A 71,113-nucleotide genomic window follows, 5' to 3' on the forward strand; every position below is an offset into this window, starting at 1 on the left:
GTAGTTGAAAGCAGCTATCAAATCCCCCCTCATTCTTCTCTTCCGTAGACTAAACATCCCCAGTTCCCTCAGCCTCTCCTCATAAATCATGTGTTCCAGTCCCCTAATCATTTTTGTTGCCCTCCGCTGGACTCTTTCCAATTTTTCCACATCCTTCTTGTAATGTGGGGCCCAAAACTGGACACAGTACTCCAGAGGAGGCCTCACCAGTGTCGAATAGAGGGGAACGATCACGTCCCTCAATCTGCTGGCAATGCCCCTACTTATACATCCCAAAATGCCATTGGCCTTCTTGGCAACAACGGCACACTGTTGACTCATATCCAGCTTCTCGTCCACTGTAACCCCTAGGTCCTTTTCTGCAGAACTACTGCCTAGCCATTCGGTCCCTAGTCTGTAGCGGTGCATGGAATTCTTCCGTCCTAAGTGCAGGACTCTGCACTTGTCCTTGTTGAACCTCATCAGATTTCTTTTGGTCCAATCCTCCAATTTGTCTAGGTCCCTCTGTATCCTATCCCTACTCTCCAGCGTATCTACCTCTCCTCCCAGTTTAGTGTCATCTGCAAACTTGCTGAGGGTGCAGTCCACATCATCCTCCAGATCATTTATGAAGATATTGAACAAAACCAGGACTGACCCTTGGGGCACTCTACTTGATACCAGCTGCCAGCTAGACATGGAGCCATTGATCACTACCCGTTGAGCCCGACAATCTAGCCAACTTTCTATCCACCTTATAGTCCATTCATCCAGCCCATACTTCTTTAACTTGCTGGCAAGAATACTGTGGGAGACAGTGTCAAAAGCTTTGCTAAAGTCAAGGAACTACACGTCCACTGCTTTCCCTTCATCCACAGAACCAGTTATCTCGTCACAGAAGGCAATTAGATTAGTCAGGCATGACTTGCCCTTGGTGAATCCATGCTAACTGTTTCTGATCACTTTCCTCTCCTCTAAGTGCTTCTGAATTGATTCCTTGAGGACCTGCTCCATGATTTTTCCAGGGACTGAGGTGAGGCTGACTGGCCTGTAGTTCCCAGGATCCTCCTTCTTCCCTTTTTTAAAGATTGGCACTACATTAGCCTTTTTCCAGTCGTCCGGGACTTCCCCCGATCGCCATGAGTTTTCAAAGATAATGGCCAATGGCTCTGCAATCACATCAGCCAATTCCTTTAGCACTCTCGGATGCAATGCATCCAGCCCCATAGACTTGTGCTCGTCCAGCTTTTCTAAATAGTCCCAAACCACTTCTTTCTCCACAGAGGGCTGGTCACCTCCTCCCCATGCTGTGCTGCTCAGTGCAGTAGTCTGGGAGCTGACCTTGTTCGTGAAGACAGAGGCAAAAAAAGCATTGAGTACGTTAGCTTTTTCCACATCCTCTGTCATGAGGTTGCCTCCCTCATTCAGTAAGGGGCCCACACTTTCCCGGACTTTCTTCTTGTTGCTAACATACCTGAAGAAACCCTTCTTGTTACTCTTGACATCTCTGGCTAGCTGCAGCTCCAGGTGCGATTTGGCCCTCCTGATATCATTCCTACATGCCCGAGCAATATTTTTATACTCATCCCTGGTCATTTGTCCAACCTTCCACTTCTTGTAAGCTTCTTTTTTGCAAGGATTTCACTGTTAAACCAAGCTGGTCGCCTGCCATATTTACTATTCTTTCTACACATCGGGATGGTTTGTCCCTGTATCCTCAATAAAGATTCTTTAAAATACAGCCATCTCTCCTGGACTCCTTTCCCCCTCATGTTATTCTCGCAGGGGATCTTGCCCATCAGTTCCCTGAGGGAGTCAAAGTCTGCTTTTCTGAATTCCAGGGTCCGTATTCTGCTGCTTTCCTTTCTTCCTTGTGCCAGGATCCTGAACTCGACCATCTCATGGTCACTGCCTCCCAGGTTCCCATCCACTTTAGCTTCCCCTACTAATTCTTCCCGGTTTGTGAGCAGCAGGTCAAGAAAAGCTCTGCCCCTAGTTGGTTCCTCCAATACTTGCACCAGGAAATTGTCCCCTACATTTTCCAAAAACTTCCTGGATTGTCTTTGCACCGCTGTATTGCTCTCCCAGCAGATATCAGGGTGATTGAAGTCTCCCATGAGAACCAGGGCCTGCGATCTAGTAACTTCTGCGAGTTGCCGGAAGAAAGCCTCGTCCACCTCATCCCCCTGGTCCGGTGGTCTATAGTAGACTCCCACCACGACATCACCATTGTTGCTCACACTTCTAAACTTAATCCAGAGACTCTCAGAGACTCTCAGGTTTTCCTGCAGGTTTTTCTGCATACCGGAGCTCTGAGCAGTCATACTGCTCCCTTACATACAATGCAACTCCCCCACCTTTTCTGCCCTGCCTGTCCTTCCTGAACAGTTTATATCCATCCATGACAGTACTCCAGTCATGTGAGTTATCCCACCAAGTCTCTGTTATTCCAAACACATCATAATTCTTTGACTTTGCCAGGACTTCCAGTTCTCCCTGCTTGTTTCCCAGGCTTTGTGCATTTGTGTATAGGCACTTGAGATAACCCGCTGATTGCCCCTCTTTCTCAGTATGAGGCAGGAGCCCTCCCCTCTCACGCGCTCCTGCTTGTGCTTCCTCCCGGTATCCCAGTTCCCCACTTACCTCAGGGATTTCGTCTCCTTCTCCCAGTGAACCTAGTTTAAATCCCTCCTCACTAGGTTAGCCAGCCTGCTTCCGAAGATGCTCTTCCCTCTCTTCGTTAGGTGGAGCCTGTCTCTGCCTAGCACTCCTCCTTCATGGAACACCATCCCATGGTCAAAGAATCCAGAGCCTTCTCTCCAACACCACCTGCGTAGCCATTCGTTGACTTCCACGATTCGACGGTCTCTACCCAGGCCTTTTCCTTCCACGGGGAGGATGGACGAGAAGACCACTTGCGCCTCCAACTCCTTTATCCTTCTTCCCAGAGCCACGTAGTCTGCAGTGATCCGCTCAAGGTCATTCTTGGCAGTATCATTGGTGCCCACGTGGAGAAGCAGGAAGGGGTAGCGATCCGAGGGCTTGATGAGTCTCGGCAGTCTCTCCGTCACATCGCGAATCTTAGCTCCTGGCAAGCAGCAGACTTCTCAGTTTTTCCGGTTGGGGCAGCAGATAGATGACTCAGTCCCCCTGAGGAGAGAGTCCCCGACCACCACCACCCGCCTCCTTCTCTTGGGAGCGGTGGTCGTGGAACTCCCATCCCTAGGACAGTGCATCTCATGCCTTCAATCGGCAGAGTCTCCTTCTGCTCCCTTCCCTCAGACGTATCATCTGGTCCACTCTCCGCATTAGTACCTGTGGAGAGAACATGAAAACGGTTACTTACCTGTATCTGAGTTGCTGGTACATGGATGTTCCCCTTTTTTCTTCTGGAGGTCACATGATGCCAAATTTTGTCACCATCCTCCTGTCCTTGCAGTGCAGCCTGCTCTGAATCTTCAGAACCTTGTGCCCGTAGAAGCATATCCTGACATCTGTCCAGGAAATCTTCAGTTTCTCTTATGCAACGCAGGGTCGATACCTGTTGCTCCAGACCTTGAACCTTCTCTTCCAATATGGCGATCAGCTTGCACTTTGTACAGACAAAGTTGCTTCTATCCTGTGGAAGAAAGACAAACATGGCACATCCAGTGCAGGTCACAACAGCTGAACACCCCCCATCCATATTACCTTCCTTCTACAAGCTTCCTCAGGAGTTGTAGTAATTACTCAGAGACTTCGGCAAGATGTAAGCCTAAACGGGCTCTCCCCAGGCGAACTCCTTCTGTTAGCTGCTGTGCTGTTCGCTGCTCAGCTGGTTCGCAGCAGACTGGCTTTTTATAGTCAGGCCCACTTAAGGCTCACCTGGAACAAAGCAGGTGTTGTTCCTGCCCTTTTCAAACAACCAATCAAGCACACGGTCAAATTGCTTCAGCTAGTTGTGATTGCTTCAGCTAGTTTGTGATTGCTTCAGCTAGTTGCTTAAGGACCCCAGGACATTACATCAGGCCCTGCTGACTTGAATACATCTAACTTAGCTAAATATTCTTTAACCCGTTCTTTTCTTGTTTTGGCTTGAGTTCCTTCCCCCTGGTTGTTAATATTAATTGTTTTGACTATCTGGACACCATTAACCTTTTTAGTGAAGACTGAAGGAAAATAGGCATTAAACAGCTCATCCTTCTTGATGTCATCAGTTATTAGCTCTCTTTCCTTGCCAAATAAAGGGCCTCCACTTTCCTTGGTCTTTCTCCTGCTCCTAATGTATTTAAAGAACATCTTCTTATTGCTTTTTATATCCCTTGCTAACTCATTTTGTGCCTTAGATCCCTTCATGCTTGTGGCTATTCTTTTGTTTTCCTTCTTAGCAATTTGTCCAGATTTCCACTTTTTGTAGAATTCCTTTCTGATTTTCAGGTCCTTAAATTGCTCCTGATGGAGTCCTATTGGCCTCTTGTTATTCTTCCTATCATTCCTTCTCATCCAGATAATTTGCTGCTATGTTTTCAATATTGTCCCCTTGAGAAACTCCTAGCACTCCTGAACTCCTTCTTCCCTTAGATTTTCTTCCCATGGGATTTTCCCATGCTTATGTGTCCTTCATGAATAAACTTTAAGATCCTGTTTTTCCCCCTTGAGGATAAATGGAAGCTTAACACACTTCCCTTTGAAGAGAACATTATCCATCACTGCAGGGTTCTACAGCATAGTGTTTAGGCATGAAATGCATTTCCCATCCAGGATGTAGAGCATGTATTATTGACTCCAGTGTCTCTTCCTCTGCGGTTGCATCTGCCCATATGTCCCACATGCAAGACAACACACCATCTGAGTAGGTTGATATGGAGGTCAACCTTGTAGCTGGTTTTTGAAGCCTGGCCTTGATGGATCTCGTTTCAGATCTCGGACAAAGCATCATCATCCCACAATTATTTGACTTCCTGAAGCGAATTCAATGGTGGCATCATAATTCTGAAGTGTGAGTGCTGGGATCTGAGATGGCACACAGCTTTGAAATAGGTTATTTTGATCACAAACGATCCATAGACACAGTGGGAGAATCTTGGAGACCAAGAAAAATTTCTCAGCCTTTCCTTCTCAAGCGGTGTGCGTTTGTAGTCTGCATTTGTGAAGACTCTGGGTGCTAATGCTACAGCTCCCCTGCTGCAGTCTTTGCCCCCTAGCCCATCTTGCAAATTTTTGCACAGAAAAGCAGAATATTTACTCGTGGGGGAATCCTCGCCACTGGGAACGAGCAGAATTCATGTGTGCACACATAATTTTTTTCTGCAGAAAATATCTTCTGCCAGAAAGTTGCTGCAGTTCTGCCTTTTGCCCACCAAGGACTGCTGTGGCACTACAGCAGAGCAGCTGCTCCCGAGCAAGCCCCAGCTGGGACAGGGAAGGAAAGAGGTTGCTTTCTTCACAGCACCGGTGGGACCAGGTCAGGAGAGAGGAGATATGGGGGGAAAAACTGGGTGGACACATGGGGCTGCTGGGGGAGGGGGGTCAGAGACTGGAGTTCATAAGGGCTATTGGGGGAAGACAAACTGGGGCAGGGGCTGAATGGGATTGGAGGTGCAAGGCCACATGGGGATTGGGGGAGGGGGTTCAGGGCCACATGGGGGAGGGGGGTGGCTGAGTGGGGGCACAGGGACACATGGGGAAGGGGGAAGGGGCTGTCTGAGGGGGTTCTGGGACAGATGCGGACAGGGGGCACAGGGAAACATGGGCATGGGAGAGGGAGTGCAGGGACATATGGGGGTGGCTGAGTGGGATGCAGGGCCACCTGGGGATGGGGGGATAGGATGTCTGAGGGGGGGTGGAGGGACACATGGGGACAGGGTCAGATGTGCCTGACTGAATGGGAGAGGCTAGGGGTCAGTCAGGGTCTGTATGGGGGTGGCTCCCTAACAATCCCTCTTTGTCGCCCCCAAAATCTTGTTCCATATTTCTCCCACCCACACCCAGAAACCCTACAGCAGTGTTTCCCAAACTTTTTAGGCCACGGAACACCTGGTATATATTTATGGAACACTTCTAATATTATTTTGTAGTCATTTGGTTTTCAAATAAAAAATTGCGTTATTTATGCTCAAATATATTTTATTTTACAAAACAAAGCAAAAATAGAAATTTAAAATAACTTGAACTAGTAATTTCTAACTGGAAAGTGCATCTAAAAGTAGTACAAAAATCAAGTGCAAGACCCTTTTTTTTAATTATGATTCTTTCACGGAACCCCTATTCACATCGTGCGGAACACAATTTGGGAAACGCTGCCTTACACGTTCACTTGCAGGCTCTTTCCCTCTCCTTCAGTACCTCCATTATCCCTGACTCCCCCAAGCCTTTGCACTGCTTCTGAGTGGGTGGGTGGGGAGCAGGAAATATGGTTCTATATTGGTGGTTTAAATGAATTACTCAAAGATCTGTATTTATATGGCTTGGAAGGAATTTATTTGACAAAAAGACATTTCCTGAATCTTTTTTGTTGTCTGTTTTGTTACAGACATACTTGCTGACAGGTATTTTGAAATAAATTACCAAAATAATTGAAACTGATGTGATTATATTGTGTTATATTGACAAATAAAATATGCAGAATTTTAAAATATTGTGTGCAGAATTTTTAATTTTTGGTGCAGAATTTTTATATTTTTTTTGGTGTAGAATTCCCCCAGGAGTAAATATTGTAGCTGATAAACACAGGCCAAACTGTTTTCAGTTCAGATTCATCCTCCATGGCCCGTTTCCCTTCAACGTCCAGCAGCAGCAATATTATCCCAAGGGTTGTGTTATCAGAGATGTTGTCAATCAATTTCCCCCAAGACAGCTGGCATATCTAGTGCATGTCACACTAGCACGGGGTCTCTATCTAATAGCTACACCACAGGTATAAGCTCAGGGGTTCAGCTGGTTGGAAAATGTCCAGTGGAAGAGTTTTCCTTCAGAAAACGACATTTTGTTGAAATGGAAACGTTTCACAAGGAATGTGTTGATTTCAACAACATTTTGTTTGGAAAGAAATTGAGATGATCAGATTTCAGAGTAGCAGGCGTGTTAGTCTGTATCCGCAAAAAAGAACAGGAGGACTTGTGGCACCTTAGAGACTAACAAATTTATTAGAGCATAAGCTTTCATGGACTACAGCCCACTTTGTCAGATGCATAGAATGGAACATATAGTAAGAAGATATATATATATATATATATATATATATATACACACATCAGAGAAGGTGGAAGTTGCCATGCAAACTGTAAGAGGCTAATTAATTAAGATGAGCTATTATCAGCAGGAGAAAAAAACTTGAATTAATATGCAAACTAGATACCATTAGCCTGGGTTTGAATAGAGCCTGGGAGTGGCTGGGTCATTACACATATTGAGTATATTTCCCTAAATTAAGTATCCTCACGCCTTCTTGTCAACTGATTAAATGGGCCATCTTGATTATCACTACAAAAGTTTTTTTTCTGCTGATAATAGCTCATCTTAACTAATTAGCCTCTTACAGTTTGTATGGCAACTTCCACCTTCTCTGTATGTATATATATATATATCTTCTTACTATATGTTCCATTCTGTGCATCCAATGAAGTGGGCTGTAACCCACGAAAGCTTATGCGCTAATAAATTTGTTAGTCTCTAAGGTGTCACAAGTCCTCCTGTTCTTTTTGAGATTATCAGAGTGGAACGTTTCAATTTTCATTTTGAAATGACTTTCTGTTTCAATATTTTACAATCTTATTGAATGTATTTTAATTCTTTACAAATTGAAAATGGGAATGAAGCGCTCTGATGGTATCAAAATGAAACATTTCCACTTATGAGAAACAAAGATTTCTTTTTGGGAATATTTCAACTTGCTGGGAATTTCAAAACTCACCAGGGTTGTTCCATTTTGGAATACAAAAGATTCCAGTTCCTGCCCAACTGCCCTCATGAATCTGCAGGTGCATGGAGTTTGATCCTTTCATTCAGAGAGGAAAGGCTCATGGTTTTTCACATGGAGGTCTTGTGTCCTATCCCTGCAGACGAGGTGGCTGGGGCATCATTAACAGGGATGGACAGAAACACCCCAAACCCAAAATAGTTTTATTTGGAAATACTGCTGGCATGCGTCTGTGGTATTGCAGTTTGGGTGCCCCATTTTCCTCTATAGGCCGTGCTCCACAGAGGGACTATATTTCCCATGATGCATCACAACCAGGGACTCCCATAACACCATCAGCTCCCCTCACCATAAGCGATGTATCATGGGAGTTGTAGTCCACAGAACTTGGCCATTGGAGGAGGATGGGGGCCTCAAGCCCACATACTACAACTCCCATGAAGCATTGTGCCAGCTTTTCCAGATCGAAATGTTTCAAATTTCTTTTTTTTTTTTTCCTGAAAAGTCAATTTTTTTTGTGGGGAGAAGCGGAAATAATTTGTTTTTTTGGATTGGACAGTCGCAGGGTAAATGGTATTCTCCACTAATGATGTTCTCAATTTCTTTGAGCTGAATATTTGGGCAGGCAGAATTTACATGTAAAACCAACTTCCTTTGGCAGGGATTATAAACTATTGTAGGCCGTGTTGGTAACAACACCTAGAGCCAACGTTACCAAACACTTTCCATGATCAAATCCTGTTTTCAGTGGCTGAAAGCTTCGCCAAACTTTAACTCTTCAGGCTAGGATTTTCCACACTTGCTCTCTGAACGTGCTTTGGAAAGATCCAGTTCAGCCATTTCCAAGAATGGGATTCAGGAATGATAGGTCATTTCTGCAATGTTCAAACAATTCTCCAACCACTTTTTGAAGTGCTCTAGTGCCTTGATAGCAGGGACTTGATATTTTGCAAAGGAATAGCCCTGGGGTCAGGGTGGTGCCTTTTGCTGTTCTCATGAAAACTCCCCCAGACTTGGTTAAATTATAAATCTCTGGAAATCACAATTTATACGTGCTCATGAGAGCAGGACCTTGCTCAGTGACTGGCGTATCTAGGCTTTACCACAATACAAATAATTAAAACTGTCAAACTTTTTCGGATGGAACGTTTTCTCATCGGAAAATGGCATTTTGTCAAAGTTTAAAATTTCCAAAGGAATGTGTTGATTGTGATGCAAATTCATTTAAAAAAAAGATTGAAATGAAGTGGTCTCCTCTGAGGCCTGAGTTCCACAATCAAACTACATTTCCCATGATGCTTACAGCCAGGGACTCCCACGATGCACTAACTTCTCCTCACCAAAAGGTGCATGGTGCTTCAGGGCATAGGCAGTCTGACCAGAGCGTTGGACATTATCGGAAAGGGCCATTTTGATTTGATTTTCTTTAAATAATTTTTTGTTTTCTCATTTTTCTTAAAAGAATTAACATTATATTAGAAATGATGCTCTCTAAAAGTTATATATTTTATATATGCTTTAAACTCAAAGACATTGAAATCTCAGTGAAGCAGATTTATTTTTTCCCCCCAAAACATTTTATTTTGTGGGAAATTTCAAAATTCTTTCATAGAATCATAGAATCTCAGGGTTGGAAGGGACCTCAGGAGGTCATCTAGTCCAACCCCCTGTTCAAAGCAAGACCAATCCCCAACTTAAATCATCCCAGACAGGGCTTTGTCAAGCCTGACCTTAAAAACCTCTAAGGATGGTGTCATAAATGTAAAGGGAAGGGTAATCACTTTTCTGTATACAGTGCTATAAAATCCCTCCTGGCCAGAGGCAAAATCCTTTCACCTGTAAAGGGTTAAGAAGCTAAGGTAACCCTGCAGGCACCTGATGCAAAATGGCCAGTGAGGGGACAAGATTCTTTCAAATCTGGAGGGGGGGAACAAAGGGTTTGGTCTGTCTGTGTGATGCTTTTGCCGGGAACAGATCAGGAATGCAGCCTTAAAACTCCTGTAAAGTTAGTAAGTAATCTAGCTAGAAAATGCTTTAGATTTTCTTTTGTTTAATGGCTTGTAAAATAAGCTGTGCTGGAGGGAATGTATATTCCTGTTTTTGTGTCTTTTTGTAACTTAAAGTTTTGCCTAGAGGGATTCTCTGTGTTTGAATCTGATTTGAAGCTGTAAGGTATTTACCATCCTGATTTTACAGAGGTGATTCTTTTACCTTTTCTTTAATTAAAATTCTTCTTTTAAGAACCTGATTGATTTTTCATTGTTCTTAAAATCCAAGGGTTTGGGTCTGTGTTCACCAATTGGTGAGGATTATTATCAAGCCTTCCCCAGGAAAGGGGGTGTAGGGCTTTGGGAGGGGATATTTTTGGGGAAGGCTTCTCCAAGTGGTCTCTTTCCCTGTTCTTTGTTTAAAACTCTTGGTAGTGGCAGCATACTATTCAAGGACAAGGCAAAGTTTGTACCTTGGGGAAGTTTTAACCTAAACTGGTAAGAATAAGCTTAGGGGGTCTTTCATGCAGGTCCCCACATCTGTACCCTAGAGTACAGAGTGGGGAAAAAACCTTGACAGATGGAGATTCCACCACCTCCCTAGGTAACCCATTCCAGTGCTTCACCACCCTCCCTTTCCTTCTGCCATGATTCAGGACGCAAACAAATTGTGAAATCATGGCTCCCTGCCTGCTCGTCAAACAATAAAGAATAATCAGAGCTAAGGCCTGAATGCATTAATTCCCTTTTGCAACTTGTGGAACTGATAATGGGACTGCCAGGAACTTCGCTCTTCATGAGCAGGAACCTGTCTTAAGCAACATCTCTGAGACATTCCTGGAAGGGCCTGTGGTGAAACTGCAGAACCTTCTCACCCAACCCAACTTTGGCTTCTCGCTTGACTCTTTTGCCTACCTGCTGCTGCCCCGACAACCAGCATTGCGATGATCAGCAGCTCCATGGTGGTTGGATACAGTCGTCGGAGTCACTGGCTTTACTGCAGGGAAAGAGATCAAAAGGGAATCGTTGGCCACTGGCATCTTGAGGAGGATGGATGCCTCGTGGGGAAGGTGCACACTTAGGATTCAGGAAAGTCAGTCTTGAGTCTCTGTTCTTCCACAAACTCCCATGAGCAAGCGGTTTCTCTGCACCTTGGCTGCCCCGCCCGTACTAGGAGGATGCCCGACATGGGGAGGGGAAACGCACTGTGATCATCTGCTGGCAATGGGGGCCCAGTCTCCCCCAACTCAGCTCCATCTTCCACTTCAGCCCGGTCCAAGTGACCCCCAGGGGCATGTTCCATGAAAAGATCTGATCTGTTGGCAGGGATGGGGAGAGAAACTAAAAGTCAAGCCAGATGACAAAGATTTCCATGAGCTGGCCTGAGCCCACCCCTCTTCCCCTAGTTTTCCTTCTAACAGTAACAGAGGAGGGCAAAAGCCCACGACCAGCTTAATAACAGAGAAATTAATAGATCTCAGGTGGTATCTGGCCCCCATTACAGTAGTATCCGAGCACCTCCCAATTTTTACCTTATTTATCCCCACAGGTGAAGCCAGGCAGTGCTATGATCCCCATTGTAGAGAGTGAGAAACTGAGGCACAGAGAGGCTAAGCGATTGGGCCAAGGTCCGACAGGGATGCAGCAGCAGACCAGAGATTAGAAGCCATGTCTTCCAAGTGCCAGCTGAGCAGCCACACTGCCAAGCCATCCATCTTCACTGAGTGCCTCATTCCACCCCATAATCCCCCCAATAACAGAGCAATGCACCTTAGGACACCATAATCATCCCAAATAACAGATAAATGCCGTGTTGCACCCCACAATCACCCCAATAACAGAGCAATGCCCCCTCGTAACCCATAATCACCCCCAATAAAGAGCAATGCCCTCTTGTACCCCATAATCACCCCCAATAACACAGCAATGCCCCTCATATCCCATAATTATCCCAATAACAGAGAAATGCCCCCTCATATACCATTTGGGGGAGGGATAGCTCAGTGGTTTGAGCATTGGCCTGCTAAACCCAGGGTTGTGACTTCAGTCCTTGAGGGGGCCATTTAGGGATCTGGGGCAAAAAAAATTGGGGATTGGTCCTGCTTTGTTTGAGCAGGGGTTTGGACTAGATGATCTCCTGAGGTCCCTTCCAAGTCTGATATTCTATGATTCTATGATAGTCACACCCAATAAAGAGCAATGCCCTGTCACACCCCATAATCATCCCAATAATAGAGCAATGCCCCCTCATACCTCATAATCACCTCCAATAACAAAACAGAGCCCCCATTTCATCCCATTAATACCCCAAAAACAGAGTGATCCCACTGGCAGCCCATAATCACCCCAATAACTGCAAGATGCCCCAAGCCACCACCCTATGTTGCTCCCCAAACCACAGCTATCTCCTTTCCACCCCAGCGCCCTGATGCCCCCAGCCAGGCATCCCAAACACAGGGACTGGACTGGCCCTGCTTCACCTGGAGCTCCTGGTGGGGGGCCCTCGGGAGTAGGACAAGCTCCAGCGGTTATGTCTTGGACAAAACTAAGAATCCTCCAGGATGGGCCACTTTATATGCCAGAGAAATAGGCTGTCTCTGTGAGTCAACGTGATTGCTGTATCTGGGGAGCTGCCCCACATATCGGCATCTAGGCGACTCTCTCTGCCCTCAAACACCTGGCTTCAGTAGGTTGGATCCCGGGGAGCTGTGGAAGCAAGCCAGCCTTTGTTCCCACCTCTGTCCTCTGCAGGGGAACCCAGCAGGATTTAGCCCTTGGAACGGCATCTTCTCCATTGCCGAAAGTGACTCCCTGAACCTTTCACCCTGCTGTGGAGTGTGTGCCTTCCTCTTCCTCACCCTCATCCTCTTTCTGGTATCCTGACCCGGCGTAACTCTGGGTATTGATCCCTGGTTCTGCTCTCAAGTTTGGCTCCTACCTCTGATCTCCTGGTAACCAGAACCTGCCTCCCAACACTCGACTCTGGGTTTGCTCTTGGGCCTGCCTCGGACTCTGACCTCCCGATACGTAGCCTGGCCTGATTTCCCAACTCCTGCTTTGAGCTCTAGGTCAGACTGCCCACGTCCTGCTCATGCAGGGGAGCGGAGTGGGCCGTAAAAACAGCACCTCAGTTGCTTTCCGGCTGCTGAGTTGCAGGCCTGCCTCCATTCAAATGCAAAAATGGCCCTCTGACAGCCGCAGCCTGTGTGCTGGTCACTGACTAGGAGCTTCTGGTCATCGCTGTCCCTTCACCTATCACCACAGGACTTGGACATGGATGTGAATGTGGAATACTACAGCAGTGTGCTGTAGTAAGAGGAGGGCCTGAAACATAAGCCCATGTATCAGAGGCCTGGTATGAGGCCTGAGACCTGGGCTAAAGTAGTCAGAGCTTTACTGATATAAAGCAATGTTAAGCTGTGAGCAAGAGGCAGGCCCCGCTCACAGAGTCTGGCAAGACCAGGGCTGATATTGCAAAAAGACACATTCCTAAGTAATGTTAGGCGCAAGAAAATATCCGCAAACACATGCCAGAAAGATGATCCCAGAACACCTTTATACCAAACACATTCTCCAAAGATAACAAGAACACCCTGATCCATCTGAAGGATAAGGTCAGGATGACAGCATGATGGATCGAGATGTTTTGATCAAACCAACATGTACAAGGTAATGGTTGGCGCCCTAATACATCAGAGGGTGGCACCCTGATACGTCGGGGCAATAAGTTTTTTGTTTGTATCTGTGTATAAAGATGTATCTCAGAGGCAGTGTCTTTGGCCAGCCAAGGGGGCAGTGGAAGGTCCTACCACTGACTGAGCTGCATCCATTGTCAAGGGCATACACGTCTTAGTATCCTCATAGAGTCTGCCAGGTGCTGTTACCATGCTTTGTCGACAATAAAGCTGGCTGGGCGCGTTCGCTGAAAACCGAGTCTTGTGGTCTCACTGGGAAGTTTGATCGGAGCCTGCTTTATGGGCTATCTGGCCAGAGCCAGTGCAGCACGCAGAGAGATCACACCCACACAGCCGAACATCTGACGACATACGCGATTTCTTTTAATGTGGAGACTGGGGCAACAGAAGCTCCCTAAAAGTGGGGGCCACCCATGTCTCAACAGTGGCCCCGCCCTTGCGCCTCCCCTTCCACCTGAGGCCCCTTCCCCGTGCCGCCCCTTCCCCTGATCTCCCGCCCGCTTACCACCCCTTCCCCCAATCTCCCGGCCTAGTCCTGCTCCTTCCCCCTGAGGCCTCGCCTTCGCACCACCTCTTCCCCCCATAAATCCCAACACTCTCTCATTCCTCTCTGTTGCTCACCATTGTTGCTCACCCTTACGGCCAGTAAAAAGTGGGAGGGCATAGCCCCATAGCCCCCCGCCCCCCCACCCCAGGGACCCTGTGTGGAAATGCCGTTCCACACCAGTGTCCACACAGTGCTTGGCAGGATGAGGGTCTTCATCCAAACACCAGGAAACCAAGAGATCGCCATCCTTCTGTAGCCTTCATCTGTCTTCTCAGCCATTGAGAGAAACTGTCTCTCTGTTTGCCTGCTCTGTCGTTGAGGACATATGGGAAACCCAAACCCTCCACCCACTAAAATGGAGAAGGACCTTGTGGGAAGGATCCCAGCGTTTCAAGACCCAAGTAAGACATCAGGAAACAGAGAAACGGGAAAAGAGGAAAGAATGTGTGGCAGCCCGACTCAATAATCTGGGCTGCTCTTATTGGCCACTGGTGGACCCACCAGTAATAACTGACTATCATTTTATAGAAGATGAACGTGTCAATTTTGCTGAATTGTTTCCATCAAAAAATAACACACACACCCCCAAAAAATCCAAAAAAATCAAAACATTTTGTTTCTAAAATTTCCGAACAAAACAGTTCCCAATTTTCACTTCCAAATGACTGTTTATACATTTCCTTTAACTTTTAATTTGAAAAAAAAAATGTTTAAAAATGCTGAATGTCCAAATGAAACGTTTAGTTTCAGATCAAACAAAATGTTTTGGTTGATCCCAAATGATTTTTTTCCCAAAATTGCCAGCGAAGAGAAAAATCCATTTTCTGCCCAATTCTCTGTGTCAATTTTGATATTTTGGATGGGAAAAATCTGTTTTGATGATGTGAAAACGATTTATTTGAATAAGGTTCCAAAATTTTGTTTCAACTTGATTATTTTGATTGATTTCTTCTAGACCTTTATGTGACATTGAATACTAATTTTAATAATATATTTAATATTCTATATAGTCAATAGAATCATAGACATGTAGGGATGGAAAAGACCTCCAGTGTCACCTAGCCATTTCCACATGTCCATGCAGGATCTATCTATCCATCCATAAATAAGGAAGCATTATTTACTCCTTCTCATAACTCAAGAACTAGGGGTCACCCAATGAAATTAATAGGCAGCAGGTTTAAATCAAACACAAGGAAGTATTTCTTCACACAATGTGCAGTCAGTCTGTGGAACTCCTTGCCAGAGGATGTTGTGAAGGCCAAGACTATAACAGTGTCCATAAAAGAGCTAGTTAAATTCACAGAGGATAGGTCCATCAATGGCTATTAACCAGGATAGGCAGGGATGGTGTCCCTAGCCTCTGTTTGCCAGAAGCTGGGAATGGGTGACCTGGGATGGATTCCTTGATGACTCCCTGTTCTGTTCATTCCCTCTGGGGCACCTGGCAGTGGCCACTGTCGGAAGACAGGATACTGGGCTAGATGGACCTTGGGTTTGACTCAGTCTGGCTGTTCTCATTTTCTCATGATTTCATGTTAACCTACCCACTCATCCATCCACTCACCTACCCATCTCTCTCTATTTTGTGCTACCCATAAAGTGATAGAAATGTAGGGATGGAAGGCACCTTGAAAGAGCATCTAGTGAAATCCATGCCCTGTGCTGAGGCAGCATTCGGTACTTTTAGACAGGCATGGTAGCTATGTTGCTGTAGCACCGTGTGACAAAGTTTGAACTCCATGGGACGTCAGACTTGGTGACGTCAGAGCAGTTATAGCCGCGTACGCCTCCCCCGTCAATGCAAGAGACCAGAACAAAGACCTGGGCGCGATTTAGGGCATTTTAAAACCAGGCTCATAATTTTTAATCCAATCTCATGATTTTTAGAGCCAATCTCTTGACTTTTGAAACAATCCTGTGAACATCAGGCTGATTCATGAGGTTTTAAAGCAATCTCACAATCTTCAGGCTCATTCATGCTTTTCAAACCAGCTGTGCATTTTTAACCCAGTCCCAGGATTTTGTCAGGCCTGGCCCAACCGCAGCTCCACCACCCCAATCCCACCCAGGCCAGCTCCCCCCACCCCATTCCGCAACCCCCAGGTGCCGCCGTGAGATGAGGAGAGGCGTGGCTGGGGCGTATGTTTGGTGGGTTATTGCGGCAGGCGGGACGTGTTGTGAGCTCTCAGTCCAATCTGGCGCACTGCCTCCTTATGGTGTTCTTCACCCACTGGGCAGCTTTGCAGACATTGGCGAAGACTCTGGGCTGTCCCGGCAGGGCACAGACAGACTTCCCCCAGGAGACCACGCCCTGCAGCCGCCCATTGCAGACCAGTGGGCCTCCTGAATCCCCCTGCAAAGACAATGCAAAGCCATCAGCAAAACACAGCCATGCCCCCCCGTGTGCACACCCCCCCAGAGGAGGGCCCATCCCCTCCAGCAGGGGGAAGCAGGGTCACACAGACACAAGAACACACACATGCACAGAGCTCATCCCTTCCAGCAGGGGGCGGCAGGGACACACAGATAGGAAGGGTTTAAAGAGCAGAAATGGGTTCGGTTGGCTGCACCTGCGCTGGGGATCAGACAGGTCCAGGGACTGGGCCTTAGGGCTCTGTGCGGCTGGAGGGCAGATCGGCTGCTCTTCCACGGGGCACGAAGGCTGGCTGGGGCCAGAGCCTGAGTGACAACGGCCCCTCAGGAGCAGGCTGAGAAGGGTTTGCAGGTCATAGGGGATAAAGAGTATTGAGCTGTGTGAGCTCCGACACCCGGCACCGACCCCTCTCTCCGGGATGCCCCCTTACCTTGCACGTGCTTATGCCGCCCTGTTCCACACCAGCACAGAACATGTTCTCCGTGATCAGGCCCCAGTAAACGTCCTGGCACCTGGCCTGGCTGACGCTATAGAGATCTGCACACTGCAGGATGGCTGGGAACTGCCCTGGGCAATGACAGAAAAACAGGAGCTCATGAGCAGGGAACAAGGTGCAAGAGAGGAAAATTTGGTGTAAGACCCTCAACTGGTATAAACTGGCATAGATCCAGTGACTCCAAAGGAGCTAGAGCCAACTGACCCCAGCTGGGATCTGGCCCATTGACTCCAATGGCGCGACGGCCGATTTCCACCAGCTGGGATCTGGCCACGTTCATTTTCCGAAAAAGGAAATTTTTGATGAACGGAAAAGCCAAAAAAACAAATTGTTTCATTTAGATCCAGTATTTCATGTCATATTATAATATTTCATTGTGATTTGAAGCACATCTGTAACGTTTTAAAATTGTTTTGAATACAAAAGGAAAGGAAATTTCAAAAGGAAATGTTTCAAATAGAACAAAAATCAAGCCACTGTCTTCCTGTGTTTTCAAAATGCAAATTTTTCACTTTTTTCTGAATTTTTTTTCTGAAATGAATAAAAATGCCCCGAATTTATGGGACACTTTGGTGTTGTCGAACTTGAGTTGTCCACTAAAAATCATTTTGGATGAAAATTTTCCCCCAGGAGAAGCCAAAGACCCTTGTGAGCCCATTAACAAGGTCTCCTTAAAGAGCTTCCACCCCCTCCCCAAGCTGAGCCCAACCTCAACCCCTCCCTATACACTCAGCACGCCATACTTTGGGGGGACTTGATGGTGCCCCATCCCGACACACTGCATCGTGTTCCAGGAAAGGGACAACGGGTAGCCAACTTGATCGTGTTCACATAGCGGTTAAGTTGAGCGGGCTCATCCAGCTCCAGAAGCATGAAGTCGTTGTCAAAAGGCAAGAAGTTATATTCGGGGTGCACAAAGAAGTTGTGGATTCTTCGTATCTGTTCTGTGGGTTCTTTCACCCTTACATTATAATCCCCCAGATGCACCCGCAGGGAGCTGCATGGAGAGAGGACAAAGGAAGAGATCAATGGGCAGCTATTCAAAGATCATAGCGGGCAAGCAACTAGAATTGGGCCAATAATGGATTTTCGATGCTGGAGTAGCTTCCGAGACCTCATCTTCTTAGTTCTCCAAGAACTCAGTTCGACTCCAATCTCGTCTGATCTCATGTTTTTCTTGGCATACACTCCGCAGAATTGATCAGAGTCACTTGTAAGGGGTGGCTATGGGGCATACCACAGATCTGAAGAATACAAGTATTGGTTACTTTACATACAAGTTTAACTCTATTCTGATGCATGCGTCCTCCATTTTACATGATATCATGCTCTTTATGGTTGGCCTGGTTATTTTCAGGCCCAGTTCCTGTACATCTCATGCTTTGTTCTCATGCCACATGTACACAGCACATTTTGCTGACATTATTGTTTCTTACACCTGGTTTTACACAGCTGAAATGAACAATTTGATGACTTTGCCCTTAATTTGTGAGACACTTTGGTGTTATCAAAGCTGCAGTTTTCACCAAAATCATGAATTCCTTCTCCTTGGCTTTTGGGTAGGGTGACCAGACATCCCAATAATATCAGCATTGTCCCAATATTAGGGGCTTTGTCTTATATATGCAAATATACCCCACCCCTGAAATTTTTCACACTGGCTATCTCCTCAACCACTTATGGGACCAACTTAATTCAGTTATTTTTCCCTTGTCCTGGGTCACTGTGGCCCGCTCATGCCAAATTAAACCGACGTGCAGGAGCACTGAGAATTTCAAATCTGGGTCTAAGAGTTTTGTGCTTTCCAGCGAATCGAAAAATGGGGCGGCAATAGTTTGTTTCAGCTGTCGCAAAATATTTCTGAAAATAAACTAACAGGGCACTTTGAAAGAAAAAGTTGCGAATGGAAAAATCGAAGTTTCAAAAATGCCAACACGAGACATTGCGATTTTTAACGTATTATTTATACGTTTTAATCAGTTTTTCCAAATACAACAAAGATACCAGCTTCATCGTAATAGCCAAAGAGAGTTAGGAGAAAAGGAGGGGAGGGGAAGGACAGATCTATCCACAGGACCTGCAGAATTACAGCGCTCTAAAGAGCTTACAGAGCTTGCATCCGATGAAGTGAGCTGTAACGAAAGCTTATGCTCAAATAAATTGGTTAGTCTCTAAGGTGCCACAAGTCCTCCTTTTCTTCTTAGAGCTCTAAAAAAGCAGCTTGAATTGCTTTCAGTTTTTCAAGCTCTCCCCTTCTGTGGAATGACAGGTGTTTGTTCCAGGGCTTAAATTCCTGGAGGTCCCCACAGCCCCCCTCCATTCGGGGCTCCAGGCTTCCGCTGTGGGATGGGTGCACTTGGGCTTTAGCCCCGCTGGGTCGCCAGGGCTTGTAGCTTCACCGCTCTGGGAGGCCCCGGGACTCAGGGCTTCAGCCCCGTAGGGTGCACCACGGATCAGAGCTCCTGGCTTCAGCCATAGGGCCCAATGGACCCCCTGAAACCAGCAGCATCAGGTTGGAGTCAAGGGAAAATATTTCCCGGAGCTCTGCTCCATTCCATCAGCTCCTAAAGCACCTGCACATGAGCTGCCGGTGGGATGCTACAAGGCCTAACGCTGGTGAGCGTGGAGGTGGGTTTCCCTCTGCACACGCCGCTGGGGAGACCGATGCTGGCGTGCTGCGTCCGTGCTGGGGTGGGCACATCTGAACGAGCATGCTGGAAAACCGCAGAGGGTGCAGAGAAGAGCGACAAAAACGATTTGTGGGCTGGGAAAAAAGGGAGGAGGATGGGGCTGCGGATTCAGGGATGCAGAGGGAGACCTGGGCATGGATAGGGAACACGAAGAGCGAAGATAAGGGCTGGGGATGTGGGTTATTCCCAGGCATCACCCTCTCTCCCTCCACCCCTGCACTGACTTACCTGATCCCTCGTCTGCCGCAGTGCGCAGCAGTCAGCACCCACTTCCGGGCTATCAGGCTCCCACCACAGATGACACGTCTGTTCCTCAGGAGAGCCACCTGGTAGGGCCGCGAGCCAAAGTCGCAGTTTCTCCCCCCAATGATCCTGCTTATCTCTGGGTCTGAGGCTGCCATGGAGAGTGGCAAATGTCAGCTGAATTCAGGGCAGGGGGAGGGGCAAGCATCAGCCATGTCCAAACAGGTTGGCCGGTGGCAGGATGACCATGAGCTGCTGCTCCCACGTGGCCGTGGAAAAACCACAAGGCGATCGGAGGTTGTACCAGGCGATGTACCAGGCTCTATTTCCAGTAGGGATAGTTAGGCATTAATGCCACTGCAAAAACCTCCAATTCCCGTCACCCATGTTCCAGAAAGAGGAATTCCAACTGGAACAGGTGTTGAGAAGGGTGCTAGGATGGTCAGGGGAACAAAGGGCCGATCTTACAAGGGGAGATGGAAAGAGCTTGGCTGGTTTAACCTAAAAGGAAGCCAAGCCAGCATCTGATTGTTCTCTCTAATTATAGTGTGTGTGTGTGTGGGGGGGACACCAGGGAGGGAGAAGATCTACAGGAGGTGGAGACCAGCGTTGGCACAAGAACAAATGGGGACAAGCACCATGGATAAATCTAGGCTGAGATTAGAAGACGGTTACTAACCATCAAAGGAAGTAAGTTGTGGAACAGGAGCAGGGGGGCCGGGATATGGGGGGAGGGATAGCTCAGTGGTTTGAGTATTAGCTTGCTAAAGCCACAGTTGTGAATTCAATCCTTGAGGGGGCCATTTAGGGATCTGGGGGGAAAATTAGGGATTGATCCTGCTTTGAGCAGGGGGTTGGTCTAGATGACCTCCTGAGGTCCCTTCCAACCCTGATATTCTATGAAAGCCTCCTGAGTTTGAAGATAGAGCTCAATACATTTCTGCTACAGAGTTGCTCATGGTAGCAGGGACTGGACAGGAAGACCCTTCATTTTTTAATGTTCAAACAATTTTCCAACCACTTTTTAAAGTGCTCTAACGCCTTGGCAGCAGGGACTTGAAATTTTGCAAGGAAATAGCCCTGGAGTCAGGGAGGTGCCTTTTGCTGTTCATATGAAAATTCACCTAGATTTGGTCAAATTATAAACCTCTGGAAAACACAATTTACACATGTTCAGGAGAGCAGGGGTTGGTCAGTGACTGCTGTTTCTAGGCTTTACCGCAATCATAGGCACCAACTTCTCCTCTGCCCAGTGTGTGCTCGACCCCCAACACTGCCCCTGGCCCCGCCCCTATTCCACCCCTTCCCCAAAGTCCCCGTCCCCTTCCCACCCCCATTCCACCCCCTTCTCCCAAGTCCCTGCCCCTGCCCTGCCTTTTCTCTGTTTCCTCCCCTGAGTGCACCGCATTTCCACTGCTCCCCCTCCTTCCCGGAAAGTCCTAAGTGCCGCCAAACAGCTGTTAGGTAGTGGGGCGGGGGGCGGGAAGCACTGGGAGGGAGGGGGAGAAGCAGGGACACGGTGTGCTTGGCTTGGGAGAAGGAGGCGAGGAGGGGGGAGTTTGGCTGCCGGTGGGTCCGGAGCACCTGCTAATTTTTCCCTGTGGATGCTCCAGCCCCAGAGAACCCACGGAGTTGGCACCTATGACCGCAATAGAAATTGTGACAATGTTCCTCCTCTGCCTTGGTGGGTCCTGCACTTTCCGGCTGATTTGCTCACCTCAAAGGGTCATGGCAGCCCTCAGGTTGGTCGGGGACAGGCCAGAGACCTTCCCCTCTGATATGACTCACAGTCCAGGTCAACTCCTCTTGTGTCAAATAGGGAGTGGGGGGAGGGGCCTGGGGGGAACCTGGGCCCGCCCTCTATTCCGGGTTCCAGCCCAGGGCCCTGAGGATCACAGCTGTCTACAATGTCTCCTGTAACAGCTATGTGACAACTACAACTCCCTGGGCCACTTCCCCATGACCTCCCCCAGCACCATCTTTGTCCTCACTGCAGGACCTTCTTCCTGATGCCTGATGGCATTTGCATTCCTTAGTCCTCCAGCAGCATTTCCTCCCACTCCCAACTCCTTACCCGCCTCTCCCTAACTGAAAAGAGGTCTTTCTTTCAACCAGGTGCCCTGATTAGCCTACTTGCCTTAACTGGTTCTAGTAGCTTCCTAATTGGCTACAGATGTCCTAATTAGCCTGCCTGCCTTAACTGGTTCTAGCAGGTTCCTGATTGTTCTGGAATAGTCCCTGTTATTTTACCCAGGGAAAAGGGACCTGCTTAATCTGGGGGTAATGTATCTACCTTCCACTACTTTCCTGTAGCCATCTGGCCTCACCCTGTCACAAAATATTTAAAATTGTCAAACTTTTTCAGATGGAACGTTTTCCAATAGGAAAATGCCATTTTGTCAAAGTTGATAATTTCTGTGGGAATGTGTTGGTTGTGATGCAAATTCTTTAAAAAAAGTTTAAAACAAAGCCGTCTCCTGAATGGACTGGGCTCCACAATCAAACTACATCTCCCATGATGCCTCACAACCAGAAGCTTCCAGGAGGCATAAACTTCTCCTCACCAAGTGGTGCATGCTGCTTCATGAGATTGGCAGTCTGACCAGAGCACTGAACATTATCAGAAAGGGCCATTTTGATTTGTTTTTCTTTTCTTAAATAATTTTTGTTTCCACATTTTTCTTAAAAGAATTAACATTATATTAGAAATGATGCTCTCTAAAAGTTATATATTTTTACATATGCTTTAAATTTAAAGACATCGAAATCTGAGTGAAACAGATTTATTTGTTTCCCCAAAAACCATTTTCTATTGTGGGAAATTTCAAAATTCTTTCCTTCTCTCCTGATTTGGGATGAAAACAGATTGTGAACTCATGGCTACCTGCCTGAACTACAAACAATAAAGAATAATCAGAGACGAGGCCTGAACATATTAATTCCCTTTCGCAACCCATGAAATTGATAACAGGACTGCTGGGAACTTGGATTTTCATAAGCAGCAACCTGTATTAAGCAAAGTCTCTGAGACATTCCTGGAAGGGCCTGCAGTGAAACTGCAGAACCTTCTCACCCAACCCAACTGTGGCTTCTCGCTTGACTCTTCTTCCTACCTGCGGCTGCCCCGACTACCAGCATTGCGATGATCAGCAGCTCCATGTCGGTTGTGGCAATGGATACGGTCGTCGGAGTCACTGGCTTTACTGCAGGTAAAGAGATCAAAAGGGAATTGTTGGCCACGGGCGTCTAGAGGAAGACAGATGCCTCGCGGGGAAAGTGCGCCCTTAGGATTCAGAAACGCCAGGCTTGAGTTCCTGTTCTTCCACAGGATCTCAAAAGCAAGTGGTTTCTCTGAAACTCCACTACCCTGCTTGTACCAGGAGATGACAGCACTGCCCGACATGGGGAGGGGAAATGCACTGTGATCGTCTGTTGGCAATGGGGGCCCAGTCTCCCCCAACTCAGCTCCATCTTCCACTTTTGCCCGGTCCCAGTCACCCCCAGGGGCATGTTCCATGGAAAGATCTGATCTGAGGAGGGGAGGAAGGGAGGGAACTAAACTCAACCCACATGACAAAAATTTCCATGAGCTGGATTGAGCTCACCCCTCTCCCACTAGTTTCTCTTCTAACATGTCACCCCAATAACAGAGGAAGGCGAAACCCCCATGACCAGCTTAATAACAGAGAAATTAACTAAAGCGTTATCTGCCCTCATTATGGTAGTATCTGAGCACCTCCCAATCTTTGACCTATTTATCCACACAGCTCCTTGGTGAGGCAGGGCAGGACTATGATCCCCATTGTACATATGGGGAAAGTGAGGCATAGAGCGGATAAGTGATTGGGCCAAGGTTCTTCAGAGATGCAGCAGCAGAACAGAGATTAGAAGCCATGTCTTCCAAGTACCAGCTGAGCAGCCAAACCACCAAACGTCTTCATTAATTTCCCCATTCCAGCCCGTAATCTCCCCAATAAAAGAGCAATACCTCCTCGTACCTCATAATCACCCCCAATAACAGAGCAGAGCCCTAACTCCCTCCCATCAACATCCCCAAAATGGAGCAATGCCCCCTGGCAGCCCATAATTACCCCCATAACAGCATGATGTCCCAGTCCTCCACACTATGTTGCTCCCCAAACCACAGCTATCTCCTTTTCACCCCACCACCATGACCCGCCCCCCAACAAGACATCCCAACAACAGGGGCTGGACTGGCCCTGCTTCACCTGTAGCTCCTGGTGGAGGGCCCTCGGGAGCAGAAGAGGCTCCGGCGGTTGTGTCTTGGACAAAAGTAAGGATCCTTTGGGATGGGCCATTTTTATGCTGGGGAAATGGGCTGTCCCTGTGAGTCAATGTGATTGCCATATCTTGGGAGCTGCCCCACATGTCAGCATGCAGGCAACTCCCTCCGCCCTCATGCTCCAGTACGTTTTATCTGGGGGAGTTGCAGGAACAAGGCTTTGTTCCTGACTCTGTCCTGTGCTGGGGATCCTGACAGGAATTAGCCCTTGGAACGGCACCTTCTCCATTGCCGAAAGCGACTCCCTGAACCTTCCACCCTGTTATGGAGCGTGTCCCTTCTTCATCCTCTTCCTCTTCCTCTTCCTGGTGTAAGGGGACTGTTGGCCCCTTACTAAAACTCAGTGGGGATTTTGGTTGGCTAGCTCCCAGGACTAAAAGGAAGGGGAAGGGTTGATCGAAATCAGGACCCTGAGATTGACAGGCCAATGAGGGAGTCAGGAGGGTCCCATCCTCCCTGTGAGCTGGAATTGCCTGGGTCAGACAGAGTGGGGCTGAGCTAAGCGGAGAGACAAAGGCCCTAGCTGAGCTGGGGAGCAGGGCCGCGCCGGCCAGAGAAGCAGAGAAGCAGCCCAGGGAGCAGGTCAGTGCTGGGAAGAGAGGTGCAGGAACCGGAGCCAGAGGGGCCAGAAAAGCAGCCCAGGAGGCTGGCGGCAGAGCAGCAGCAGTAGCCGTGCTGAGGCAGAGTCGAGCTGAGGCATTGTGGAGCTGGAGCCGTCTGGAGCCAGGTGCAATGAGCAGCTGGGGAGCGTGAGGGGGACCCTGGGCAGTGGGCCCAGCACAGGGAGACGCCCCCAGTCAAGAGGTCTGGCAGGCCAGACTGGGAGGGGGATCGTAACCTCGACGGGGGGGTTGACACTGGGCAGAAGGGTCCTGCCACCCAGAGCCTGAGGGTGTGTGGCCACCGCCAGAGCAAGTGTCCGACCCACAGCATCAGCACAGCCAGGGCCTGGGCAGGAGGCCTGGGATGTGTGAGGAACAGGCTGAACTGCCCTGACATCCCAGAGAGGCTGGCTGTGACGTCCCCGTGCCACAGAGCGGCGTGACGGGTTTTCCTTTCACCTTTCCCATTTTTCCCTTAATTTTTTTAATTGGTTGCTGTGTAATAAATAGTCTTTGATTTGACCTGTATGTAATGATCAGGGGGTCAGGGAAGCACCAGTGTGCAGAGAGCACCCCAGAGTGGGGACACCCTGGCCCCTCCCTAAGTGACCACGACAAGGTTGGGGGTGGAGCCCCCCCAGGAATCCTGGGCCCAGCCCTGTTGGGGTTATGAGGACTCTGCCACACAGGAGATGGAAGGGGAGCCCTGGAGGTCAGGCAGGCCTCTGGGGAAAGGAAGTGGGAGCGAGGACTCAGATTCTTTCACTAGCCCATCTCACCGGGGACCTGTATAAACCAGGAAAATGCCCCACAATGGCAGTAAAAACTGGGAGGGCCATGGCCCCTTGGCCCTGCCTGTTCCAGTGCCCCTGCATGGAGATGCCCTTGCACACCAGGGTCCATGCGGTGCTTGGCAGAATGAGGGTCTTCATCCAAATGCCAGGAAACCGAGGTGAGAGGAGATTGCCATCCTACTATACCCTTCATCTGCCATCATCGAAATTGAGAGAAATTGTCTCTTCGTCCGCCTGCTCTGCCATTGAGGGGTTATGGGAAACCCAAGCCCTTCACCGACTGAAATGGAGAAGGACCTTGTGGGAAGGATCCCACCGTTATGAGACCCAAGGAAGACAACAGGAAATGGAGAAATGGGAAAGGAGGAAAGAATGCCGTGCGGCCCGACTCAATAATCCAGATCCGCCGCTTCCACTGGGAACCGTCTGCCCCACTGTGGTGGAATCCGTGGATCCCAGATTGGATTTATTGGCCACCTGCAGGTCCACCAGCAGTAACTGGCTACCATTTCATGGAAGACCTCAGTACCAATGTGGACACAAGAACAAATGGATATAAACTGGCCACTAGGAAATTTAGATTAGAAATTAGACGAAGGTTTCTAACCATCAGAGGAGTGAAGTTTTGGAATAGCCTTCCGAGGGAAGTAGTGGGGACAAAAGATCTATCTTGCTTTAAGATTAAACTCGATAAGTTTATGGAGGAGATGGTATGATGGGATAACATGGTTTTGGTAATTAAATATTCATGGTAAATAGGCCCAATGGCCTGTGATGGGTTTTTAGATGGGGTAAGATCCAAGTTACCCGGGAAGGAATTTTCTGTAGTATCTGGCTGATGAATCTTGCCCATATGCTCAGGGTTTAGCTGATCGCCATATTTGGGGTCGGGAAGGAATTTTCCTCCAGGGCAGATTGGAAGGCCCTGGAGGTTTTTCGCCTTCCTCTGTAGCATGGGGCATGGGTCACTTGCTGGAGGATTCTCTGCTCCTTGAGATCTTCAAACTACAATTTGGGGACTTCAATAGCACAGATATAGATGTGAGGTCTTTTTTAGGAGTGGTGGGTGAAATTCTGTGGCCTGCGTTGTGCAGGAGGTCGGACTGGATGATCATAATGGTCCCTTCTGGCCTAAATATCTATGAATCTATGACTGTCATGTCAGTTTTGCTGAATTGTTTAGCTGAAAAAATAATACTCCAAAAAAATCAAAATATTTTGTTTCAAAAATTTCCAAACAAAACATTTCCCAGTTTTCACTTCCCAATGACTTTTTGTTTAGAAATATCCTTTAACTTTTATTTTAAAAAAATTAAAATGTTTATAAATATTCAACGTCCAAATGAAATGTTTAGTTGCAGGTCAAACAAAATGTTTTGGTTGACCCCAAATGATTTTTTTGTTCCAAAATTGCCAGTGAACAGAAGAATCCGTTATCTGCCGAATTGTCAGTGTCAATTTTGATATTTTTGATGGGAAAAAGCCAAAATGATCGTCTTGTTTTGGTGATGTGAAAACAATTCTTTTCAATAAGGTTCTAATATTTGTTTTGACTCGATCATTTTGATTGATTTCTTCTAGGCCTTTATGTGACATTAAAATATTAATTTTAATAATATATTTAATATTCTATATTCTATATAGTCGATACAACCACAGAACTGTTGGGATGGAAGAGATCTCAAATGTGACCAAACTATTTCTACATCATGTCCATGCAGGATCCATCTATCCGCCCACCCTATCACTCCTCCACCCACTCATCCATTCATTCATCCATCCACCCACCTACCCATCCCCCTGTATTCTATGCTATCCATAAAATCATAGAAATGTAGGGATGGAAGGGACCTTGAAAGATCATTTAGTGAAGTCCCTGCCCCGCGCTGAGGCAGCATTTGGTACATTTAGACCATCCCAGACAGGTGAATGTCTAACCTGTTCTTAAAAAGAACATCTGATGAAGTGAGCTGTAGCTCACGAAAGCTTATGCTCAAATAAATTGGTTAGTCTCTAAGGCGCCACAAGTCCTCTTGTTCTTTTCGCGAATACAGACTAACACGGTTGCTATTCTGTAACCTGTTCTTAAACACCTCCAATGATGAAGATTTCACCACCATCCCAGGTAACCTCTTCCAGTGCTAAACTCTGCTTAGAGTTAGAAAGTTTCCCCCAGGATCTTAGATTTCATAGTTTAATGTAATATCAAAGTCAAAACTCAATTACTCAAAATGACAATGCTGACATGAAACATTTGTTTTTGCTTTTCTGAAACATTTTATTAAGGCAAAGTTACAATAGAACTTTAACATAGTACATCGTACATTACTTATTCAGGATCAGATTAATGTTCAAAGAAGCAGGCTAAAGATTCTGGTTTGTTCCCTGAGCCCTCTTCCGCTGAGTGTGCTAGAAAAGGTGACACATTTCTAAACACCTGTCCTCTTTTGGGTGCCTCTGTTATGTACACACTTGGCGTTAAAGGTTTTTGACATTATCACAGTATTGTAGTATCAGAGGCTTAGAAGTCACCGCAAGGGGCCTCCTGTCTAACCCCTGGCCAAGATGCAGGATTATGGAAATGACATGCTTTCATTAAAGAAACGTAACGTTTCAACATGGACTGGGAGCCTTATTTTCCAACCAGGTGTGGTTTATGAGCATAAACTGTCTCACCCTTTGTCAATCTCTCCTCTGTCACAGCTTCTTCTCTAGGATCAGTCAGCGCTTTTTCCACCCCTTGTCACTAGTACAGGTGAGTTGCATCATCCGCGCATTTAATTTATGCGAATTCAACTATACGGGCTCAGCAAAAAAAAAGAAAAATAACAAGATGCCTGTAAATAGTGCGGGCGGTTCCGCCCACCATTCCACTCAATGAGCGTATGCCCCGGAGTGAGCATGAGATGGGAGACGTGAATCTGCTGTTCCCTCAGTCAGTCTCAGTTCCCGTGTGCCTCTCATAGTGTGAGCATCTCGCCACGCTGAGTGTGATTCTAGTGTTTAAAGATACGTATTTTTCGTACAACATGGCCCCTAAACGCAAGCCAACTACTTCATCTGGTGCTCAGCTGAAGAAACAGCAATCTGTTCCAACGCTGGAGGAAAAACTGGCTGTGTTGGACTTATTGAGAGACGGTATGTCAGTCTCCAACATGGCACGTGAATATGGCCGCAACCAATCTAGCATTCATGCCATCAAGATTCAAGAGAGAGAAATTCGTTAAGCCGTAGCATCAAGTGCTCCAATAAAGTGCTCAGGTGACAAGCCAGGTGCGTGGTAAGACTTTAGTGAAGACTGAAAAGGCATTAAACTTATGGCGGGAAGACATGAACCGTAAACATGTGCCTATCGATGGCAACACGGTGCGAGAAAGGCTCTTAGCCTCTATGCTCTGTTCAAACCTCCTGCTGAAGAGGGACAGCCTTCTGATGAGAAGGAATTCAAAGCCAGCCAAGGTTGGCTTAACAGTTTTAGGAACCGCTTCGACCTCAAAAACGTGCAGACTCCTGGTGAAGCTGCATCTGCCAATGAAGAGGCAGCAAAAGTCTACCCCGAACAATTAAAGAAAATCACAGAAGAAAAGGGCTATCTTCCAGAACAAGTTTTTAATGCTGACGAGACTGGGCTCTTCTGGAAAAAAATGCCCAACCACACTTCGAAATCAGAAAGACAAGCCCCTGGCTTCAAAGCAGCTAAAGACCATGTGACTGTGTTGTTTTGTGGCAATGCGGCTGGGCATTTAATAAAGCCGGGCTTGCTCTGCAGGGCTGCAAATCCCCGTGCCCTAAAAGGCAAGAACAAAGATCTCCTGCCTGTGTTCTGGCAATCAAATAAAAAGGCTTGGTTTTTAAAAAGGGCAAAGGGCAGCATTATTTCTGGTTTGGTTCCACAAGTGTTTCATTCCGGAGGTCAAGCAGTACCTCCAAGAGAAAGGACTTGACTTTAAAGTGTTGCTGATCGTAGAAATGCTTCTGGCCACCCTGCGGCACTCCGGTTTGGGCATAACGACATTGAAGTCGTCTTTCTCCCCCCCAATACCACCTCCATCCTCCAACCTCTCGACCAAGGCCTGATTCGCTGTTTCAAGGCCACGTACACAAGGCCTATGTTCTCACGGATACGTAGCAATATAGATGCTGATCCCAATCTTAATGTGATGGAGTGTTGGAAGTCTTTCAACACTGCTGATTGCATCACTTATATTAAACAGGCAATGGATGCAATCAAGCCTGAAACAGTCAATGCATGTTGGCGAAACCTATGGAAAGAATGTGTGAATGATTTTAAGGGTTTCCTGACCATTGACAAAGAAGTGAAACGCATTGTTCAGGTGGCCAGGCAAGTGGGTGATGATGGCTTCGTCGACACCCTTGAGGAAGAAATTGAAGAATTAATTGAGAGCCATAGAGAAACATTGACTAAGGAAGAGTTAGAGGAACTGATAAAATCGTCTACAGAAGATGAAGAAGATGACAACAAACAGGAAGAGCCAGCAAGTTGGAACCTTCATAAATTTGCTGAAGTGTTCCAAGCAGCAAAACGCTTGAATGATTTAATTTCTGAATACGATCCCTCTATGGAACGAAGCCTCAAAATCACACGTAGTATTACGGACGATTTGAGATCATATCAAGAAATGTTTGACCAGCTCAAGAGACAACAGCGACAGTTGCTGATCACCATGTTTTTCAAGGAAAAACAACCAGCAACAAATGAGCCTACGTGATCAACTTCTTAAGCTGAACCAGAGCCAACCACTTCATCTACAACTCGCTCTCTGTCACCCAAGCTCTCCGTCACCTCCGTCTCCTGGACTGACATCAAGCCCTGACGACCCCCTGTAATAACCCCCGTAATTAAAAATACAGTACTGTAAAATTATATTTTGCAAAATAATAGAAATAGAAATTTAAAATATCTTGAACTAGCCATTTCTAACTGGAAAGTGCATCTAAAAGTAGTACAAAAATCAAGTGCAAGACCCTTTTTTTTAATTACGATTCTTTCATGGAACCCCTATTCACATCGTGCAGAACACAGTTTGGGAAACGCTGCCTTACACGTTCACTTGCAGGCTCCTTCCCTCTCCTTCAGTTCCTCCGTTATCCCTGACTCCCCCAAGCCTTTGCACTGCTTCTGAGGGGGGGGGGGCAGGAAATATGGTTCTATATTGTAGTTTAAATGAATTACTCAAAGATCTGTATTTATATGGCTTGGAAGGAATCTATTTGACAAAAAGACATTTCCTGAATCTTTTTTGTTGTCTGTTTTGTTACAGACATACTTGCTGACAGGTATTTTGAAATAAATTACCAAAATAATTGAAACTGATGTGATTATATTGTGTTATATTGACAAATAAAATACGCAGAATTTTAAAATATTGTGTGCAGAATTTTTAACTTTTGGTGCAGAATTTTTATATTTTTTTTGGTGTAGAATTCCCCCAGGAGTAAATATTGTAGCTGATAAACACAGGCCAAACTGTTTTCAGTTCAGATTCATCCTCCATGGCCCGTTTCCCTTCAACGTCCAGCAGCAGCAATATTATCGCAAGGGTTGTGTTATCAGAGATGTTGTCAATCAATTTCCCCCAAGACAGTTGGCATATCTAGTGCATGTCACACTAGCACGGGGTCTCTATCTAATAGCTACACCACAGGTATAAGCTCAGGGCTACAGCTGGTTGGAAAATGTCCAGTGGAAGAGTTTTCCTTCAGAAAACGACATTTTGTTGAAATGGAAACGTTTCACAGGGAATGTGTTGATTTCAACAACATTTTGTTTGGAAAGAAATTGAGATGATCAGATTTCAGAGTAGCAGGCATGTTAGTCTGTATCCGCAAAAAAGAACAGGAGGACTTATCATAGAATCATAGAATATCAGGGTTGGAAGGGACCCCAGAAGGTCATCTAGTCCAACCCCCTGCTCGAAGCAGGACCAATTCCCAGTTAAATCATCCCAGCCAGGGCTTTGTCAAGCCTGACCTTAAAAACCTCTAAGGAAGGAGATTCTACCACCTCCCTAGGTAACGCATTCCAGTGTTTCACCACCCTCTTAGTGAAAAAGTTTTTCCTAATATCCAATCTAAACCTCCCCCACTGCAACTTGAGACCATTACTCCTCGTTCTGTCATCTGCTACCATTGAGAACAGTCTAGAGCCATCCTCTTTGGAACCCCCTTTCAGGTAGTTGAAAGCAGCTATCAAATCCCCCCTCATTCTTCTCTTCTGCAGGCTAAACAATCCCAGCTCCCTCAGCCTCTCCTCATAACTCATGTGTTCCAGACCCCTAATCATTTTTGTTGCCCTTCGCTGGACTCTCTCCAATTTATCCACATCCTTCTTGAAGTGTGGGGCCCAAAACTGGACACAGTACTCCAGATGAGGCCTCACCAATGTCGAATAGAGGGGAACGATCACGTCCCTCGATCTGCTCGCTATGCCCCTACTTATACATCCCAAAATGCCATTGGCCTTCTTGGCAACAAGGGCACACTGCTGACTCATATCCAGCTTCTCGTCCACTGTCACCCCTAGGTCCTTTTCCGCAGAACTGCTGCCAAGCCATTCGGTCCCTAGTCTGTAGCTGTGCATTGGGTTCTTCCGTCCTAAGTGCAGGACCCTGCACTTATCCTCATTGAACCTCATCAGATTTCTTTTGGCCCAATCCTCCAATTTGTCTAGGTCCTTCTGTATCCTATCCCTCCCCTCCAGCGTATCTACCACTCCTCCCAGTTTAGTATCATCCGCAAATTTGCTGAGAGTGCAATCCACACCATCCTCCAGATCATTTATGAAGATATTGAACAAAACCGGCCCCAGGACCGACCCTTGGGGCACTCCACTTGATACCGGCTGCCAACTAGACATGGAGCCATTGATCACTACCCGTTGAGCCCGACAATCTAGCCAGATTTCTACCCACCTTATAGTGCATTCATCCAGCCCATACTTCCTTAACTTGCTGACAAGAATACTGTGGGAGACCGTGTCAAAAGCTTTGCTAAAGTCAAGAAACAATACATCCACTGCTTTCCCTTCATCCACAGAACCAGTAATCTCATCATAAAAGGCGATTAGATTAGTCAGGCATGACCTTCCCTTGGTGAATCCATGCTGGCTGTTCCTGATCACTTTCCTCTCATGCAAGTGCTTCAGGATTGATTCTTTGAGGACCTGCTCCATGATTTTTCCAGGGACTGAGGTGAGGCTGACTGGCCTGTAGTTCCCAGGATCCTCCTTCTTCCCTTTTTTAAAGATTGGCACTACATTAGCCTTTTTCCAGTCATCCGGGACTTCCCCGGTTCGCCACGAGTTTTCAAAGATAATGGCCAATGGCTCTGCAATCACAGCCGCCAATTCCTTCAGCACTCTCGGATGCAACTCGTCCGGCCCCATGGACTTGTGCACGTCCAGCTTTTCTAAATAGTCCCTAACCACCTCTATCTCCACAGAGGGCTGGCCATCTCTTCCCCATTTTGCGATGCCCAGCGCAGCAGTCTGGGAGCTGACCTTGTTAGTGAACACAGAGGCAAAAAAAGCATTGAGTACATTAGCTTTTTCCACATCCTCTGTCACTAGGTTGCCTCCCTCATTCATTAAGGGGCCCACACTTTCCTTGGCTTTCTTCTTGTTGCCAACATACCTGAAGAAACCCTTCTTGTTACTCTTGACATCTCTGGCTAGCTGCAGCTCCAGGTGCGATTTGGGCCTCCTGATATCATTCCTACATGCCCGAGCAATATTTTTATACTCTTCCCTGGTCATATGTCCAACCTTCCACTTCTTGTAAGCTTCTTTTTTATGTTTAAGATCCGCTAGGATTTCACCATTAAGCCAAGCTGGTCGCCTGCCATATTTACTATTCTTTCGACTCATCGGGATGGTTTGTCCCTGTAACGTCAACAGGGATTCCTTGAAATACAGCCAGCTCTCCTGGACTCCTTTCCCCTTCAAGTTAGTCCCCCAGGGGATCCTGGCCATCCGTTCCCTGAGGGAGTATAAGTCTGCTTTCCTGAAGTCCAGGGTCCGTATCCTGCTGCTTACCTTTCTTCCCTGCGTCAGGATCCTGAACTCAACCAACTCATGGTCACTGCCTCCCAGGTAGATGAGGCTTTCTTCCGGCAGCTCATGGAAGCTACTAGATCGCATGCCCTGATTCTCATGGGTGACTTTAATTTTCCTGATATCTGCTGGGAGAGCAATACAGCGGTGCATAGACAATCCAGGAAGTTTTTGGAAAGCGTAGGGGACAATTTCCTGGCGCAAGTGCTAGAGGAGCCAACTAGGGGGGGCACTTTTCTTGACCTGCTGCTCACAAACCGGGTAGAATTAGTGGGGGAAGCAAAAGTGGATGGGAATCTGGGAGGCAGTGACCATGAGTTGGTTGAGTTCAGGATCCTGACTCAGGAAAGAAAGGTAAGCAGCACGATACGGACCCTGGACTTCAGGAAAGCAGACTTCGACTCCCTCAGGGAACGGATGGCCAGGATCCCCTGGGGGACTAACTTGAAGGGGAAAGGAGTCCAGGAGAGCTGGCTGTATTTCAAGGAATCCCTGTTGACGTTACAGGGACAAACCATCCCGATGAGTCGAAAGAATAGTAAATATGGCAGGCGACCAGCTTGGCTTAATGGTGAAATCTTAGCGGATCTTAAACATAAAAAAGAAGCTTACAAGAAGTGGAAGGTTGGACATATGACCAGGGAAGAGTATAAAAATATTGCTCGGGCATGTAGGAATGTTATCAGGAGGGCCAAATCGCACCTGGAGCTGCAGCTAGCCAGAGATGTCAAGAGTAACAAGAAGGGTTTCTTCAGGTATGTTGGCAACAAGAAGAAAGCCAAGGAATGTGTGGGCCCCTTACTGAATGAGGGAGGCAACCTAGTGACAGAGGATGTGGAAAAAGCTAATGTACTCAATGCTTTTTTTGCCTCTGTTTTCACTAACAAGGTCAGCTCCCAGACTGCTACGCTGGGCATCACAAAATGGGGAAGAGATGGCCAGCCCTCTGTGGAGATAGAGGTGGTTAGGGACTATTTAGAAAAGCTGGACGTGCACAAGTCCATGGGGCCGGACGAGTTGCATCCGAGAGTGCTGAAGGAATTGGCGGCTGTGATTGCAGAGCCATTGGCCATTATCTTTGAAAACTCGTGGCGAACCGGGGAAGTCCCGGATGACTGGAAAAAGGCTAATGTAGTGCCAATCTTTAAAAAAGGGAAGAAGGAGGATCCTGGGAACTACAGGCCAGTCAGCCTCACCTCAGTCCCTGGAAAAATCATGGAGCAGGTCCTCAAAGAATCAATCCTGAAGCACTTGCATGAGAGGAAAGTGATCAGGAACAGCCAGCATGGATTCACCAAGGGAAGGTCATGCCTGACTAATCTAATCGCCTTTTATGATGAGATTACTGGTTCTGTGGATGAAGGGAAAGCAGTGAATGTATTGTTTCTTGACTTTAGCAAAGCTTTTGACACGGTCTCCCACAGTATTCTTGTCAGCAAGTTAAGGAAGTATGGGCTGGATGAATGCACTACAAGGTGGGTAGAAATCTGGCTAGATTGTCGGGCTCAACGGGTAGTGATCAATGGCTCCATATCTAGTTGGCAGCCGGTATCAAGTGGAGTACCCCAAGGGTCGGTCCTGGGGCCGGTTTTGTTCAATATCTTCATAAATGATCTGGAGGATGGTGTGGATTGCACTCTCAGCAAATTTGCGGATGATACTAAACTGGGAGGAGTGGTAGATACGCTGGAGGGGAGGGATAGGATACAGAAAGACCTAGACAAATTGGAGGATTGGGCCAAAAGAAATCTGATGAGGTTCAATGAGGATAAGTGCAGGGTCCTGCACTTAGGACGGAAGAACCCAATGCACAGCTACAGACTAGGGACCGAATGGCTAGGCAGCAGTTCTGCGGAAAAGGACCTAGGGGTGACAGTGGACGAGAAGCTGGATATGAGTCAGCAGTGTGCCCTTGTTGCCAAGAAGGCCAATGGCATTTTGGGATGTATAAGTAGGGGCATAGCGAGCAGATCGAGGGACGTGATCGTTCCCCTCTATTCGACATTGGTGAGGCCTCATCTGGAGTACTGTGTCCAGTTTTGGGCCCCACACTTCAAGAAGGATGTGGATAAATTGGAGAGAGTCCAGCGAAGGGCAACAAAAATGATTAGGGGACTGGAACACATGAGTTATGAGGAGAGGCTGAGGGAGCTGGGATTGTTTAGCCTGCAGAAGAGAAGAATGAGGGGGGATTTGATAGCTGCTTTCAACTACCTGAAAGGGGGTTCCAAAGAGGATGGCTCTAGACTGTTCTCAATGGTAGCAGATGACAGAACGAGGAGTAATGGTCTCAAGTTGCAGTGGGGGAGGTTTAGATTGGATATTAGGAAAAACTTTTTCACTAAGAGGGTGGTGAAACACTGGAATGCGTTACCTAGGGAGGTGGTAGAATCTCCTTCCTTAGAGGTTTTTAAGGTCAGGCTTGACAAAGCCCTGGCTGGGATGATTTAACTGGGAATTGGTCCTGCTTTGAGCAGGGGGTTGGACTAGATGACCTTCTGGGGTCCCTTCCAACCCTGATATTCTATGATTCTATGATTCTATGATTCCCATCCACTTTTGCTTCCCCCACTAATTCTACCCGGTGTGTGAGCAGCAGGTCAAGAAAAGCGCCCCCCCTAGTTGGCTCCTCTAGCACTTGCGCCAGGAAATTGTCCCCTACGCTTTCCAAAAACTTCCTGGATTGTCTATGCACCGCTGTATTGCTCTCCCAGCAGATATCAGGAAAATTAAAGTCACCCATGAGAATCAGGGCATGCGATCTAGTAGCTTCCGTGAGCTGCCGGAAGAAAGCCTCATCTACCTCATCCCCCTGGTCCGGTGGTCTATAGCAGACTCCCACCACTACATCACTCTTGTTGCACACACTTCTAAACTTAATCCAGAGACACTCGGGTTTTTCTGCAGTTTCGTACCGGAGCTCTGAGCAGTCATACTGCTCCCTTACTTGTGGCACCTTAGAGACTAACAAATTTATTCGAGCATAAGCTTTCATGGGCTACAGCTCACTTCATCGGATGCATAGAATGGAACATATAGTAAGAAGATATATATATACATACAGATATATATGTACTCTTTATTATATATTGCACATTACTGTATACATTGTACATTTATATATATTACTGTACAGGGTTGTAGACACAAAACCATGTACAGTATACTGTACTTTATGGGCAATTTAAGGGATTTTCAAGGGTAATTTTGACTTTACATGATTTTCGCCTTACACGCTGACTTTAGAACCTAACCCCCGTGTAATATGCGACTCCACTGTATCTCTTACCCAAAGAGTTCAAAATTGGCAAGTATGGACCCATGCAAAATTGTGAGATTGGCTTAAAAAAATCACAAGATGTGAAAACAAAACAAAACCACTAGGGTTTGTTTATTCACTGTTTTTGGAGCCTCTAAGGGTCAGTTCCCCAGTTTTCCTTCCCCAAAGCCTAGGTCTAGAAAGTGACTTTTTTCAGTAAAAGCTCAGATTCTCACAGAGTCACGTGACTCAGGAACTCGAGGCTTTAAGAAACAAACCCACCCTCATGAGACGTGTCATAAATTCATGGGAGATTTGGGTCGCTGAGTCTCACCGCTGCCAGGTCTTGCAGTTTTCCCCTGAGTCTCGTGGGGATGTAAATGGCGTCTGTCTCAGAACACAGAATGTCTGCCAGACATAGAGGATGGGGGACTCCACCCGGAGAAGCAGTGACTGTCAGAAAGATTTGGGGGCTGTGGTGGATAATCAACCGAACATGAACTCCCAGGGTTTGTTTATGCTACAGGCGGGCCTTTGCTCTAGCTATGTTTCTGTAGCACTTCACGATGAAGCTTGAACTCCACGGGACGTCAGATTTGGTGACGTCAGAGCAGTTATAGCCGCGTACGCCACCCGCACCAATGCAAGAGACCAGATCAAAGACCTGGGCGCGATTTAGTGCAGTTAAAAACCCGGCTCATAATTTTTAATCCAATCTCACGATTTTGAAAGACAACCTCTCGATTTTTGACGCACTCCTGTGAACTTCAGGCTGATTCATGACTTTTCAGCCAATCTCGTGATCTGTTAACGCAGTCTCAGTCATTTAATGCTGATCTCGTGATTTTTAAAGCAATCTCACAATCTTCAGGCTGATTCATGATTTTTAAACCAGTCCCACATTTTTAACCCAGTCTCAGGATTTGGTTAAGCCTGGCTCATAACCATTGGCTGCTTTGGGCTGGTCCCACCGCAGTGCCCCCATCCTAGTCTGACCCAGATCAGCACTCCCTGGGTGCCGCAGCAAGATGAGGAGAGGCGTGGCTGGGGTGTGTGTTTGGTGGATTATTGTGGCAGGCGGGACGTGCTGTGAGCTCTCAGTCCAATATGGGGCACCTCCTCCCTATGGTGTTCCTCACCCACTGGACAGCTTTGCAGACATTGGCGTAGACCCCGGGCCGTCCCGGCAGGGCACAGACAGCGGACCCCCAGGAGACCACGCCTTGCAGCTGCCCGTTGCAGACCAGTGGGCCTCCTGAATCCCCCTGCGGAGACAACATGGCACAATGAGCAAAACGCAGCCATGCCCCCAGTGCCCACACACACACACAGAGCAGGGCCCATCCCCTCCAGCAGGGGGCGGCAGGCACGCACACAGACACAGGAAGGGTTTAAGAGCAGAAATGGGTTCAGGTGGTCTGAGCTTCTTACACCTGCGCTGGGGATCAGACAGGCCCAGGAACTGGATGAAGCCCAGCCCTTAGGGCTCGGTGCGGCCGGAGGGCAGATCGGCTGCTCTTTCATGGGGCACGAAGGCTGGCTGGGGCCAGGGCCTGAGTGACGATGGCCCCTCAGGAGCAGGCTGAGAAAGGTTTGCACGTCGTAGGAGATAAAGAGTATTGAGCTGTGTGAGCTCCGACACCCAGCACCGACCCCGCTCTCCGGGATGCCCCCTTACCTGGCACGAGTCTACGCCGCCCTGTTCCACACCAGCACAGAGCATGTTCTCCGTGATTTTGGCCCCGTAGCCTTCCTGGCACCTGGCCTGGCTGACGCTAGAGACATCTGCACACCGCATGACGTCTGGGAACAAATCTGGGCAACGACAGAAAAACAGCAGTTCATGGGTAGGGTACACAGTGCAAGCGAAGAAAACTTAGGGTAAGACCCTCAACTGATGTAAACTGGCATAGACCCATTGACTCCAATGGAGCGACGGCCGATTGACCCCAGCTGGGATCTGGCCCGATTGACTCCAACGGAGCGACGGCCGATTGACCCCAGCTGGGATCTGGCCCAATTGACTCCACGGAGCGATGGCCGATTGACCCCCGCTGGGATCTGGCCCAATTGACTCCAACGGAGCGACGGCCGATTGACCCCAGCTGGGATCTGGCCCAATTGACTCCACGGAGCGATGGCCGATTGATCCCCGCTGGGATCTGGCCTCATTCCTTTTCCAAAAAGGGAAATTTTTGATGAACAGAAAAGCCAGAAAAAAATCCTCATCTCAGGTCAAACAAATCCTTCTATTTAAATCCAGTATTTCAAGTTATACTATATTTCATTGTGATCTGAAGCACGTCTGTAATGTTTTTAAATTGTTTTGAAAACAAAAGGAAACATATGAAGGAAACATTTTGAATAGAAAGAAACCCAAGCCATTGTGTCCCCGTGTTTTCAAATGCAAAGTTTTGACTATTTTCAAAATATTTTTTTCTGAAAAGAATCATAGAATATCAGGGTTAGAAGGGACCTCAGGAGGTCATCCAGTCCAACCCCCTGCTCAAAGCAGGACCAATCCACAATTTATGTCCCAGATCCCAAATGGCCCCCTCAAGGATTGAACTCACAACCCTGGGTTTAGCAGGCCAATGCTCAAACCACTGAGCTATCCCTCCCCCCTGTGTGGGACAGTTTGGTGGTGTCGAAGCTGCATTTCTCACTACAAATCATTTCTGTTGAAAAATTTCTCCCAGGAGAAGCCAAGAACCCTTGACAGCCCATTAACGAGGTCTTCTTAAAGAGCTTCCACCCCCTCACCAAGCTGAGCCCAACCTCAACCCCTCCCCTCTACACCCCAGCATGCCATACTTTGGGGGGACCTGATGGTGCCCCATCCTGACACAACACATCGTGTTCCAGGAGAGGCACAACTGGTAGCCAGGTTGATTGTGTTCACGTAGCGGTTGAGTTGAGCTGGTGCATCCAACTCCAGAAGCATGAAGTCGTTGTCATGTCGGCGGAAGTTATACTCTGGATGCACGAAGAAGCTGCGGATTCTTCGTCTCTGTTCTGTGCCTTCGTTCACTCGTAGATTATAATCCCCCAGATGCACCTGCAGGGAGCTGCATGGAGAGAGGACAGAGGAAGAGATCAGTGGGCGGCAATTCAAAGGTCATATCGGGCAAGCAACTAGAATTGGGCCAATAATGGATTTTTCGATGTTGGGGTAGTCTCCGAGATCTCATCAACTTTGTTCACCGAGAACTCGGTTTCACTCCAGTCTCATCCAATCTCGTGTTTTTCTTGGCATACACTTAGACTTCACAGAGTTGGTCAGAGTCCTGTGTCAAGGGCGGGGAGGGGAGTACAGGGCATACCACAGATCCAAAGAATACAAGTATTGGTTACTTTATATACAAGTTTAACCCTATTCTGATGCATGCATCCTCCATTTTACATATCATGCACTTTATGGTTGGTCCGGTTATTTTCAGGCCCAATTCCTGTACATCTCATGCTTTGTTCTCATGCCACATGTACACAGCACACTTTGTTAGTTTTCTCCATCTGAATAGTGAGCTTCCATACATTCTTCGCCACTGTTGCTGACACTACTATTTCTTGCACCTGGTTTTACACGCTGAAATGAACAATTTGGTAAACTCGTTCTGAATTTGTGGGACATTTTGATGTTATCAAAGCTGCAGTTTTCACCAAAGATCGTGAATTCCTTGTCCTTGGCTTTTGAGTGGGGCTGACCAGTTGTTCCAATAATGTCGAGATCGTCCCAATATAAAAGGTTTGTGTAACTTTACCTCCCGCCCTGAACAAAAGTGTCCTGGTTTTTCACACTTGCTATCTGCTCATCCTACTTTTGGGACCCTCTTAACATGGTTATTTTTACTCTTGCCTTGTCCTGGTTTTACTGTGGCGTGCTCATACCAAGTTAAACCAATGTGCGGGAGCACTGAGATCTGCAAAGAGTAAATCTGGGTCAAAGAGTTTCGAATTTTCCAGTGAATCAAAAAGTCGTGGGAGAAAATTTCATTTCAATCATCATGAGACATTTCTGAAAATAAACTAACAGGGCAGTTTGAAAGAAAAAGTCTCAAATTGAAAATGGAAACGTTTTGAAAATGTCGACATGCGATATTGCAATTTTTAACGTATTATTTATATGTTTTAATTAGTTTTCCAAATACAACTGTAAGCAGAGTCAGGTTGAGCTCTACCCTGACATCTGGTGGGGAGTTGTGGAAAAGGACTTCAGGGGCTGATCTCGTTGGCATGAGCACACCCACCCCGCCTAGCATGATGGGACTGCTTGCCCATATGGTCACTTTGGCTGCTGTGGGATCCCCAGTCTCTTTGTTATTGGGGCAGGAGTAATAAAGGGTTGTTATCCTGGTTATGTGAATCAAGGACAGTAGAAGGATCACCTTGTGGGTGATAAGACATTGTCTTAGACTCTCAAACTCTCAAAGTCCCACACATGAGGAGGAAATATTTCTCAGTTTATGGATTTTCTCAGTTTATGGATTCCTGGCCCGAATGCTACTTAGTCGAGGGCAAGTCCCTCCGTCATAAAATGCCAGGTACAGTTCTACTGTCCTTGATTCACATAACCAGAATAACAACGCTTTATTACTCCTGCCCCAATAACAAAGAGACTGGGGATCCCACAGCAGCCAAAGTGACCATTTGGGCAAGCAGTCCCATCATGCTAGGCGGGGTGGGTGTGCTCATGCCAACGAGATCAGCTCCTGAAGTCCTTTTCCACAACTCCCCTCCAGATGTCAGGGTAGAGCTCAACCTGACTCTGCTTACACAACAAAGATACCAGCTTCATCCTAACACACAAAGAGAGTTAGGAGAAAAGGAGGGGAGGGGAAGGACAGATCTATCTGCAGGATTTGCAGTAATTACAGAGCTCTAAAAAAGCAGCCTGAATCGCTTTCAATTTTTCGGCCACTCTCCTTCTGCAGAACACCAGGGATTCATTCCAGGGATTAAATTCTCACTGAGTATTTTCCGGAGGCCCCCCCCCCACCCCTCTCCATTCAGGGCTCCAGTCTTCAGCTGCAGGGTGGGGTGTGTGACACTCTGCACCCCATAGTCACCATAGTGATATGATTATGATATGGGTATGACATAATTATGATGCATCTTGTACCACATATGTCGTGTGCGGTGTCCATGGAAAATGTATGCTTTGCTAAATATGATTATCCTGTTTGTAGGCATGTATCATGTTTGTATCTGGAGTTATGAATATTGACTATGTATCTGTATTTCAAATGTGTTTGCTCCTGGGGTAACACCCTCAAGGCAGTTTGCTTCTAGTCTGGCCAGCACATGGTGAAGGGACTATTCGAGTTGAGTGGCCCATCAAAGAATGCGTAACTCACAATGGACCATGGAAGTAGCCTGTCCACACTTGATGGTCCTTCCTGAAGATGTTCTAGCTAGGATATGGCTAATGGCCCCTGCTATGACTCAGGGAAGCATCGGTGTGACCCCTGCCTGTGGATGTTGGTGTGAGGGCAAGCTTGGCGGCTTGCGGCTTGTCACAACATCACAGTGTGAGAGGGAACCCAGACTGGTAAAGCAGAGGGCTCAGCAGTACCCCAGTTCCAGTTTGCACCCCGGGGAGGGGGAAGCATCACAGGGAGACTTGGGGCTTTAGCCCTGCGCACGCCGCTGGGGAGACCGATGCTGGCGTGCTGCGTCCGTGCTGGGGTGGGCACATCTGAACAAGGATGCTGGAAAACTGCAGAGGGTGCAGAGAAGAGCCACAAACACGATTTGTGGGCTGGAAAAAAAAGGGAGGAGTACGGGGCTGGGGATTCGGGGTGCAGAGGGAGACCTGGGTACAGAAGGGGGACACCAAGGAGGAAGATAAGGACTGGGGACGTGCGTTATTCCCATGCATCACCCTCTCTCCCTCCACCCCCGCACTGACTTACGTGCTCCGTAAGCGGCAGTGCGCAGCAGTCAGCACCCACTTCGGGGCTATCAGGCTCCCGCCGCAGTAGATGTGGCCATTCCTCAGGAGAGCCACCTGGTAGGGACGGGAGCCAGTGATGCAGTCTCTCCCTCCGATGACCCGGTGTCCCTGGGGGTCTGGGGCTGCAATGGAGAGTGGCAAACGTCAGCTGAAAGCAGGGCAGGGGGTGGGGTGGGCAGCAGCCATGTCCCTACGGATTGGCCCATGGCAGGATGACCATGAGCCGCCACTCGCTCACTCGCCCAAGGCGATCCGAGGTTGTACCCGGAGAGGTATTTGCAGTAGAGATAGGGATGTATTCATAGGCAACATGTAGGGGGGTGTGCGGGGTCAAGCGCCCTCCCCCCAAGATTTCTGCTTGGCCTGCCAGGAGGGAGGGAGAGAGGCTCCGTTCTTCCCCAATGCGCCTGCCCCCTGGCATGCTTGGCCCCCATCCCGGGTGGGGAGCGGAAGGGGCGGGACCAGCTGCTTCTCATGCCAGCCACTCCGGGTCGCTGCCTGAGCGAAAGCCCGGCTGAGGAGGTGGCAGCTTCGGCTGCCAGGGATAGGGGCCAAGTGTGCCCCCAATATTTCCCATGAAACAAATTCTAGTGCGGGGGGGGAACCCATTTCAGGTTGATCAGAACCTTTTGGTTTTGACAAGATCGCAGTGTCATAGATATATGGGACTGGAAGGGATCTCCAGAGGTCGTCAAGTCCAATCCCCTGCACTGTGGCAGGACCCCCACAAAAAACCTAGACCATCCCTGACAGGTGTTTGTCCAACCTGGTCTTAAAAACTTCCAGTGATGGGGGTTCCTTGGAAGCTGATTCCAGAGCTTAACTATCCTGAGAGTTAGGAAGTTTTTCCTAATATCTACCCTAAATCTGTTTTGCTGCAGATTAAGCCCATTGCTTCTTGTCCTTCCTTCAGCAGATATGGAGATCAATTGATCACCGGCCTCTTGATAACAGCCTTGAACATGTGTGAAGATTGTTCTTAGGTCCGACCTCATTCTTCCTTTCTCAAGACTAAACATGCCCAGTTATTTTAACCTTTTCTCGCAGGTCAGGTTTCCTAAACCTCTGATCATTGTTGTTGCTCTCCTCCGGACTCTTTCAATTTATCCACGTCTTTACTAAAGTGTGGTTGCCCAGAAGTGGACACATTTCTCCAACTGAGGCCTCACCAGTGCCAAGTAGAGCGGAACAATTACCTCCCATGTCTTTCATATGGCACTCCCCTTTTCATACACTCCAGAATGACATTGGGCTTTTTCATAGCTGCATCACACTGCTGACTCGTATTCCATTAGTGCTCCACTGTCACCCCCCGATCCTTTTCAGCAGTGCTGTCACCTAGCCAGTTATTCCCCATTTTGCGCATTTGATTTTTCCTTCTGAAAACTACTTTGTAGTTGTCTTTACTGAATTTCATACGAATTTCAGACCAATTCTCCAATATGTCAAGGTCATTTTGAAATCTAATCCTGTCCTCCAAAGTGCTTGCAACCCCTCCCAGCTTGGTGTCACCCATAAATTTATCAGCATACTCTCCACTCATTATCCAAATCATTAATTAAAATATTGAATAGTACCAGACCCAGGACTGAGCCCTGTGGGACATGACTAGATACACCCCCCCCCCCCAGTTTGACAGTGAACCATTGATAACTACTCTTTGAGTATGGTCTTTCAACCAGTTGCGCACCCACCTTCTAGTAATTTCATCTAGACCACATTGTCCTAGCTTGCTTATGGGGATGTCATGGGGGACTGTGTCAAAAGCCTTTCTAAAATAAAGATATAGTTCATCCACTACTTTCTCCCATCTAATAGGCCAGTAACCCTTTTAAAGAAGGAAATTAGGTTGATTTGGCACAATTCATTCTTGACAAATCCATGCTGGCTATTCCATATAGCCCTATTGTCTTCCAGGGGCTTACAAATGGATTGTTCAATAATTTGTTGCAGTATCTTTTCAGGTATGAAAGTTAGGCTACCTGGTCTGGAATTTTCTGGGTCCTCTTTGTTCCCCTTTTTAAAGAGAGGAATTATGTTTGCCCTTCTCCTGTCTCCTGGGACCTCACCTGTCCTCCAGGAGTGCTCAAAGATAATTGCTAATGGTTCTGAGATTGCTTCAGCTAATTTCTTAAGTATCCAAGGGTGAATTTCATCAGGCCCTGCTGTCTTGAATACATCTAACTTAGCTAAATATTCTTTAACCTGTTCTTTCCTTGTTTTGGCTTGAGTTTATTCCCCCTGGTTGATAATATTAATTGTGTTGAGTATCTGGTCTCCATTAACCTTTTTAGTGAAGACTGAAGCAAAATAGGCATTAAACAGTTCAGCTTTCTTGATGTCATGAGTTACTAGCTCTCCTTCCCTGCTGAGTAGAGGTTGATGTGGAAGTCAACCTTGGAGTTGGCTTCTGGAGCCTGGCCTTAACGGGTCTCATTTAGATCTTGGAAAAAACATCATCCCACAATTATTTGACTTCCTGATACAAATTCAACAGTGGAATCATAATTCTGAAACGTGATTTGAGCTGGGATTTGAGATGGCACTCAGCTTTGAAATAGGTTATTTCGATCATGAATGATCCATAGACACAGCTGGGAGAAGCTTCAAGACCAAGTAAGATTTCCCAGACTTTCTTTCTCAAGTGGTATGCATTTGGAGACCGCGTCTGTGAAGACTCTGGATGCTAATGATACATATCTCCAGCTGCAGTCTTTGCCCTAGCCCATTTTGCAAATTTTGCAAAAAAAAAAAAAAAAAAAAAAAAAGGCAGAATATTGTAGCTGAGCTGCATAGTCCAATAGTCTTTTCAGTTCTTTAGATTCACCATTCATGGTCCACTTCCATTGCACATCCAACAGCAGCACTATTATCCCATGTGTTGTGTTCTCACAGATGTCATCAAGCGATTTTCCCCACAAAAATTGGCATATCTAGTGCATGCCACACTAGCCCAGAGTCCCTACCTAATAGCTACACCAGAGGATAGAAGCTCAGGAGTACAGCTGGTTGGAAAATTTCCAATGGAACAGTTTTTTCCTACAGAAAATGCCATTTTGTCAAAATGGAGACATTTCACAGGGAACATGTCTATTTCAACGAGATCTCCTTTGGAAAGAAATGGACATGATCAGAATGGAACGTTTCAATTTTCATTTTGAAATGACAATTTGTTTAGCTATTTTACAACCTTATTTAATTTATTTTAATTCCTTACAAATTAAAAATTGGAACTAAACACCTCAAGTGTATCAAAATTAAACATTTTAATTGATCAGAAGTATTTTTTTGAAAATTTCATCTGAAAATGTCAAAATTTGTTGATGTAGTTCTGATTTGGAATGAAAATAAATTTCAAAATCACAGAATGTCTCACAGAAGATTCTAGTTCCTGCCCAACTGCACTCACAAATCTATAGGTGCATGGAACCGGATATTTTCATTAGAGAGGAAAGGCTCGTGGTTTTACACATTGGGTCCTGGATCTTATCCCTGCAGACGAGCTAGCCAGGGCATCATCAGCAGGGATGGATAGAAACTGTTTTAATGGACAATCAGGGTTTCAACAAAACAAAGCTTTTCAATTCCTGTGGAAATTTTTTATTTTTTTTATTTGGAAATACTGTTGGCATGCTTCTGCGGTGCTGCAGTTTGGTGCCCCATTTTCCTCTATAAGCCATGCAACATAGAAGGACTACATCTCCCATGATGCGTCACAGCCAGAGACTCCCATAATACCATCACCTTCCCTCTCCATGAGTGGTGTATCATGGGAGATGTAGTCTGACCAAAGAGGTTGCCAGTAAAGAAGGATGGGAGCCTCAAGCACCCATACTACAACTCCCATGAAGCATTGCGGCAGCGTTTCCAGATCAGAATGTTTCAGGTTTCAATTACTTTTTTTTTTTAAGTCAAATTATTTAGGGTGGGAGGAGCAGAAATAATTATTTGTTTTTTGGATTGGATAGTCGCAGGCCAGCTGGTGTTCTCCGCTGATGATGTGTACAATTTGCTTGAGCTGAATATTTGGGTAGGCAAAATTTACATATCAAACCAGCTTGCTCAGGCAGGGATGATAATCTATTGTAGGCGGCATTGGTTACCTAACACTTTCCATGATCAAACCCTGTTTTCAGTGGCTGAAAGCCTTGCCAAACTTTAACTCTTCAGGCTGAGATTTTCCACGCTTGCTCTCTGAACGTCCTCTGGAAAGATCCAGTTCAGCCATTTCCAAGAATGAGGTTCAGGAATGATAGGTCATTTCTGCAATGTTCAAACAATTCTCCAACCACTAGCAGGGACTTGAAATTTTGCAAAGGAATAGCCCTGGGGTCAGGGTGGTGCCTTTTGCTGTTCTCGTGAAAATTCTCCCCGGCTTGGTGTACACATGCTCAGGAGAGCAGGAGGTTGGTCAGTGACTGGCATTTCTAGGCTTTACCTCAATACAAATGATTAAAACTGTCAAAAAAGGGCCTGTAGTGAAACTGCAGAACCTTCTCACCCAACCCAACTGTGGCTTCTTGCGTGATTCTTTTTCCTACCTGTGGCTGCCCCGACTACCAGCATCGCGATGACCAGCAGCTCCATGGCAGTTGTGGCAATGGATACGGTCGTCGGAGTCACTGGCTTTACTGCAGGGAAAGAGATAGAAAGGAAATCGTTGGCCATGGGCATCTAGAGGACGACGGATGCCTCGCAGGGAAGGTGCACACTTAGGATTCAGTAAAGCCAGGCTTGAGTCCCTGTTCTTCCACAGGCTCCCATGAGCAAGTGGTTTCTCTGCACCTCGGCTGCCCTGCCTGTACCAGGAGATGATAGCACTGCCCGACATGGGGAGGGGAAATGCACTGTGATCATCTGTTGGCAATGGGGGCCCAGTCTCCCCCAACTCAGCTGCATCTTCCACTTTCACCCGGTCCCAGTCACCCCCAGGGACAAGTTCCATGGAAAGATCTGATCTGTTGGGGGAACTAAATCTCAAGCCAGATGACAAAGATTTCCATGAGCTGGACTGAGCTCACCCCTCTCCTACTAGTTCCCCTTCTAACATGTCACCCCAATAACAGAGGAGGGAAAACTCCCCATAACCAGCTTCATAACAGAGAAATTAATAGATTTAAGGTGCTATCTGGCCCCCATTACAGTAGTATCCAAGCACTTCCCAATCTTTACCCTATTTATCCCCACAATTTGTTGGTGAGCAGGGCAGAGCTACAATCCCCATTGTACAGATGGGGAAACTAAGCGATTAGGCCAAGGTCCTACAGGAGGCGGAGGCAGCGGCAGACCAGAGATGTACCAGCTGAGCAGCCGAAGTACCAAGCCATCTGTCTTCGTTGAGTGCCCCTTGCCATTCCCTATAATCCCCCCAATAATACAGCAGTGCTCCTTGGCACCCCATTATCATCCCCAATAACAAAACAATACCCACATGTTACCCTATTGTCCCCTGAAAGCTGAGAGATGCCCCATAATCCTCCCAATAATGGAGTGATGCCCTGGCAGCCCATAATCACCCCAATAACAGTGAAATGCTCCAAGGCACCACCCTACATCAGTTTCCAAACCACAGCTATCTCCTTTCCACCCTGCCACCATAACCCATCCACCCACCCCCCAGCCAGGCATCCCGACAACAGGGGCTGGACTGGCCCTGCTTCACCTTTAGCTCCTGGTGTGGGGCCCTCGGGAGCGGAAGAGGCTCTGGCGGTTGTGTCTTGGACAGAGCTCAGGATCCTCGGGGATGGGCCACTTTTTATGGCAGGGAAATGGGCTGTCCCTGTGAGTCAACGTGATTGCCGTATTTGGGGAACTGCCCTATGTGTTAACAGCCAGGTGGCTCCCTCCGCCCTCATGCTCCTGCCTTCAGTGGGTTGGATCCCAGGGAGTCCCAGGAACAAGCCAGCCTTTGTTCCCGCCTCTGTCCTCTGCAGGGGAACCCGGCAGGATTTAACCCTTGGAACGGCTCCTTCTCCATTGCCGAAAGCAACTCCCTGAACCTTCCGCTCTGTCTCCTTGCACGAGGACAAGGGGAAAAAAAGGAGGTGGAGAATTGGAGGGGGGGGGCAGAGATGAGCCACAAGGACTTGGGGGGAAGAAGGGCCTGATGGCTTGTCTACACTTGAAATGCTCCAGCGAGGGGTCAGCCCATTGGCATAGTCAATCCATCTCCCCGAAATGCAGGAGCTAGGTAGATGGGAGAATTCTTCCACCAACCTAGAGCTGTCTACATGGAGGGTTAGGTTGGCTTCACTACCTCACTCGGCGTTGTGGATTTTTCACACATCCCTGAACGACAGACAGTAACTCCTCACTTTACGTGGTCGTTCTGTTCCTGAAAAACACAACTTTAAGCGAAACGATGTTAAGCAAATCCAATTTCCCCATAAGAATTAATGTAAATGGGGGGGTTAGGTTCCAGGGAAATTTTTTTTTTGCCAGACAAAAGACTATCTATCTATCTATCTACATACACACACACACAGTATAAGTTTTAAACAAACAATTTAATACTGTACACAGCAATGATGATTGTGAAGCTTGGTTGAGGCGGTGAAGTCAGAGGTTGGGATATTTCCCAGGGAATACCTTACTGCTAAATGATGAACTCGCACTCGGCTCAGCCCCCGAGGGTCAACACATTGTTGTTAATGTAGCCTCACACTCAGAACGAAGGGAGGGGAGACAGCATGGCACACAGAGAGACACACCCTGTGTGTGTGAGAGAGATGCGCATTTCCCCTTTAAGTATCCTGACCCCACTCTTAAGTACACTACCTTGTTAAGTTAATCAGCAAGCGGGGACTGCAGGAGCTGCTGCCAGGAAGCTCCCTCCGCCCTGAGCCCTGTCGTGTTTCTATTAGCCTACCTCTTCTATTAGCTCCCCGGCAGAGGGCAGGGGCAGCACAGGGCCGTGTGGGCAGGGACGGCTGAACTGCCGGCAATTGGGAGCCTGATGGGCGGCTGCTGCACAGGAACTTAGGGGAGCAGGCAGCTGACAGGGGGGCTGCCGGTCCACCCTGGTTCCAAGCCCCTGCCCCCCACCCCACAGTTAGCTGCAATGGTGGACAAAGCAGGTCTTAGAAGGGAGCACTGTGCAACTTTAAACGAGCATGTTCCCTGATTGATCAGCAAGGTAACAACAATGTTAACCGGGACGACTTTAAGTGACGAGTTACTGTAATTGGGTTGACCTCATTTTTTAGCATAAACCCCGCCTACACCATGCGCGAGGGAGAGAGCTAGATTTGTTCCACTGATCAAAAAGCAGAGCCAGAGGTGACTTGGTCACGGTGTGTACATATCTTCACGAGAAGAAAATCACAGGTACTGATGGGCTCGTGAAAGAAAGAGAACAAGAACCAGTGGCTGGAAATTAAAGATAGACACATTCCGGTTAGGAACAAGGCACCAATTTTTCTCAGTGCAGGTTGATTAGCTGTTCCCTGATGGATTCTCTATCATTCGATGGCTTCCATTGCTGCCCGGATGCCATCCTGGGAAAATGCTGGCTATGGAATGGACTCCATGCAGGGGCAACTGGGTGAATTTCTCCAACCAGCATTATGCAGGAGGCCAGACTAGATGATCTCTGAGCCCTGTCTGGCCTTACAATATATGAGTATGCCCACATTGCCATGAAAATCCCCTAGTACGGCCGCTGCTGGCCTGGGTCAGCTGACTCAGGCTCACAGGGCTCAGGCTGTGGGGCTAAAAACAGCTATGTAGACGTTCAGGCTCGGGCAGGATCCTCCATGTGCGGGGTGGGTCTCAGAGCCAGGGCTCCATCCCAGATGGGAACGTCTGCGTTGCTATTTTTAGCCCCATAGCCCAAGCCCTGTGAGCCCAAGTCCAATGATCCGGGCTCTGAGACGTGATGCTGCTGGGTTTGAATTGCAATGTAGATGTACCCCACAAATCTATGAGTTCAAAGCCCATAAAAGGACTTGTATTTTTCACGCAACGTGCAGTTGACCTGTGGAACCCACTGCCACAGGAAGCTGTTGAAACCAAAACCATAACAAGATTCAGGAAGGGAGTGGAATAACCGGAATTATCACAGTACGTGACTGCAGAGAGATTAGTGGCTGGGACTATCAAACTTCCTCTTTCAGGGTTTGATTTAATCTCTAATTATAAGAGAGCAAGGTGAGAATTAAGGTGTGTTTTTTTGGGAGAGGCAGATTATCTCTCATCAGCCACCGCAGGGGGTCTCCCACCTTCCACTGAGCGCTGTCAGTGACGAGATTCTGGACTTAATCATGAGATTGCTTTTTTTCTGTTTATTTGCCCTCGGGTTCCATCCGTTCATTTTAGGTCCTTATCTGGCCCCCAGCACTAGGGTATCTGGGCGCCTCACATTCTTTAATCGATTTATCCTTGCACCCCCCTGAGAAGAAGGTAGGGGCTATTACTCCCTTTGTTCGGGGTAGGGTGACCTAATAGCAAGTGTGAAAAATCAGGGGACTGTTTTTTCTTCATTCGACAAAAGAAAACAAAAACCCATTTTGAGTTGGGTCAGTTGAAACATTTCATTGCAACCATTTCTAAAGCCTCCGTTTTGCTTTTGCCCTTTTCAACCCATTAAAAAACCTCGATAAATTCAGTCACAGCCCGTCCTGTCGGGATGGTTTGACAGTCACACCTTTCCCCCCCCCCCATACTTTTTTGGCATTGGGAACGTCACCCAGACAGATCCTGTTCTGGGAGCAGTTTCCGTTTTGATGCCTTGGCATTTTAGGGCCAAAAAAAAAAAATCCCAGCCACTCTATCCATTGTGCTGATAGGGAAACTGAGGCAGAGCGTGAGACTGAGTGCCTTGTTGAGAGTCACACAGGTAGCTGGGGGGTGGAGCAGGTCTCCCCCAGTACTGGATGATGCAAAGCTTTGAATCATGCCTTCTCTTGGCTTTTAAGGGGAATGTAGGTAATGTTTTCAAGCTTTCTTTTGGAATCACGAGGTCTTGTTTTGATTCTGGGCCAGTCCCAGGACTCCAGCTGCTGGGGCTTAGAGAACAGCCCCAGCTGTCAGGAGACCTGGCAACCCTGAATGTTGGCTGTACCCAGACGGGCTGGGTGGAGCCTTCGACTGGTTGCACCCAGCAGCCACATGGGGCAATTTCTCGCCAGTATGACTGCCTGTAATGAGAGGGCCACGCAGGTCTCAGTATTGGGAAGGAGCTGCTCTGAGTAACTCGCACACATCCAGTATCCCAGACTGGTGCTGTGCCAGCCCGGTGTTGACAGTGCCGTGGGCTGATAAAGGAAAGGGTTGAGTTGGTTCTACCATAATACACCTAATAAATGACAATGTACAGCGCCTAACACAATGGGGTCATGGCCCATGGCTGAGGCTCCTAGGTGCTACCATAATACACCCAATAAACAATGCACAGCACCTAGCACAATGGGTCCTGGTCTATCTCTGGGGCGCCTAGGCTCTGCCATAATACACCTAATAAATAACAATGTACAGCATCTAGCGCAATGGGTCCCAGCCCAAATATGTGGTTCATGGGCTCTACTGTAATACACCTAATAAATAACAATGTACAGCATCTAGCGCAATGGGTCCCAGCCCAAATATGTGGTTCATGGGCTCTACTGTAATACATCTAATAAATAACAATGTACAGCATCTAGCGCAATGGGTCCCAGCCCAAATATGTGGTTCATGGGCTCTACTGTAATACACCTAATAAATAACAATGTACAGTGCTTAGCAGACTGGGGTCCTGATCTGTGCCTGGCACTCCAAGGTGCTACTGTAATAGGAAATGCTGAGCACAGGGGGGGTGGTCTACGGCATGCCACTCAGAGGGTCTTAGGCACCTATTTCCATGCATGAGTCTCCTCTATAAGCCATCTTCTGATGTTAGACACTTAAAGCATTGTGTTCCCCGTGGAAGGCTGGTGGGCCATTAGCCCAGTGGTTAGTACTCTCATCTGGGGCATGGGGGCCCAGAGTTCAGTGCCCCCCTCTACTTTCTGTGAAGAAGGGATTTGAATGTGGGCTTCCCATCTCCTAGGAGACCACCTGGGCTATAGAGATATCCTGACCCACTTGCAAGCTTCAAGTCAGGCTTCCCACTCTCCGTAACCCATGGCACTTAAAAATGTTTCACTGTGTGAAAGCAAAGAATACGTTTATGATCAAAGAAGGGAGCTCCAAGTGCTAGAGAGTAAGAACTTGGGAGGCAAAGGATCATAGCGGAAACCTCACTCGCAAAACGTTCCCCCATCTCCGGCAAGATGGCTTGCCCCATGTCCTTTCCCCAGCATTTGCAACCAGGTTGGCTGAGATGCCCCTTCCATAAGATCAAGCTGGTTGGCAGCTTCTCGTGGAAGGATGCCAAGGTGACTCGCTGCACCCCAAATATACCAGAATAGAGCTTCGAGGTTCACCTGTAAATAGAGTCCTGCTGTTTACCTCTTCCTTCAGCAGTCTTCACCCACTGTTCGTTAGCATTTGACTTAGTGTGCTGATCGACTTCTATTGTACAACACACAGTACACAGGGCTCCGGCAGGCCACCCCTTGGCTGGAGAAGTTTATCTCAAGACACGATACCTTTGAGTGACCTGCTTGTAGCTGCAGACCTACAGAACACAACTGTTAGCATCACCATGAAGTTCTGGAACAGCCATCCAAGGGGAGCAGTGGGGGCAAAACACCGAACTGGCTGCAAGACTGAGCTTGATAAATTTATGGAGAGGCTGGTATGACGAGACTGCCAACCATGCCATGTAGCTGATCTGAGACTGTGAGCAGCAAATATCTCCAGTGGGACACTAGATGGGGAGGGCTCTGAGTTACTACAGAGAATTCTTTCCCAGGTGTCTGGCTGGTTGGTCTTGCCCACATGCTCAGGGTCTAACTGATTGCCAGATTTGGGGTTCAGAAGGAATTTTCCCCCAAGTCAGATTGGCAGAGACCCTAGAGGGGTTCTCACCTTCCTCTGTAGCATGGGGCACAGGCCACTTCCAGGTTCCAACTAGTGTAGATGGTGGATTCTGTGTAACTTGAAGTCTTAAACCATGATTTGAGGACTTCAGTAACTCAGCCAGTGGCTAGGGGTGTATTACAGGAGTGGGTGGGTGAGGTTCTGTGGCCTGCAACATGCGGCAGGTCAGGCGAGATGATCATGATGATCCCTTCTGGCCTTAAAGTCGATGAGTCTATATCTCCTCATATTTTCCCATATGTGCATCATGCAATGATTAGCATGACCAGTGTCATTTCGACATCCAGTAGAGAGACCTTCCATGACCTCTTTTGGGGAACCCAGCTTGCCCCATGGCACATTCTAACCAAGCCCAAGGAGAAAGTTATTTTGAGCATCCACAAAATCGAGTGTGACCGCCCCCCCCCCCCGTTTGGTTCTGTACATGGGTGGACCTTATTGGGTGGGTGGAGCTGGGATGGTCATGCCTATCTCTTCCTCCCTCTCCTGGCGAATTGGATAGGAGCATCGTCAAACCGAGAGCTCCTTCTCTGCTCCGGTGGGAGGATGTTTCATTGCGGCGATGAGCCTGCTCCCCTGCCGGTGATGGAGCAGGGAATGGAAAGCTAGTACTCTAACCACTGGTCCATCTGTCCTTTCTGAGCACTTAACGGGAGCTCCCAGCAGGTCAGCTCCCCGTTACCTAGCCATCCTGTCAGCCCACCCGGCCAGATTCCTTCTCAGCAGGGTTCCCCAGATCCTATCGGAGGCAGAGAGAGATTTATTGGGGCCCTGGGCACAAAGAACATTTGGGGCACCCCATACCCTGCTCGCCATGGGGCCCCATCCCTTGCTTCTCCTCTTCCCCCCAAGACCCCACCGCCTGGCCAGGCTGGAAGCTGGAGACAGGCCATGGTAAGAGCCACCCAGGGAGCCCTGGACCCTCCAACTGCCCTGGGTGGTACACACAGGGGGGGCAGGAACAAGGGCCGTGGGCTGCTCTCACAGAATCATAGAATATCAGGGTTGGAAGGGACCTCAGGAGGTCATCTAGTCCAACCCCCTGCTCAAAGCAGGACCAACCCCAACTAAATCATCCCAGCCAGGGCTTTGTCAAGCCTGACCTTGAAAACTTCTAAGGAAGGAGATTCCACCACCTCCCTAGGTAACGCATTTCAGTGCTTCACCACCCTCCGAGTGAAAAAGTTTTTCCTAATATCCAACCTAAACCCTCCCACCCCCCGCAACTTGAGACCATTACTCCTTGTTCTGTCATCTGCTACCACTGAGAACAGTCTAGATCCATCCTCTTTGGAACCCCCTTTCAGGTAGCTGAAAGCAGCTATCAAATCCCCCCTCCTTCTTCTCTTCCGTAGACTAAACAATCCCAGTTCCCTCAGCCTCTCCTCATAAGTCATGTGTTCCAGTCTCCTAATCATTTTTGTTGTCCTCCGCTGGACGTTTTCCAATTTTTCCACATCCTTCTTGCAGTGTTGGGCCCCAAACTGGGCACAGTACTCCAGATGAGGCCTCAACAATGTTGAATAGAGGGGAACAATCACGTCCCTCGATCTGCTGGCAATGCCCCTACTTAGACATCCCAAAATGCCATTGGTCTTCTTGGCAACAAGGGCACACTGTTGACTCATATCCAGCTTCTTGTCCACTGTAACCCCTAGGTCCTTTTCTGCAGAACTGCTGCCTAGCCATTCGGTCCCTAGTCTGTAGCGGTGCATGGGATTCTTCCATCCTAAGTGCAGGACTCTGCACTTGCTTTTGTTGAACCTCATCAGATTTCTTTTGGCCCAATCCTCTAATTTGTCTAGGTCCCTCTGTATCCTATCCCTACCCTCCAGCGTATCTACCTCTCCTTCCAGTTTAGTGTCATCTGCAAACTTGCTGAGGGTGCAATCCACACCATCCTCCAGATCATTTATGAAGATATTGAACAAAACCGGCCTGAGGACCAACCCTTGGTGCCCCAGTCCCTGGCCTATGGTGGGTGCCCTGGCCCCCGGCCTATGGCAGGTGGAATGTCCAGGGCTCCCCGCAGCCCGGGCCTGGACTCCCTGGGCAGCTCTTACCACAGCCCAGCCCTGGCTTCCGGCCTGGCCAGGGGGTGGGGCCCTAGGGGGCAGGGGAGGAGCAGGGGGGCAAGGCCACAGTTCTGGCACAGGTGGCCCCCCTACTTCTACACAGGTTCCGGCACTCTGACGGGGGCCCCAGATTGGCCGAGGCCCCTATGGGCCCGTGCGTTAATCCCCCACTTTGCTGAAGTAGGACTCTGCAAGACCAGTTCTATGGCTGGGAAGCGATCTTGAGTGTTTGGTGCGACAGTAAATGACCCACTCCAGGTTAGGGTTGCCAGTTTTGGGCTGCACGTATTCCTGAAGATTCCATCACACAACATAATCTTTAATTAAAGACTGATCTTTAATTCCTGGAGGGTTGGCAACCCTACTCCAGGCTGGCTTGCAGCTGCTGGGCAGCGTTTGATACCTGTGACTCTTTTTAACTGCTGATGACAGTGGATGCCTAACTGATGTCTCAACCCTTGAGTGTCACCTGAGGACAGTGGCCTCCAGACCAGATCGGGGGTCGAGCTAGAGTACTGTTCACTACACTTCTTGTTTCTGTGCCCTTAACTCTGCCCCTTCATAGATTTCAAGCCCACATCTGGTGGGTGAGCTAGAGCGGAGCTTTCAGAGAGAGATGCCTGATGTTGATGGGAAGACTCTGAGGGATGGAGAATCTGCCACATCCCTGGGGCAGTCCTTCCAAGGGTCAATTCCCCTCCCTGGAGAAAATCTTCCCCTTATTTCCAGTTTGGATTTGTCTGGCTTCAACCCCCAGCGACGGGTTCTCACTCTGCCCTTGTCAGCTGAGTTAATGAGCCCTCTGCTCCCAGAAATCTCCACCCCAGGGAGGTGCTGACAGACTGGGATCAAATTCCCTCTTCTCCTTCTCTGGGAGAAACTGCACAGATCAAGCTCCTTCAGTCTCCAGCTCTCGGGCAGATTTTCCAGCCCTCGGATCACTCCCGTCGCTCTTCTCTGACCCGTCCCCAATTTCCCAACATCCTGTTTGATGTGCACCCTCCCACAAGGGCTAGGCGCAGACTGAAATCAGGGTCTCCCCAGTGCCATGCCCACCTCCTACCCACCATCCAATGTAGACTGTGGTCCTGAAGCAGATAAGCGTGTGTTATTTTGACCCATGCTTTGTCGTGGGATCACGCTGAGTTGGGTTTTCAGATTGCACGAAGCCCAGTAACGTCCCTGAAGGTAAAACAGCAACCCCTCAGACCTGCCGAGGGGAGAGAGTGCTGCCCCCCATGTCAGCACTGGGAAGTCCCTGGGAAGCAGTGACTCTGGAAAAGATGGTGGGGTGGGGGTCGTGGTGGATAATCAGTTACACACAAGCTCCCTGTGTGATGCTATGGCCAAAAGAGATCATGCGATCCTGGGGATGCATAAACAGGGGACTCTCGAGTGGGAACAGAGAGGTTATTTCACCTCTGGATTTGGCCCTGGTGCGACCGCTGCTGGAATCCTGTGTCCAGTTCTGGTGCCCGCGATTGGAGAGGGTTCAGAGAAGAGGCACAAGAATGATTCAAGGGTTAGAAACCTGCCGTAGAGTGAGAGACTCCAAGAGCTCAATCTATTTAGCTTAACAGAGAGAAGGTTGAGGGATGACTTCATCCCAGGCTATAAGTGAGGCCCTACCAAATTCACGGCTACGAAAAACATGTCGCGGACCATGAAATCTGGTCTCCCCCCGTGAAATCTGGTCTTTTGTGTGCTTTTACTCTATACTATACAGATTTCACAGAAGAGCCCAGCGTTTCTCAAAGGGGGGGGGGGTCCTGACCCAAAAGGGAGTTGCAGTGGGGGGGTCACAACGTTATTTGAAGTGGGTCACGGTATTGCCACCCTTATTTCTACGCTGCCTTCAGAGCTGGGGGGCCAGAGAGCAGCAGCTGTTGGCTGGGCACCCAGCTCGGAAGGCAGCACCCCGCCAGCAGCAGGGTAGAAGTAAGGATGGAAACGAAGCCAATTCCTTATCCTACCATTGGAGGACAATTAATTGTGTTCCTCTTTTCAATTTTATCATTTTGACTGGCCCAAAGTGAATTTTTTTGGGGGGGGGGGTGGGGGGATTTCATTTTGCGGGACAGTTTGATTTTTTGTTTACATTCCGAATTGGAACAAAAACACTCGTCAAAATGTTGGAATTGCCCATAGAAGGGAAATGCGACATTATGACCATCTCTAGATTCTTTAAGGCTTCTCTACACGGTGGGAAATGTGCGTTACAGGGGCGTGATTTCTACAGCGGGCTAACCAGTTGTGCATTAATTGGTCTGGGTCGACCCTGCTGGTGCGCAGTAAGGGTTCCCTAGTGCACTTTAACATATATACCCATTTTGGGTGCACTTTTATGTAGGGTCTACACTGACCAATTAATATGCAACACATTAATGTGCTTTAGAAATCACAATCCTGTATTGCGTTAGCCTGCCATGTAGACAAGCTCTGAGTTAAATCTGACTTCTCTTTGTACTGAAAGCAATGATTCAACTTCTTTGTTTCATATAAAAAAAATTCAGCATATCCTTCCTACCCTTACCACACTTCCTCTCCGAGCACAAAACCATCATCCTGGGACTTCTACAGGGAAAACCGTTTATTAGTTTAAATAACAAGGAGTCCTTGTGGCACCTTAGAGACTAACAAATTTATTTGGGCATAAGCTTTCGTGGGCTAAAACCCACTTCATCGGATGCATGGAGTGAAAAATACAGTAAGCAGAATATATATGGTAGCACATGAAAAGATGGGAGTTGCCTTACCAAGTGGAGGATCAGTGCTAAGGAGCCAGTTCAAATAAGGTGGAAGTGGCCTATTCTCAATGGTTGACAAGAGGGGGTGAATACCAGGGAGGGAAAATTACTTTTGTAGTGCAAACGAGGCCAGTGCAATCAAATTTTGAAATGAGCCACTTTGATTGCATTGTACTCATTAGCACTACAAAAGTAATTTTCCCTCCCATCTTTTCACGTGCTATGATACAGACTAACTCTGTGAAACCATTCATTAGTTTGCAAACTAACTCCAAACTTTTTGGCTTGCACGCCCCCAGGGTGAAGACCGGAAGACCTGCCGCAGAAACGCTGCCGATGGAAGAAGAATGGAAGACCTGCCGCAGGCGGGCCGCCAGAAGGGAACACCAGCCGTGGACGTGCTGCCGTGCACCCCCTGGGATCATCTTGCGCGCCCCTTGGCATGCGCGCACCCCAGTTTGGAGACCACTGAATTAAATACCTGGGTTGTTTCTGCAATCCAGCCCCTGTGCCATTCTTCTCTGTGTCCTGAATGGTCTTAAAACCAGGACAACGCCGGCTCTTCAGATGCGACAGGTAATTCAGATCGACTCATGAGTGAGAATGAGGTGCACGGCCGCTGCAAAAAATTGTGAGATTGGCCCCCCAAAATAAAATAAATAAACGCCGGCTCTTTTGTTTTGAGTTTTGGCGCTGGAGGACTGAGCGGTCTCATTTTCAAGTTTTTCTCCATAAGGGCAAGAAACTCTCTTTTTTCTTAATGAAACCTGGCACTGATGCTACCGACATCCTGAGGATGGTGACAGCTTATCTGCATCACATTTACAATCATCTTAGACGGATCATGACCTGAAAGCTGCTCCTGGCTCTTTCATTGTTGTCTCCATCTGATGGTGAACAAAACCAGCTCCCTGCCACAGTTTCCAATGTTCACGCAGTAAATAAGCCCCCCGACTTTCACAATCAGCCAGAAATCAAGCTAGTCCCATTTCAAAACAAGGCCAAAACAAGCCAATCCCTAAGAACCCCAACGCTCTATGTGACGAGATCCCCCCGGCGTGCAGTCTGGGACGGTGGTGGGCCCGCTGTGCACCCCTGACTCTCTCCCCTCTCACTGGCCTCTGCTTGCCCCTTGCCCCTGCTTGCCCCCCCCCGCCTTTGCTCCTGCTTGCCTGGAGCTGATCAAAAAAAAAAAAAAAAGAGGCAACAAGCTACAAGCCAAACAAGCAATAGGCTACAAGCCAAAAACTATCCAACAAGCAACTTACAAGCCAGTTAAGCCAAAACCAAGCCCAATTTCTGCCTTTTTTTCACAGGTTTAGCATGTCTGCTCCCTGCTAATTGACAGCTCAAAGCTTCCCAGAAGTAGAGGAGGAAAACAGGCACTGGGCAGGGTTGCTCCCAGCTGCTTCCACCACACCTTTAATACCAGGGCTGGGTAATTACCTTGTAATTGACTCTAATTAGCTCTGCTGCAGCATTCCTAACCGGGAGCTCTTCCAGAAGGTTGATCACGTATGAGCCTGCAAACCTCTGAAAGGAACTCTGTCCCATCACACGCTTGGCCAGTGGATCCCACCCCAATGCTCTGCACGGAGGCTGATATTTTGTACGCGCCGCTTGTCAGTGCCCACGCTGGCTGTGCAATGGAACAATGTTGCAAAGCCCAGTGCATACCTGGGTGGCGGATTTCCCCACACATCCCACATGCACGACATCAGCTTACACTGTCCGAGTGCTTTGCAGTTGGGTGTTATCCTAGCTCTCGTCCTAGCCACCGTGTGGGAGGGGGAGAGGAGGGGAGATTAATTTCAGGTCGGCCCAACAGCCAAATGTTTCAGCATTTTCAGCCAATCGAAATGTAGCAAAAAATCATTTCGGGTCACACAAAACGATTTCAGCCTTTTGATGTCCAAAGTGTGGTCAGAAATGAAATGTGAAGGCGATTTTGAAATGAAAAGGCCTTTTGACTCCAAAACCATGGAAACGTTTGGCTTAGAAAATGCCAGAAATTAAACCTGTGTAAGGTCTGTGATTTTCCCCCACCAAAGTGATTCAGTGAAACTGACGTGAATTTGCAAAATGTCGCAGTCGACCTGAATCTGCATTTCCCGTCCCCCCCACTCCCCCAGAAAAAGGGGAGGGGATATTGAAAAATTCTACTCAGGAGAGCTGGATTGAATTCCTGGCTCTGCCGCTGACCTCCGTCAAGTCACTTTGTCCCCCCGAGCCTCAGTTTCCCCATCGGGATAATGACATTGACCCTCCAGTGTAAAGTGCTTTGAGATCTACAGATGGAGACCTGTAAAGTCCTCATTTCATCCCCTCTCCCAAAGCTGCCTGTTACCCTCTCCTCTTCCCCACTCTGACCTCCCTGGCTTCCTAAGGAGACGTACACCTAAGCTGTATATTTGCATCTGCTAACACCTGTCCTCTTCTGGAGACAATGCCCCCTAGTGAAGGCTGCTGGAATTGCCTCTCCTGCAATTTCCCAGACGCTTCTGCAAGTGATCGGGAGTAGCTTAAATGTCACTAGGTTAAGGGTGTCAAGCTCAGTGGGAGGAGAGGGCCGTACTCCAACTTTAGTTACTGCTGCAGGCTGGGATTTAAAATCAGAACTGGAGCTGGAGGGGAATTTTCCATCAAAGCGATTTCTGGGGCAGAAAAAAGCAGTTTCTGTGAAATCAGCGTTTTCCCTGTGTTGCGCTGCAATGTTTCCATTGTCCACCAGGCAAATTGTAATGTAATTGTAATGTGCATCTTCCCAAGGTGCCTTCTGGGAGCTGTAGTTCCTTGTGTCATGCCCTCCTTCTCTTGTGGGAGCTGGAGTCCTTGGCCGAGCAACAACTCCTGTGGTGCATCATGGGAGATGTGGAGCAGTCAGGGAGCCCCTCGTGCTCCAACCACTAGACCCTATGCCTCTTCCCAAGCCAGGGATAGAACCCGGGAGTCCTGCCCTCCAGCCCCCCTAGTGCTCTAACCACTAGACCGCACTCCCATCTGGGGCCTGGACTCACAAGCCGGCCTGGAGTGATTCACTTACTGTCGTACCAAACACTCATGGTCGCTTTCCATCTGTAAAGCATGCCTGGCAGCTTCCTACCTTCGCAAAGGGTCTGGGGGACCCAGCTGGGTAGGAAGGTTGTGAGGTGTCCAGATGCCCTGGTGATGGGGGATAAGGATAAGGAAAAGGATCCCAGGACAGGGCTGGCTAAATGCTCATGCGCGACCTGCATCACTGCAGTGGCAAGATCATCTCCCAGATATTTACGGACTTCACTCACCCCTGGGAGGAAGGGATTTTTATGTCTCGATAGTTGAACAAAAATGATTTTTTCTGTTAGTTTTTTTGTAGGAAAAAGTTCATTTTTGATGAGTTTTTTTCATTTTCCAATGAAATCTTGAGGGTGTTTCTGACATTTCTCATTTTGAAATACTGGGTCTCCCCTCCCCACCTTTCAACAGAAACCTGTTCCACTGGCAGGTTTCGTGACCAGCTGCAGTTATCATCTGACCATGAGACTGTTTCAAAAGTGAAAAGTGGGTGTTTCCCCCCCCATATTTTCTGTTTTCCCGCTGGAGGAAAAGACTCCAAAAATGTGGAAAGTCACCCATTTCCCCTTGTTTCTAGACTGCCCATGGGAAACCTGGAATTTCCCAGTAGGAAATGTTTTTCCTGTGGAAATTTATACTTGGGAAACAAACCAGATTTCCTACCCAGCGTTATTAATAAATACTTACTGAGGACTTTTCACCCATAGATCTCTAAGCACTGTACAAAGGAGTTCATGTATCATTACCCCATTTGCCAGAGAGGGAAAACTGAGTCACAGATAGGTGATGTGACCCATAGCAGGCCAGTGGAAGAACTGTCACTAAAACTCAGGTCTCTGAAGGCCCAGCCTGGTGTGCTATCCATTTGGCCGCACTGCCTCCTGGCTCTAAAGAGCAAAGTTTGCAGAGCTCAGCTCTGTGCTCAGGTTATGCTGAAATGGCTGGCTCAGGGGGATATTGGATCCAAAGACAGTCACAGGACCCGCTAAGCCAGTAGCTGCTCCAAACGCCCTGCTTCAGGCTCAATGGAAGGAGAAATCAAACCCCATTATGGTACAGTACAGAGAGAGCTGCATGAAAAGAAAGTTACCACCAAGGTCCATGATGCCTCAGAGCTGAGCCATGTGGGCTCAAGGGTTTCTCTGGAAGCCAACATGGGGGTGAGGAGATCGGCTGCAGCCTGTGCACGCGGGAAGCAGGAAGCCAGGAGCAGAAGCTGCAAGTGGGACTGTGGGTGGAAGCAGAGAGGCAGAGCTTTTGGGGCACAGGGCCTGCTAGAGCAACAGGCATGGGGATTTTAGAACTAGGGAACTGCCTGCTGCACTCAGGACAGCAGGCTTGTGGGGACGTATTTCTGTGAGTAAACAAGATTCTTCCAAGCACAGCCCAGACTCCTGACAGGAATGACCCTGTCAGGCTGCGTATCTCGGCGAGGTGCTCAGACCAAAAGGGGTGACGGTACGTTTCAAGGACTCAGGCAAGCCATCCAGGAGTGACTCGCCTTTCCAAGGGTGGGTGGGCTGGCGGAGAATTATTCTGTGCTGCAGAAACTCTCTGAGGCTGCCAGGATCTACCTGGGGCAGGGGGTGAGTGTTCTCCTCCTCCTCAGCGTTATGACTATTTTGATCAGCGGCCTCTGAGTCTTCCCCGCAGTGAAACATCCTCCCGCCGGAGCAGGGCAGGAGCCGTCGGTTTGACGACGCTCCTAGCCACTTTGCCAGGCCAGGGAAGAAGAAGTGGGCCTGACCCCATCCCCGCTCTACCCACCCTATAAGCCTTGCCCATGTACAGAACCAAAACGGGTGAGGACAGTCACACTCCATTATGCAGATGCTCAGAATAACTCTCTGGGCTCCTTGTGCCTGGCTAGAATGTGCCCCACCCTCACCTATTTAGGGCAAGGCCCAGATCCTCCATGGTGTTAGGCGCCTAACTCCCATGGATCCCAATGGTATTTAGGAGCTGCGCTGCCATAGAAATCAAAGGTGTTTACGTGTCTAATGCCAGGAGAGGCCTCACAGGTGAGAATCACGAATGGAAATGGGTGCATAAGACCCTTGGAGGGGCTGGGCTTGGCCACCCCCTGTGCTCAGCACTTATTCCAGCAGCGCCAAGGAGCCCCCATCCTGGATCAGGATCCTATTGTGTTAGGCACTGCGTGGTATTATCTGTGGATTCTGCTCTTTCTGTTTGGCTTGGAATTAGAATTGTTCGTTCCCTCTCCCCACAGTCCCGACAGCCAAACCAAAATAAAATTTCAAGATGAAACCATTTTTTTCTTTTCTGATTTTTTTTCTTTTTGCGGGGGCGAGGCGGGGTCCAAAAAAATGGAAAAATTTCACGCAATTCGAACATTTTAGATTTCCCCAAAACTGCATTCTTGGAAAGAGAAAACAAATTTAGTTCAGATAATTTTGGCCACTTTGGTTCGCACAGAGATCACAGCCTTTTGATCCAGACCTATTCCAGCCACAAGGAACCCCTAGATATTCTAACTCAACCACCTGGATAACACAGACCACTAACATGTCACCCAGTTCTTTGTGTATTCAGCCCAATCGCTTATATTTGGCTACAGTATCTTTCGGAAAGTCATCCAGTCTGCAGTGGAAGACACCAAGAAATGGACAAGCCACTACTTCCACACGGCGTTTGTTCCAGTGATTGATCTGTGCTGTTAAATATTTGAAATTTATTTCTAAGTTGAATATGTCTGTGGAGCGGGGCGATCACCCCGCTCCGGCCCTGAGGGGGTTAAAGGCGAGCCCTGGGAGAGGGCTGGGGCTGAGAGCCAATAGGAAAAGGCTGGGAGGCAGCCAATCAGGGCCAGGCTGGGCCCTATAAAAGAGCTGCAGGGCTAGAAGATGGCAGTCAGTCTCACTCCAGCCTTGGAGTGGGAAGGATCTAGCTGCCCGGGAGCACAGGGTACCGGATACAGAGCAGGGCTGGGGAGTGCCAGCCAGGCAACTTGTTAAGGCTAAAGAGATACTGGGGCTGCAGAGGTGCAGCCCAGAGATAGGCAGATGCAGCTGGTCCAACCCCCTTGCCAATGATGAGCAGCCATTACAGACTGCGGTCTGACCAGAGAAAGGGGGCTAGATGACGGCTGGAGGTAGCCACAGAGGCAAGGTGGGTGAGAGGGTTGGGGGTTTCCCAGGGAGGGGAGACCCGGAGTGTGGGGGTACTGCTGTGGGCAGAACCCCAAGGGAAAGGGGCACCGGGGTCTGGGAGGGACACGGGGCCTGTGGCAGGTGAGACACCGGCTAGCAGAAGGTGCTCCAAATGTTGGAAAAGAGCTAATTCCTGGACTGACCGGCAGGAGGCGCTGTGGTGGTGAGTCAGCGATCTGCCACAGTCTGGCTTCAGCTTCCAGTCATGGGATGGTGTTTGGCCTTTCTTGGCTAGAGCGAAGAACCAGTTATTAAATATTTGTTCCCCATGTAGGTACGTATAGACGGGGATCATGTCACGCCTGAACCTTCCCTTTGTGAAGCTAAACAGAGTGAACTCCTGTCATCTATCACTCCAGTAACCTGTATTACCCCCCTGAAGGTGCCTCGTTACCATAATCGTCACCTTTTGATCTTTGTGATCAGCTAACCAGAGCTAAGCACCCATGGGGGGGGGGGGGGGAAGCGGGTGCTCATCACCCACCAGCAGCCCCGTGGATCAGCTTCTCCCTTACCCTCCAAGTGCCTCCGGCCCACTGCAATCAGCTGTTCAGTGGTGTGCAGAAGGCAGGTGGGGGCAGGAAGAGGTGGGGGAGGGGAAAGAATGGGATAGGGTGGGGGTGGGGCAGGGGCGGGAAGAGGCAGGGCGGAGGTGAGGGTTTGGGGAAGGGGTGGAGGGGGGCGGGGCCTGGGGCAGAGCGGGGGTCGAGCACCCCCCCGGGAGCTGGGGAATTCAGCGCCTCTGATACCAGGGACCGGCTTGCTGCCTTCCCAACCTGTGTCAGGGAGATCTCAGTGACTGGAAAGGCGGCTGCCACGGATCGGTCATTGAGAAACACACTGAGCTAAACAGACCGAGCTCTTTACGTCTTTCACTGTCGGACCATTTCTCCAGCCCTTGAATTGTTTTTGTGGCAATTATTCTACGCATCTCCAATTGTCCAACATCACCATTCATTACAGGGAAACACAGCCGAGACCAACCTGTTATTAGGTGGGAGCATGACTGGTAGGAAAAGCTGACTCAGAGAGTCGTTATCAGTGGTTCACAGTCCTGCTGGAAGGGCATCACGACAGGGATCAGTCCTGGGTTTGGTTCTGTTCAATATCTCCAGCAGATTTGAATTTGACTTGAATAATGGCATAGGGAGAACACAGATAAAGTTTGCGGACGATACCAACCGGGGAGAGGTTACGAGTACTTTGGAGCATAGGATTAGAATTCAAAATGATCTGGCCAAACTGGAGAAATGGTCCGCAATAATAGGACGAAATCCAAGAAGGACAAATACAAAGTACAATAGTTAGGAAGGAACAATCCATTGCGCAGATACAAAATGGGAAAGGCCTGTCTAGGAAGGAGTCCGGCAGAAAGGGATCTGGGGGTCAGAGTGGACCACAAGCTGAATAAGAGTCAACGATGTAACACTGTTGCATAAAAAGCGAACGCCCCGTTCTGGGATGTATTATCAGGAGTGGTTTAAGCAAGACACAAAAAGTAACTCTTCTGTTCTCACAGCGCAGAAGTGGCCTCAGCTGCAGTATTGTGTCTTCTGCACTGCGGGAAAGATGTGGACAAATTGCAGAAAGTCCAGAGGAGAGCACCAGAAATAATTAAAGGTCTAGAAAACATGACGGAGGAGGGAAGATTGGAAAAAATTGGGTTTGTTTAGTCTGGAGAAGAGAAGAGTGAGAGGGGACATGGTAACAGTTTTCAAGTACGTGAAAGGCGGTCATAAAGAGGAGGGTAATAAGTTGTCCTCTGAGACGAGGACAAGAAGCAATGGGCTTAATTTGCAGCGAGGGAGGTGCAGGTTGAACATTAGGAAAAACTTCCCAGCTGTCAGGGTAGTTAAGCACTGGAATAAATTGTCTAAGGAGGTTGTGGAATTTTTAAGAGCAGGTTAGACAAACACCTGCCCGGGATGGTCCAGATCAGGGGTTCTCAGGACATGTTTTTTGGTGGCCTCAGAGTGGAGCCACCAACTCTTGCTGGTGGCCACTCTCGCACTTTTCCCTAAAATACTTTATTTGCTTTAGGAAAAACAAATAACTGCGCATAGACACGTCCAAATCACTGTAATTTATTTATTGCTAGCTAGTAGGGTTGCCAACTTTCTAATTGCACAAAACCAGACACCCCTGCCCCAGCCCGTCCCTGAGGCTCCCCTGCCCCACCTCTTCTCCGAGGCCCCGCTCGCTGCATTCCCCCCCTCCCCATCGCTCACTCTCCCCCACCCTCACTTTCACTGGGCTGGGGCAGGTGGTTGGGGTGTAGGATGGGGGTGAGGGCTCCAGTTGGGGGTGCAGGCTCCAGGGTGGGGCTGGGGATGAGGGGTTTGGGGTGCAGGAGAGGACTCTGGGCTGGGGCAGGGGGTTGGGGTGTGAGGGGTATGGGCTCTGGGCTGGGGGTGCAGGCTCTGGGTGGGCCAAGAAATGAGGGGTTCAGAGTGCAGGAGAAGGCTCCGGACTGGGGCAGGGGGTTGGGGTGTGGGATGGGGTGATGGCTACGACTGGAGGTGTGGGGTCGGGGTGGGGCCAGGGATGAGGAGTTTGGGGTACAGGAGGGGGCTGGGGCAGGGGGTTGGGGTGCGAGAGGGGGTTAGGAGTGCAGGGTCCTGGCAGCGCGCTGCCCCCGCACCCGCAGGCACCACCCCCTCAGCTCCCATTGGTCATGGTTCCCAGCCAATGGGAGCTGCGGATCTGGCTCACAGGATGGGGGCAGCAGCCGGAGCCTCCCTGGCTGCCCAGGGGCTGCAGGGACCTGGTGGCCACTTCCAGGAGCCTCTCAGAGCTAGGGCAGGCAGGGAGTCTGCCTTAGCCCCGTGCCCCTGGTGCGCCGTCGACCGGTCTTTTAAAGGCCCAGCTGGTAAGTCTGCTGTGAAAAGTGATACCTGTATGTTTGTTAAGAGCACTTTTCACAGCAGATTTCCTCAGCCCCGACAAGCCAGGGGACGAATCAAGACCTGGATGGCGGGGTCTGGGGAGACTGCAGGGCCAAGGGCTGAGTGGGGGTAGGGGGGCAGAGCCCAAAGCCCCGCAGCCAGAGCCCATGGCCTTGGAACGGGGAGGGAGCCCAAAGCCATGCGGCTGGAGCCTGGGGCCTGCTGCCATGCAGCCGGAACCTGCCACCCCGTCACCCCAGGGGTGAAGTACAAAGCCTGAGCCAAACCATCCCTAGGAAGGTGGGGAACTCACCGTCCGCCTGATCCTCCCTCATTGTGCCCCAGCTGTCTCCAGAGGGGACAGGGCTCAACCCCTGCTTGCAGCCCCAGCAGCCAACACCAAGGGGGTGCATCCAGGTGTGACAGGGAGAGGGAGGGGCCATTGCTTTGGAAATATGCTAATGAGTATGAATATAATGTAACTGGAATGTGCTTCATGCAAAAGATCTTTTGTAAGGTAACATTACAAAGCTTATAATCTACTGAGTGTGGTCATCATATTTATATGAATGTATCATTCTTGGATCTGAAACTATAGAAATATAAGGTATAACTCTGAGGTCCTATTGTAATTATGAAAAGTGTGGGTCATTAATGGTGGCTTGGAATCTTGATGGCTCCCATTGACTAGGACAATTGACTGTAGATGGCTCTGTTTACCTGCAAGCCTCCACTGCATACGTGCTGCGGGCCAGTCCTGAAAGAATGGAGAAAGGCTCACAGAACATGTGAACTTGTCACACGATACTGGAATCCATCTTTAACCTGTTTCAGAGTAGCAGCCGTGTTAGTCTGTATTCGCAAAAAGAAAAGGAGTACTCGTGGCACCTTAGAGACTAACACATTTATTTGAGCATATGCTTTCATGAGCTACAGCTCACTCGGATGCATTCAGTGGTGCTTTTCCATTTAGAAGGAGGGGTGGGAACCCAGAGAGAGACAAGGATTCCCACCTTGTGCCAAATCTATAAAAGGGGGTGGAACAGAACAAAGGGGGCTGCCAGTCATGAGCTGGAACTAACAAGAATTGTACCTGGGAACGGATTGGGCCCAGACTAGGAAGGAGTCTAGTCTGTGAAAGAAGCTTATTGGAACATCTCTAACGTCTACACTATAAGTTTAGGTCGAATTTAGCAGGGTTAGATCGATTTAACCCTGCACCCGTCCACACAATGAAGCCATTTTTGTCGACTTAATGGGCTCTTAAAATCGATTTCTATACTCCTCCCTGATGAGGGGATTAGCACTGAAATCAACATTGCCGGGTCAAATTTGGGGTAGTGTGGACGCAATTCGATGGTATTGGCCTATGGGAGCTATCTGAGAGTGCTCCATTGTGACCACTCTGGACAGCACTCTCAACTTGAATGCACTGGCCTGGTGGACAGGAAAAGCCCCACAAACTTTTGAATTTCATTTCCTGTTTGGCCAGTGTGGCATGACCATGCAGAGCTCATCGGCAGAGGTGACTGTGGAGTCCCAGAATCTCAAAAGAGCTCCAGCATGGACCGAACGGGAGGTACTGGATCTGATTGCTGTATGGGGAGAAGAATCCGTGCTATCAGAACTCCGTTCCAAAAGACAAAAGGCCAAAATATTTGCAAAAAGCTCCAAGGGCATGAATGACAGAGGCTATAACAGGGACCTGCAGCAGTGCCGCATGAAACTTAAGGAGCTCAAAAAGCCAAAGAGGCAAATGCCCGCTCGGGGTCAGAGCCCCAGACATGATGCTTCTATGATGAGCTGCATGCAATTCTAGGGGGTGCCCCTACAACTACCCCACACCTGTATGTGGACTCCTTCAAGGGGGAGTCTCATGCAACAGGGATGAGGATTTTGGGGACCAGGAAGATGATAGTGCACACCAGGCAAGTGGAGAAACCATTTTTCCTGACAGCCAGGAACTGTTTATCGCCCTGGATCCAATACCCTCCCAACCTGGGCTCCTGGACCTTGAAGGCAGAGAAGGCAGCTCTGGTGAGTGTACCTTTGTAAATATAATACACGGTTTAAAAGCAAGCATGTTTAATGATTAATTTGCCTTGAAGACTTGGGATGCATTCGCGGCCAGTACAGCTACTGGAAAAGTCTGTTAACGTGTCTGGGGATGGAGGAGAAATCCTCCAGGGACATCGTAATGAAGCTCTCCTGGATGTACTCCCAAAGCCTTTGCAAAAGGTTTCTGGGGAGGGCAGCCTTATTGCGTCCTCCATGGTAGGACACTTTACCACACCAGGCCAGTAGCAGGTAGTCTGGAATCACTGCATAAGAAAGCATGGCAGCGTGTGGTCCCAGTATTTGCTGGCATTCAAGCAACATCTGTTCTTTATCTCTCTGTGTTATCCTCAGGAGAGTGCTATCATTCATGGTCACCTGGTTGAAATAGGGGAATTTTATTAAGGGGACATTCAGAGATGGCCGTTCCTGCTGGGCTGTTTGCCTGTGGCTGAAAAGAAATCATCCCTGCTGTTAGCCATGTGGTGGGGGGAGGGGTGAAGCGATCATTCCAGAGAATTGGGTATGTGGGGGAGTTTAGTTGGGTTTGTGCTGCACGTTAACCCGAAAACATCAGCCCCTCCTTTTAAATGGCCAATGTGTCTTTTTCAATTTTACTCTCCCTTTTTTTCCTCCTGCAGCTGCAAATGTTTCAACGCTGCCATTAGCATCTCCATCCCAGAGGCTAGCGCAGATAAGAAGGTGAAAAAAACGCACACACGATGAAATGTTCTCTGGGCTCATACAGTCCTCCCAAACTGAAAGAGCCCAGCAGAATGCGTGGAGGCAGACAATGGCAGAGTCCAGGAAAGTACAAAATGAACATGAGGACAGGTGGCTGGAGCAACAGGAGAGGTGGCAGCAGCGTTATGAGAGGAGGCAGGATGCAATGCTGAGGCTACTGGGGGATCAAACTGGTATGCTCTGGCGTATGGTTGAGGTGCAGGAAAGGCAGCAGGAGCACAGACTGCCGCTGCAGCCCCTGTGTAATCAACCGCCCTCCTCCCCAAGTTCCATAGCCTCCTCACCCAGATGCCCAAGAAAGCGGAGAGGGCCCTCCGGGCACCCAACCACTCCACCCCAGAGGACTGCCCAAGCAACAGAAGGCCGGCATTCAATAAGTTTTGAAGTGCAGTGTGGCCTTGTCCTTCCTTCCTCCCCTCATCCACCCCTCCCAGGCTACCTTGGCAGTTATCCCCCTATTTGTGTGATGAATTAATAAAGAATGCATGAATTTGAAACAACAATTTGAAAAAACAAGCAGTGATCGA

The 71,113-nt window shown here is 48.4% G+C and overlaps 2 protein-coding genes across 2 annotated transcripts; both read right to left on the bottom strand.

Annotated features, from left to right (window-relative positions):
- Positions 1–16,193: 16,193 nt before the first annotated feature.
- LOC125626171 (kallikrein-14-like) lies at positions 16,194–23,071 on the bottom strand. Its single transcript, XM_048828882.2, has 5 exons — positions 23,026–23,071; positions 19,898–20,063; positions 17,723–17,976; positions 16,914–17,050; positions 16,194–16,462 (listed from the first exon to the last, which is right to left on the bottom strand). Exons 1-5 carry the CDS (start codon positions 23,069–23,071, stop codon positions 16,295–16,297), a joined length of 771 nt encoding a protein of 256 aa, XP_048684839.1. The 3' UTR covers positions 16,194–16,294.
- Positions 23,072–36,866: 13,795 nt separating this feature from the next.
- Positions 36,867–49,213, bottom strand: LOC125626169 (trypsin-3-like). Its single transcript, XM_048828880.2, has 6 exons — positions 49,111–49,213; positions 47,436–47,525; positions 42,854–43,016; positions 39,756–40,009; positions 38,620–38,756; positions 36,867–38,206 (listed from the first exon to the last, which is right to left on the bottom strand). Exons 2-6 carry the CDS (start codon positions 47,479–47,481, stop codon positions 38,039–38,041), a joined length of 768 nt encoding a protein of 255 aa, XP_048684837.2. The 5' UTR covers positions 47,482–47,525; positions 49,111–49,213; the 3' UTR covers positions 36,867–38,038.
- Between the last annotated feature and the right edge of the window lie 21,900 nt (positions 49,214–71,113).

Source organism: Caretta caretta, chromosome 24 (assembly GCF_965140235.1).
Source record: "Caretta caretta isolate rCarCar2 chromosome 24, rCarCar1.hap1, whole genome shotgun sequence".
NCBI classification, from domain to species: Eukaryota; Metazoa; Chordata; order Testudines; family Cheloniidae; genus Caretta; species Caretta caretta.

What these genes read in the sequence shown, in the direction of transcription:
- LOC125626171 (XM_048828882.2), bottom strand. Translation starts at nt 23,071, where the DNA reads ATGGAGCTGCTGATCATCGCAATGCTGGTAGTCGGGGCAGCCGCAG. An exon ending in GGTAGTCGGGGCAGCCGCAG is followed by an intron (nt 20,064 to 23,025) that starts GTAGGAAGAAGA and finishes TCTCCATGGCAG; the next exon opens with CCTCAGACCCAGAGATAAGC. An exon ending in CACCATCAAGTCCCCCCAAA is followed by an intron (nt 17,051 to 17,722) that starts GTATGGCGTGCT and finishes GTCATTGCCCAG; the next exon opens with GGCAGTTCCCAGCCATCCTG.
- LOC125626169 (XM_048828880.2), bottom strand. Translation starts at nt 47,481, where the DNA reads ATGGAGCTGCTGGTCATCGCGATGCTGGTAGTCGGGGCAGCCACAG. An exon ending in CACCATCAGGTCCCCCCAAA is followed by an intron (nt 38,757 to 39,755) that starts GTATGGCATGCT and finishes GTCGTTGCCCAG; the next exon opens with ATTTGTTCCCAGACGTCATG. An exon ending in GCGGCGTAGACTCGTGCCAG is followed by an intron (nt 38,207 to 38,619) that starts GTAAGGGGGCAT and finishes TTGTCTCCGCAG; the next exon opens with GGGGATTCAGGAGGCCCACT.